The sequence below is a fragment of the Eleutherodactylus coqui genome, chromosome 1 (assembly GCF_035609145.1).
Source record: "Eleutherodactylus coqui strain aEleCoq1 chromosome 1, aEleCoq1.hap1, whole genome shotgun sequence".
NCBI lineage: Eukaryota > Metazoa > Chordata > Amphibia > Anura > Eleutherodactylidae > Eleutherodactylus > Eleutherodactylus coqui.
The window spans coordinates 105,658,734-105,729,356 of record NC_089837.1 but is presented as its reverse complement, the minus strand read 5'-3'; the positions used below and the strand labels follow the sequence as shown (position 1 = coordinate 105,729,356).

Sequence of the window (70,623 nt, the reverse complement as noted above, 5' to 3'; positions counted from 1 at the left end):
CTCAGTGTGTCACAGGACCGACCCTGCAGTGGGTCTAACAATTCCCAGGAGTCACCGTCTCCTTCATAGAGATGCTTAGTTCAGCCATTGGTACATAAGAAGTGCAACAAGCCATCATTGTTATTCCGAGCGCACTGGTTTAACCCCTTACGCCTCACACGGGCGGATTGCGCACAAAATGCGCAGAGAATAGAACCCGTTAATTTGAATGGGTTCCTTCACATTTCCGTATTTTGCGATCACATTTTAGTCGTGCAAATAATAAAAAAAAAACTGACCTGTTCCATCTTTCTGCATATTTGCGCAGCAAAGTCCCCACAGAAGTCAAAGGTGTTGTGTGTAAATGCATGCGCAATACACAAAGCGATACGTGAAACGCTGCGTACTTGCGCTGGGAAAAGAACACATCCGGAACTCATTAGCCATTGCAATCGGTGCTTTTGTTTGCCGCACACAAATGAACATGCGCTGCGGGCGGAAAAAGTGCGGCATGATATGCCAATTCATGCGCAAAAATGCCTCGCTCACAGCCCAAAATATTGCGCTAAGACGCATGCAGTTGGGCTTACTCTCATCTGAAGCCGCCCGCGATCCACCCTTCACTGTAATTTCTTTACTGCAGACGACCATCGGTCATGCACAGCAGGAATTTTAAAAATCATTTGTATTTCCCGTGCGGTCGCTAGGCGATGACGCGGGTCAAAGGGCTTCCATTGACTTCAATGGAAGCTGTCAGGGAGGAGTCCGCACAAAAACAGAACATGCTACGATTTTAATTCTGTCAGCTGAAATCGCGATCGGTATCCACTCATCTGAGCGGATATGCAAATGTTCTATTTTTTGTAATGTGTGCGGAGTACCGCTGATCGTCTGTATGGGTGACCATCGCGGATTCCGCAATTCTAAACCGCTCATGCGAGACCGGCCCTAAAAGGGTTGTCCAGTTACGCATGCTCGGCCAGCGCTGCATTCAGAGGAACGTCACTGCGGGGGAGAAGCAAACCTCGCAGTGATAGGAGAGCGGGACACAGGAGTGGCGGGGGTCTCAGCGGGGAGGGTGACACCTCCACCGATCAGCAAGTTATCCCCTAATCTGTGGATAACTTGACATTTTGGTTGACCCGGTTTTTTCACTGATGACCGTCAGCAGTTGATGGATGGGGGTCTGCTGCTCGGGACCCCATCCGTCGGGTGACCACTGTATAGGGCAGCAGGCCAGATGTTGTCATCAGCAGACACTGGCTTATGTAATAGCACCCTAAGCCTAACTTCACACGGGCGAGAGCCATATAGTGCCCGGAATCCCGTCCCTATATCGTGCTTGCCATCCATGTGAAAGCCCAAGGAATGCGAGGCGTTGTCATGTGAAAACAGCCTTGCATCACTTTGGGGATGCAGGGATCCTCCGGCACGGCTGTCACAGCCATTGGCAGAGGATCGCAGAGTTCCCCCGTTGCTTTCAATGGGGCTGCAATGCGATATCTCACAGCCATATAGAACATGTCGCGATTTGTTTCTCGCATAGCATTTTATCACGGTGCTATGCAGAAAAACATCGCTCATGTGTATGAACCCATTCAAATAAATGGGGTTTATATTTGTGCGTCTTGCAACACACAAATCTTACATGATTTTCTCGGCTGCGTGAAGCCGGTCTAAGGCTTCTTTCACACGGACTTTTCACCTGTCAGATTTTTTCCAACATGGATCTGGGAGACCAATACATGCGGAACCTTGGACTCTTGCCTTGAATTTGGATGCATATTTGCATGTGGATTTGGCCCCCATCAATGGGACAAATCCATGTGCTTCAGTCCAATGCGGTTTGTGCACTAAGAATCAACACATCCATTTTTTTGATGCAGATTTCGCCATCTACATACAGAAAAATCTGCACCTTATGAACTACAGCCCTAACTTTCATAGGATTCAGTAGAATACTAAAATCCTGCAGATTTAACAGTGGATTTGGGCATGACACCTGTGCCCAAATCTGCAGTAAAACGAAAAACGTTTGGTACGGTGTTAGCCAGTAGAGCAAAGTGTGATTGTTCCCAGCAAGAGAAACCAAGTAATCTTGTAGATATGATACCCTTTAATGGCTAACAAAAATACATGATGTTACTGCGAGCTTTGGAACCTCTTAGGATCCTTCCTCAGGCATGAAGCAGTACCTTGAGAGGTTTGAAAGCTCGCTATAACATCATGTATTTTTGTTAGGCATTAAAAGGTATCATATCTACAAGATTACTTGATTGAGAACAATCACACTGAAATCTGTAGTGAAATACCACCGCCTGAACGAAGGCTTGGTGTATGTTCCCTGTGGATTTGCTGTGCATTTTCTATGGCCGAACAAATATGCAGCAAATCCACATCAAAATCTGTAGCGTTTGGTGTGGATTTTACACTGATTTTGGTGTGGATCCGCAGCTGATTTCACCACTTCAATTGAAATTGATTCTATTATAATCAAGGTTTCTTTCCTGCAAGATGCAGGCAGAGAAATGCTGATTGCAGCCTGCACTTAGTATATGACAAGTACAGGTGCTGGCCGATAACAGCAGAGAAATGCTGCCGTGTAAGAGCAGCCAAAGAGTAGACAGTGCCTAAAGGGTTACTGCTTCTAAAGACACGCATTGATCTTTCCTTTCTTCTAGTTTGGTCTCCCATTGTGTGAATTGCTCTCAGAGCTCCATGATTTGAGATCGTCTTATTTATAGCCCAGGTAAATTGGCTGCATGGTTAGTGACTGCAGTGATGTCACCGTGCGTCAGGCACAGCAAGCTTGTTTATCCTCTTCCATCAATCCTGCCAAACAAGTTCAACACGATCTCTGAAAGCTCAGCGTCTCGCTTACACTAAGGCCTCTTATTTTTACATAGAGTACACAGAAGAAAAGAGCCAGGCGGACTGAAAGCCTGTGAGAGTCTAACACTGTCAGTAACACGTCTTTCATGAATTGCGCCTGTGTAATATTTACACTAATTAGTCATGTATATTAAACATTGACAATACAACCTCTTTAGGGAATAACTATGTAGGACTCACAAAAGCCTGTAGTGGAAACACATGGCCGCACGCAGCTAAACCACGACCACCTGTGGCAGGCAGTGCACCCCATAATTCTGCTGGTAATTAGTGTGGCCTTGGGCCACCGCATGCAGACGACCGGACTCTATGTTCTAATTCAGCAAGTCAAATATAAGGATGCTGTTAAAGAGATTTTTCATTTTGATTAAAGGGGAATTCCACATGATATGGCATAAAAGACTGATGGGGCGTTTCACCTGTGAGGTTTCCCACCCATGTGAAAAAACAAGAATCTTCTGACCCCTGTTCTGCAATCCAAAAATCAAGCATCAGAATAGAATGATACAAGATGTGATAATACGGATAGGCATGGAGGCTCTAGTACCATGTTGTACCGCCTCTAGCTTAGATGCAAGATGTGATACGGGCAGGCATGGAGGCTCTAGTACCCTGTTGTACTGCCTCTAGCTTGGCTACAAGATGTGATATGGGCGGACATGGAGGCATATAGATTCCATATGGTATCCTGTGGCATATCGGTCCATATTTTCTGTAACTGAGCCTCTAGCTCATACAAACTTGTAGGCGATCGAACTTGGCATTCCAGGTGGTCCTATACATATTTTATTAGCAATAAATCTGGTGACCAGGAAGGCCACTGAAGTGTGACAATGTTGTAGAGGTATTCCTGGGACACCCTTACTGGAAAATGCTTCCTGGAAGCCCTGCCATGAGAGGTAATACATGTGGCTGCAGGATGTCCAGAACATATGGCTGAGTTGTCATTGTCCCTTGTACCACTACTAGGGGTGACCGACTGTCGTATGCAATGGCCCCCCACATTATCACACCAGCAGAGGGGGCAGTGTTCCTTTCCACAGCAAAGTTAGTATTGAGTTGCTCACCCCTAGGTCTCTAGACACGAATGTGGCTGTCGTCAGTTCCCAAACTAAACCTGGATTAGTCACTGAAGACAACCCGGTTCATCACTGAAGACAAGTGGACCACTCCGTAGTGGTCCAATTTCATCGTTCTTGACACCACCGGAAACCATGGTGGTGGATGGATGCGAAGACAGTGCACAAAATTGGTGCTGTGAAACCAAATGTCCTTCAGTCAAGTGCCTGGAAATGGTTCAGACATAGGGGCCTGTAATGATGGAGCCATGTATGTCTGGATGGCAGAGAACTAAACAGTTGGAGCTGCTTGTGCTTGTTGAACGATCATATGATCCTCTCTATTGGTGGTCTGTCAAGGGCATCCTGAAGCCGGTCGCCTTATGTGCGTATTTCACGTATCCTCTGGTCCCAACACCCCCTTAGGCCTCATGTCCACTAGCTAAATGGAATTGCGGATTCCGCAGCTGATTTTGCCCATAGGAAATCATTGCCATCCACGGTCCATTAAATTGATTTTTGCACCCGCAGATGGCATTTTAAAAGAACTGCGTTTTTCACGCGCGGGAGAAGAAACGCAGCAGGCTCCATTTTGCCGCAGATTCCGCGCGGATCGGCAACATTGCTATCACATTGATGCGGATATCTGCATGCAAAAAATACAATTTAAAGCAAATCTGCGCGGAATCCGCCGTGGAAATCCACGGCAGAATCTGCCACGGATTTCCGCGCAGATTTGCTTTAAATGGCATTTTTTTTACATGCAGATATCTGCACACATTGCTATCAATCGGAGCATGTCGCGTTTTTTCTCCCGCGTGTGAAAAACGCAGTTGCTTTAAAATGGCATCCGCGGGTGCAAAAATCAATTTAATGGACCTGCGGATGGCAATGATTTCCTATGGGCAAAATCCGCAGTAGATATTCCATTTACCCAGTGGACATGAGGCCTAAGGCCTCATGTCCACGGGGATAATCAGGCCCGCTACAGATTCTACATGGAGAATCTGTAGCAGGTCCCTCCTGCCCCATGGACATGAGCGCTTAAAATAACAATTAATAAGAATTAACTTACCCGCACCGGGCCGGGCACGTCTTCTCTTCCTCACGGCCGGATCTTCTTTCTTCGGCCGGCGGATGCACTCGGCACGTCGGCGGCGTGCCGCGCGCATGCGCCGGGCACATCCGCCGAACCGAAGCAAGAAGATCCCGCCGTGAGGGAGAGAAGACGTGCCCGGCCCGCTGCGGGTAAGTTATTCTTATTTTAGGCCTCCCGCGGATCCAGACGGATTCCATAGGCTTCAATAAAAGCCTGCGGGAGCTGTCCCCGCGGGAGACCCGCACGAAAGTGGAGCATGTCGCGTTTTTTTACATGCTCCATTTTTTTTAAAATTCACTTTTATTGACCATCCGCGGGTATTTATCTACCCGCGGGTGGTCAATGCATCCCTATGGGGTGCGGATCCGCGGGCGGGAGAAGAGTTAAAATCCGCTGCGGATTTTAATTCTTCTTTTGCCCGTGGACATGAGGCCTAACAGTCTGGTCAGAATGGCCCAGGTGGTGTGGAATTCGGTCATACAACCATCCAGCTTCTCGCATTCCTTTTTTTTTCAATCAGATCATTTTTATTGAAATTATATTTTGAATACAATTACCCCTTAATTGCATGACATTTATACACACAGAAGTACAATATACATAGAACATATCATTACCCCACCCAAACAATACAATCAGTCATAGTTATGTTTAAGCAAATCGTAATCATTATCATCCCCAACAAATAAATAATATTTAGGCACATACAGTTAGAAAAAAAAGAAAATCCAAACTCTTCTAGACCTTCTCACCTCTCTCACCCCTCCAAATCCCATTAGTTTGTCTACGAAACCTCAATGCAACCCGCACTCGATGTGAACTATCCATTGTATATGTCAGACCATCTTCCACAAATTTTCTCAAACTTGGTCAAACAGCCTCTTTTTTGATATATCCCGAATTCCAAAGATAAAATCTATTACTGTCGAGAAAGTTTGTGTGGGGGAATGGGGGAGGGGAAGGGGGGGTTTACGGCAGGCTGCATCCAAGAATTCTCCCTCTCAAACTCTAACTGGGCAAAATATCTTCAATTGCATCGTAGAGGCATGCCTAGTGGTCAATAACCTCCTCACAAGCAGGAAAAGGGTCCACTACACACAAGTAGCCTCTGAGAGCCTTTTTGTAGGCCAAGGGTGGAATCACTTTTAGGACCTCAGGTGGCTAGACCGTTCATCTAATCACGTGCACATATCTGCCTAAGATGTAACTGAATGCTGTGTTCTGCAAAAAATGACAACTCCTTCTATAGGAGTTGAGAAATAATTTTGATCAAGGCCATTTAACCTCTTAGATACACCTAAGCCCATTTTCACAAATTTTGGTTTGTATTTTGCTTTTGTATTAGATAAAACCAGAAGCAGAACCTACACAAAGAAAAGTATAATGGAAAAAGTATTAAAGTGGCCTTAGGCCGGTTTCACGAGTGCATTAGGGCTGCATTTCTGCGTCCGTAATACCGGTATGTGTCCCAGCTTATCTGTAGGTGTAGTGCCCTGAACTCAGAACATCATAGAGACTCTACCATCCACCACCAGGAGTAATGTCGGCACTGCTTCAGTATCTTAGCCGTTTAACTGTTCTTGAGTTTTGAGGTTTGTAGATTCTGGTGATGTTCAGCAAACACAGTTCATAATAGAGTTTTCAATACATCCAGAAGAATAATTTGTGGCACTCGCCAGTATTTAAAATTTTGTGGATACTTTATTCCATTGCTTATTGCAGCAAAGAACAGACTGGGGCAACAGATGACAGCCGTTTTGCGTTAGTCCACGCTTCCTCAGAACTGACACCTGTTGCACTCTTCTGTCTTTGTTCCCACTAAGCAATTTAATAAAGTAACCGCAAAATTTTAAGTACTGGTGAGTGTCACAAATTATTCTTCTGGATGAATAAACCCCTATAGATCCTACCATGCTTGTGAAATTTCCTATTTTGTCTCGATTTAACTGCCCCAAATGCGAGGCAGTGCTGGAATCCTTTTACCACCTGGGTTGGCAATGCAGAGCTTCTGGGCACAAATCATTAGATTTCTCAATGACATGATGGGAGTCCCTACCCCTCTCACTCCCAAATTACGTTTAGTAGGTCAAATCGATCCCCTAGAGCTCCAGTAACCCTATGAGACACCTTTCCAGGCTAGAAAACTGGTAGCACGAAACTGGATGAATGACACTATTCCTTTCGTGGCACCATGAATTAGCAGAGAAATGGTTCGTTGCCTTATAAAAGGCTCATCTATTTACACCAGGGAACTTCAGATAAATATTACACTATATGGCTCTCATGGATCCCACTCACTCAACACGGCATGCACCTTTGCCCCTGATGGGAAACCATTCCCATGTCTATTGCACACTAGTTCCCGACAATATAGCCCTTGCCTCTAGCACCATTCATATATAACTGCACAGTTTCCTTGCAAACAGAGATGAATCACAACTATGGATCTGCACTTTCAAACTCTTCTGGTTAACTTTTGTTTTCTGCTCTATTTTGTACAACTGTTGTTTTTTTGTACCTTTACATAATTGTTCTTTTCTTTTTCTTTTTGTGCAAAAAGAAATCACATGCCTCAGACTTTGGTGACAACACGTCTTCTTTATTACCACTAGTTTACAATGTCAAAGATTTTAGCTTCTTTGTTCTCAAAATGCTTTGCATTTGATAACCTTTTTGTTACAATAAAAGCTTTCTTGAATAAAATAAGTTAAACACAAGTCTGTACATACCTTACAGATGTACCATTGAAAATACAATTCATCTTGAAAAAAAACAAGCCCTCATACAGGCATGTCAACAGAACAATAAGAAAGTTATGGCTTTGGTAAAGAGAATACATCACATACATATTTTTTTCTAACTAATTAAAACCAGATAAAGAAACATTTTCTGCATTTAACAGAATTTAGAACATCTAGAGAGATGCTTTACAGCAGCTTCATGGGCCACGATAGACAGGAGGAGACCTATTCAGTTGTATGGGAGACTGCTCTAGACATGCTCTGTGATCTGTGAAGAAGTCATTTTGCAGGGAGGAGGAGTAGATAGTCACAGCTCATCAGCTATTGTGACTGGTGGATTCTGTGATATCTACACATAGACGTGTACCTTTCAGTGTAATCCAATGACACCTTCTCTTTAAGGTAAAAATGAAAAGAATTACTGCGTCCTTAACGCCAAGATTGGTTGCATCTCTAATGGGTTAAAAGCATTTCCAGCTAAAATTAAAAGATCGTCTGTTAATAAAAAACTTTGAGTACAAACTAGAAAAAGGCAGTGCAAACAAACTATATGTAAAGAAAGCCATATTAGGTGGCAAGGCAGATTTGCATTGTCAGAAATCCAGGAAATGTGGAGGTCAGACAATCCCTATTAGACTGGTGAGTGTGTATAATACAAGGACATTCTGGTATAATATTCTAGCTGCAATTAGAAGGCTTGTCCACTTTAGAAAAGACATTCCCATTTAAAAATGGACTTCTGGAGGGGTGGTCCTCTCAAAGAACATGGCCAGTATACATATTTATGATGGAGTTGAAAGTGTCACAGGAAATGTGTTCTAAGTAAGGTTGTGGTTGTGGTCTTCTTAAAGATATGCGGCCCCAAATACACAGAGGTTGGAGCGGAAGCCTCCGTGCCGACCTCTGGGTAGTGGCTGGCGCTTGTAACTACAGGCTAGTATCTCATTGAAATCAATGGGAGCTATGCCTGCAGTTACAAGTGCCGATCACTATACGGAGGTCGGCGTGGAGGCTTTCGCTCCGACCTCTGTGTATTAGTGGTGCTGACAGCATGCACCCGCTCAGCTGATCGGTCGGGGTCTCAGGCGGCGGAGCCCAGCTGATCAACTATTGAGGACCTACCCTGATGGTACTTCATCAATAGTATTCTCCCTGTAAAACACCTTTAAATGCTGCTGTCAATTCTGACAGTGGCATTTAAATGCCCCAACCAGCTTTTGGAGGTCCCAAATGGCGTCTTCGTGATAAGATTGCAGGGTGCCTTTCAGGTTGTCATGGCAGCCCAGGGCCTTCTGAAGGCCCACAGGGCTGGTATGTATTTCTGCCTATTAGGATGGGCCTGTGTCCTGTCCTAATCGAATACTGGTAGCAAACCCTCACACAACCCCATCAATGGAGAAATAAAAAAGTTATGGCTGTCAGAATTTTTTATTTTTTTTAGATATTATATTTTTTAAAAGTAGTACAGCAAAAAAAATCAAAACAACAAATTAAATTTTGTATAATCGTAATTGTATTCAAACATGGAATAAAGTAATCAGGACATTTTTGCTGTAGTATGTACGCCATAAAAACAAGACCCCCCTTAACGTTTGCGGAATTTCTTTTTCTCCCCATTTCACTCCACTTTTTTCAGTACATTATATGATACATTAATTAGTACCATTGAAAAATACAATCATCCTGCAAAATAAAAAAAACAAGACCTCAGACAGCTACATTAACAGAAAAAAAGAGTAATGATTAAAGGGGTTGTCTCGCGGCAGCAAGTGGGGTTATACACTTCTGTATGGCCATATTAATGCACTTTGTAATATACATCGTGCATTAAATATGAGCCATACAGAAGTTATTCACTTACCTGTTCCGTTGCTAGCGTCCTCGTCTCCATGGTGCCATCTAATTTCAGCGTCTAATCGCCCGATTAGACGCGCTTGCGCAGTCCGGTCTTCTCGCTGGTGAATGGGGCCGCTCGTGCCGGAGAGCTGGTCCTTGTAGCTCCGCCCCATCACGTGTGCCGATTCCAGCCAATCAGGAGGCTGGAATCGGCAATGGACCGCACAGAGCCCACGGTGCACCATGGGAGAAGACCCGCGGTGCATCGTGGGTGAAGATCCCAGCGGCCATCTTAGTAAGGTAAGGAAGAAGTCGCCGCAGCGCGGGGATTCGGGTAAGTACTAAACGTTTGGTTTTTTTAACACATGCATTGGGTTTGTCTCGCGCCGAACGGGGGGCCTATTGAAAAAAAAACAAAATGTTTCGGCGTGGGACAACCCCTTTAAGTGTGGGGGAGAAACCAAAAATAAAATTAAAAAAAAAGGGGCCGCATCCTTAAGGCGTTAGAGAGGAGACTCCTGATCAGGACCCTTAAATATCAGCTGCAGAGAAGGGTGGCTACAGAGAATATGTCTTCCTCTTATTGATGTAGTACATCTATGCAATGTATGGATTGGACACTCCCATTAATTTGGATAGTTACTTTGGAATGATGGGGGCAATGAAACACTTTCAAATCAAACACTTTCTGCCAACTTCATTTTCTCAATTAATAGTTAATTGCTGGGGATCTCAGTAGCTGGACATCCTGTGATCGATATTTCTTCGCGGGACTCTAATGGGTTAGTCATAATCGGACTACCTAAACATGGGCACAAGGTGTAATCCAGTAGCCTACATGGTGCCACTACATATACTACCGGACATTCATGTTCATTATTGCATACTATAACAATGTCCTTGTGGGGTCGGCAATGACATACTGGCGCAACTAGTCCATAAAACATACTTCAGTTTTATGGTAGATTCACATAACATGGGTTCTAGACGTAAATAACAGCACAGTCCCCTTAGTGTATAACATGCGGAAATGCAGCATTCCAGGTGCTGACCGGACAATCTCTTCCTGAGATACAAAACCACTTGCAGCAGTCTTTTCAGCAAAGGTGATCCGAAGTCCACACCGTAGTTGTGTTCACTCCTCAGCTCTCCGATCCTGACTGCAGGGTATTGCAGTGTTTTTATGCCCCAGTAGTGATTTCAGCTGAGCTCACTGGGACCCACAAGGAAGTCCTGGACTGGACTTCTATCTCGCCCAGGCTAAGTGTCTGGGTGAGATATACATCCCGTCCAGCACTTTACCCTTCACCTGTCTACAATACATATACTGTATTATAAGTATAACATGCACAAAAACATGACGATTCATTTTGTTCTCAGCACTAAATTGACCTCTTTGGTTGACTTACTTCCTTTCACATGCTATGCCAGGTTACCCATAAAGACAATAGTTTGCAAGTCTATTTATATCAATGTTGACCCAAAAACATTTGCAATATCAACAATTCTTAACAGAGGACATACCACAGGACTCTATTTCATCATGAAGTTCGAGTTTTTTCTTGTTTGGTTTAAGAAACTAACACCAATTAAGGGGCAACTGGAGTTCTTTTACTTCCTTGCACTGTACAATGTACCCAGCGTCTACAGGCACCCAATAACAGCGTCTACAGGCACTCAATAATTCTTATCAAACTGCCTTTAACATTGGAAGCTTCTGAAAGCAAGACCTGATCTGGCCATTAGTTTGAACATATAATGCAGTGTTCCATATGGCGGTGTTAATGCAGGTTTTCCGTCACTGTTTTATGCCTTTTGAAAATGGCAAAAAAAGTCAATTTAATTATACTGATTTCAGAAAAAGTAGTTTGAGTATTGCATTTATTTATTGCAGGGTTTCTGAGTTAGTCCAGATTCACATGGACATATTTGCATGCGCAAAATTTACATTCGTGATACGCAGAGAATAGAACCCATTCATTTCAATGAGTTCGTTTACATATGCGTATTTTTTCTGCATATTTCATTTGCACAACAAAAATGCAGCATGCTCTATAAACCTCTCTAAAACTGACCTACTGGTATTCCTACCCTCCACTAACCGACCTACTCCTGACATCTCCATCTCAGTGTGTGGCACCACCATAACTCCCAAACAGCACACCCGCTGCCTTGGGGTCATATTTGACTCCGATCTCTCCTTTACCCCCTACATCCATTCTCTGGCCCGAACATGTCAGCTGCACTTCAAGAATATCGCAAGAATCCGCTCTTTTCTCACCGCAGACACGCTAAAAACGCTTATTGTTGCGCTCATCCACTCTCGCCTCAATTATTGCAACTAGTTGCTGATCGGCCTCCCCTGCATCAGACTCTACCCTCTCCAATCCATCCTGGATGCGGCAGCCAGGCTCATCTACCTGTCCAGCCTCTACTACTCGGATACCTCTGCCCTGTGCCGATCACTGCACTGGCTGCCCATTAAATACAGAATTCAATTTATATTCGCTACCTTCATCCACAAAGCTCTCCACAGCGCAGCGTCCCCCTATATTGCCTCCCTCATCTCAATCTACCACCCAGCCCGGGCTCTCTGCTCTGCTAAAGAAACTAGACTGTGTGCCCCTCTAATTCGAACTTCTCATTCCTACCTTCAAGACTTCTCCAGAGCAGCACCGGTCCTCTGGAATACACTAGCAAAGGCTACCCAGGCAATCCAGGACTAACAAAACTTCAGACGTGCTCTAAAAACGCACCTCTTCAGGGAGGCATACCGCGTTCCCTAAACAAACCCCTCTGTACTCCGCCTGATAACATGCTCCCTGACCTACTGCCTGCAATCCCTGCTAGCCACCATCAACTGCCCCTGCAGTCATACCGATTCTGCCATCACACGGCTAAATGTCTGACCATTGTCTATGTGTTTAACATCCCTCACTCTCCACCTCGCCATACTCTGCACATCTCCAGTCTCTTTACCTTCTTTATCACCCCATTATTTTCCATCAACTGATTACTATGTAACCCTGGTTTTGTAATTTTTGTATTTTTTGTCTTTCTGTATCCCCCCTGTCTATGTAAGCGCTGCGAAATATGTTGGCGCTATACAAATTAGATTATTATTACTTTCCTGCACACCAAAGGTCCCCATAGGAGTCAATGGGGGGGGGGGGGGTTGTTCAAAAATGTGCGCGCAATATGCTAGGAGATGTGTGAAACTGTGTGATTTTGCTGGAAAAGGAGCACATCTGGAACTCATTAGACTAATTAGCCATTTAAATCGGTGTCTCTTTGTTTGCCGTACGCAAATGAACATGCCTTGTGGGTGCAAAACAATACAGCAACATTCACCAATGTATGCGCAAAAGAAGCATAGTTCGTATCACACACTACACTCATACACGTGCAAATATGCATATCTTTGTGTGAATGGGGCTTTAAGCTGCAGATTTTTTTTAAATGCTGCTTATCCTTTCCTATGCACCTTTTATGCCTTATATGTGTGTGGCTTGATCTCATCAATGTGAATGTAGGAAACCACAAACCACTGTTGCATTAAACTATGCATTTGGTCTGGCCTGGGGTCTGATAAATTTCTAGAGTCTGATTTGGAGATCTGAATTAATTTTAGAAGTTAGGTGTCTGATTAATTTTACAGGAGATCCACTAGTTTTTTTTCCTGACATCCTCCTATCAGCAGGAGTGACATCTTCAATGCTGAGATCTCAGCCCAGGCAGTGGCGTATCTATAGGGGATGCAGAAGATGCTCTTGCACCCAGGCCCAGGAGCCTTAGGGGGCCCATAAGGCCACTCTTTTCCATGTAGGGAGCCCAGTTCTATGAATAAAGCATTATATTTGGGGGCCTTGTTACAGATTTTGCATTGGGGCCCAGAAGTTTCAAGTTATGTCTCTGGTCAGCCAATATAACTTTTATCACCTGTGGCATCATTACCCATTATACACATGCCATGTCTCTAATACGGACCACCTCCGCTTCTGGGTGCGCTTGTCAAGCCCATTCGCTATGCCAAGGTGAATCTTAATGGATGGTTACCTACGTAGCTCTACAGACACCACTCTTTGGGCTAAAAAACCTCCACGTGAATGGGTACCTATTAGGGATGAGCGAGTATACTCGCTAAGGCACTACTCGCTCGAGTAATGTGCCTTAGCCGAGTATCTCCCCGCTCGTCCCTAAAGATTTGGGGGCCGCCGCTGCTGACAGGTGAGTTGCGGTGGGGAGTGGGGTAGAGCGGGCGGGAGAGAGGGAGAGAGAGATCTCCCCTCCGTTCCTCCCTGCTCTCCAGCGCAGCTCCCCGCCCCGCGGCGGCACCCGAATCTTTCTGGACGAGCGGGGAGATACTCGGCTAAGGCACATTACTCGAGCGAGTAGTGCCTTAGCGAGTATACTCGCTCATCCCTAGTACCTATCTATATATATATAATATCACTGTACCACCTGGACAGATGGGAAATTGGTGTGCGTGACCATGTTTACAAGGCTATATAATATACTCTATTATGTACTTTACTACTTAATAATTAGTATTTATCGGTTCCATCCAGGAGGACAGTCATCACCATAGAATAATGGCTATCAAACAGACCATTCTCATGTAATCTCATGGAACCTACATTTTCCAAGAGCTAACACACAGAGATATTCCTGTGATATTATTGTGCTGTTTGAGTTCTACATTCCACCAAGATTGAATGATCAATAAATAGCTATGTCTATAAATCATACACCCAGTGCATTGATGGTATCTCAGTAGGGGAGGATCATGATTCAAGCTGTTGGAGCTCCTGACCTTGGCTTCTGCTGCACCTCGCAACCCTTTTAACCACTTACAGAAAGCTAAAGTGCTGAGTTTCGAGGAAATAAACTAGCAATACAAGCTATGATTGTCCCATATTGTGCTCTAACTGGCAGGTGGGTTAGGCGGCGGTGCATAGAATCTGGTAAACAATACACTTTACTTGTCAGCTGAATCAGTAGTACATTCACTTGAATTTAACAGTTTCTTAACACTGCAACAGATATGAACTCTCTAGCAGCGCTGTTTTGCTGGCCTTTATTGGAACAAGTCACATTCTCTAGCACAGTTATAGGTCCATTACAAATAATTAAGCTTCTCCTATATGCATAGTCTGGTTGCAGGCCACTTTATTTACACACAGTCTTAGTATTAATCAGACCTCTCATGGCACGCACCAGAAGTGTAACTATTTCTGCATGCGCATCTCCCATAGAGATGAATGGGAGTGCGTGCACAGAAGGAGTCAAGCAGCTGGCACACGCTGACTTTGCTGGAGGATGCTGCAGGAACTAGGGATCTGGTGAGTGTGAAACATAGCTACTTAGACTCCCCGTTATTTAAATTATAAGCATCATCATTTAGTTCATGCTCCTTATAGTTGCTGACAGGTTCCCCTTAACCCTCTCAGTCCATTTGGTGGAGGTAAACACAGTGGAATATGACTGGAGCTAGCATAGCTTCTGAGGCCCGACTGTCCAGGCATTTAGTCTTCTGGACAAGAGGCTTCAGCAAATTAATATATAGCTCTCAGAATTCACAGTTACAAACCTCTCCACAAAGGCACTAGGCCCAACCACGGCAGCATTACATTGCCTGCTCATGCTTGCCCATTCGACAACTTCCCGTGGGGCACAACATGTCCTCCGGTTTGTCCACTGACACACAAGTCCCACCCAGCACAGCTACCAGGTGTTTTACACCTTCCAATGGTCATTGATTGGGTTTGGGTTCCAGTTGATACACAAACACATCCACATGGGCCATAACAGAGACTGTCACAATTATTTTACCTGCACAGTTAAGCATAAATATTATAAACTATACTTTGGCCATCAGTTGTTCAATACACAATTACAATATACCATTACCCTCTGCAGTTACTGTACATAATATCATTTATCTCTGTGGCTACAGCATTTGCATAATATACATTATTATTAGAGATGAGCGAGCGTACTCGCTAAGGCAAACTACTCGAGCGAGTAGTGCCTTATGCGAGTACCTGCCCACTCGTCTCTAAAGATTCGGGTGCCGGCGGGGGAGAGCTGTGAGTTGCGGGAGTGAGCAGGGAGGAGCGGGGGGGAGAGAGAGTGAGAGAGAGATCTCCCTCCCGTTCCTCCCCGCTCTCCCCTGTCGCTCCCCGACCCCCGCTGTCACCCGAATCTTTAGAGATGAACGGGCAGGTACTCGCATAAGGCACTACTCGCTCGAGTAGTTTGCCTTAGCGAGTACGCTTGCTCATCTCTAATTATTATTACAGACATTTTCTAATAACACTGGCATCTATAACATTTTTCTAGTGAACATTTGTATGTTATTTTTCCTCACTACATGTAACAGTTTTCCGGGTTTTCTAACACAGCATTTATAGCATTAACCCTAGTAATTAGCATCATTATTGGCTTTTATTATAATAAACATTGAAATACGCTATCAACAGCTAGCATTCTATGCAGTCTTTTTAAATCAACCCTAATAAGCATGACATTTTTCTTAAGTTGGAGGTATTCACTTGTCCTTCTCCTTTTAATACAGGCTGTGGCTGGCAGGCAGAGGACCAGAATTAAGCCTTGAGCTCTCTGATTTGCTGTAAAACTGACCAATAGTGTGTGAAAATCTGTGCTATTGTTATGATGTTTCCCCTTTAATGTCCCAGAATGGTTGGTAATGACACAGGTTATGACATCAAGTAGGGGCATGGCAGATGATGACATCACAACAAGTGCTAGTCCTATAAATTAAGCTGTGGACTTGGCACAGGGGTGGGGTGTCTACTTACAGCTACAAACTAAAGGTAGGAACCAATGGGTGTTACATCTTGAGTGCCTATAGAGGGAATGAAAATATTAGCTTTGTGTAGTCAGTAAAATGCCACAGCTGCTGAGGTTTATTGTACAACTGCTAATATTTTTTTATGCAAATTTTTAATCTGATTCTTGAATCGGCACTATCCTGGCCTCTTGGACATTGTGTGTATGGTCTTCATGCCAGTCTGATGGCCATTCCAAGCTTTGTATAACCAGTTATCATGCTGGGTGGGGCATGTGTGCCCACTGCAGGGCGATGACTGCATGTGGTACAAATGGTGGAGTGTGGCACACAAGGTGTTTGTTGTTATCACTGTTTGGCCAAGCAGGTCTGAGATGTCTGTGATAGAGGTTGGATACAGCCCATGAGAAAGCCCTAGAGCCTGCTGAGAGGTTGAGCGCAGCTGGAAACACTGAACTGTGAGATAGTCCCGGAGCCTTGGACCGCAGAGCTGAGGGAACTCTGTTCATTGACCTGCTATATTGCTGTGAGAGTAGAAGCCTTTACACTAGAGACTGTGTGCATATCCTTGCAAACTGTCGATGAGTCCCAAAGCCACATCAGGTTTGTTGTGTATTTAAAGAGACTAACTTAATCTGCAAGAGCTGAAAGCCTGTGGCAATGTTATTAAGCCCTGAATCTGTGTTGGAAAGTTCTAAAACTTGTGCCGTGTTAAAAAGACTGTACTCCTAATTCTTCTGCCAAGTAAAGACTGTTACAGGTTGAATTCACATGCCAGATTTGTTGCTGAAACTTCTTAGATTGACAATAACTTACATTCATTTTAATGAAGTTGTTTTGGCAAGAAGCATGTGGAGTTCTGCAAACCTCATTAAAATAAATGGGACAATCAAAGAATCATCTGCAATAAACATGCTGCATGTGAATTTATCCTTTAGGCCCCAAAATGGGTAATAATGTTACCGTCGGGATATATAGGAAGAAAGAATTGCACAAATTTGATGTAGTGCTCTACTGCAGTCCTTTAGCATCCTCTGCAATACGGTCACCAGTAGTGCTATCATAGCTAATTAAAGCATTAGACTCCTTCATAAATAATTACAATGGGAAACTGCAGTTTTGGCTCTTGTTTCCTTTTAGTTAATGTCTATCCTTACTTCCCTTTAGTTAATGTCAACCAATGCCAATTAGTTAAACATATATTTCCCCGGATGAACACATAGCATAAGAGGAGCCTTATAAATGGGGGGATTTTAGCAAAGATCTAGCTAGGCTAATTTATTGATTTATGACTACATGTGCCACTGATATATTTGTTACAACATACATCGCTATTATTCGGTTTCACATTGGCTAAAATTCCTGCACTTCTTCCATGCCAGATTTTGTGTGCAGTAAGGACGGTATTTTTTTTAATCACCTGTGACATTTTTTCAAATTTTCTAAAAGTAAAAAAATTCATAAATGTGTCCAAATCTTGGACACGCAAACTTTTACTCCGCTTTTGCAAATTGACGTGCATAATGCAAATTACACTACATTCTGCAGCAAATTCTAACAGATAAGACACAGTTTTGGAGTAAAAGGTGCCAAAAGAGGTGCAAATACATTGATAAGTCTATGTTTTTTATGGAAATAGATCCAAAATTTTGCTGGTTAATTTTCTCTGTATATATATGTTTTTTAGAGAGATTGAAGTTTTGTTTTTCTTGTAACATCTTCAAATCCTCAGTGCAGACAAAGTTAAAGGGGTTTTCCAAGTTTACACTATTCTTGACCTTTCCTCAGAATACCAGAATCAAATTCAAGTAATTGTTTTGTCGGTTCACATCGATTCATGCTAGAAAAAAAAACCTTAAACGGTACATGCGAAGATGGACATCCTGCACTTCAAATGAATCAAAAAGTTCTTCATTGAATAGTCTAATCGAAAAATATAACAACAACATACGACATAAATGAAGTCAGAGACGACAAGTGGAAACCGGCTGACGTGTTTAGACCCGGAAGTCTTTACTCATAACTCCTACAAAGTAGGAAGCATGCAAATATGAATAAATAATATTAATGCTCATGGGTTTTAGACATTATTTCTAAATGTGATTGTTCTCAGTAAGATAAACGAAGTAATCCTGTAGATATGATAGCTTTTACTGGCTAACAAAAATACATGATGTTATTGCAAGCTTTCGGATCCTTCCTCAGGCACCTTTTACCTATTTTTATGGTGACGTCACAAGCACGATCGCAGGTGAAGGGGGTGTAATCAATCAAAAAAGGTGTATATACAGTACCTTGCTTTGTCAGCCAGCCTTGCTTGTCATCTGTCACTTCACCTTTGCTACATGTTTTTATATTTTTCTATTAGACTTCAATAAAGAAAAGGTTTTTGATTGATTTGAAGTGCTGGCTATTAATCTTTATATGAATCCTCAGGATAAGTCATCAGTAACAGATTGACACAGGTCTGATGCCGAAAACCCTGCCAATCAGCTGTTCGCCGGAGCCAATATGTGCCAGAAACAAACAGCTCTGTAAACAATGCAGGCTTAGTTCCCATTCAATTGAATGGGAACTGTGACTGGAATACCGTACCGGGGCGTTGCACAGTGTTCGGAGCTTTGTTTTTCTAGCACACATAGGCTTGGAGACCCAATAAGCCTGCAGTCTACTGGCCCCTGGATGTCTCCTGTTGTGGTGTGGCAGTCCCTCTGCTAGCTGACAGCAAAGCTTGGCATCTGTACCCAGTTTTCCTGCATTCCAGTCACACTTATGAAGAGGTTCTTTACCTCGAAACTTGTTTATGTGTTGGTTTTAACCTAATAAAAGAAAGTTTGGTCACCCGTTTGCAGACTTACCACTTCTACCTGTGGAAAGTTACACCAGCTTTTTGCTTACCCACAATATCTCTCACTGATGACCTTTCCTGAAGAAATGAAGTTTGACTCAGAGCTGAGCTCCAAGTCTTGGAGGCGGGCCGCCCGGCCTCTCTCCACTCACAGCATGCAGAGTGATAGCCCTCTCCCGAAACACAAGAGGTGCAGGATGTGAGCGGAAAGAAGTTGAGACAGAAGCTCAGCTCCAAGTCAAACTTCATGAAACTGGTGATGGAATTTCTTTAAATACAATTCTAGCTGCTCAGCCACCACAAGGGGGACATTCGGAGGTTACTGCATAGGGTGTTAGTGCTCGATTCAATGTATGAACAGTATGCAGTACGCTACCTGTAATGGTAGCCAGGAAAGTAGTCAGGGAATTTAGAGCTCTATATCAGAAAAACAAAGAGTGAACCTCGATTAAGAACCTTGGTCCTAAATATAACATAGTGTCTATGCTAACTTTCATTCTGACACTGAACTTTGTCTCGTCCTTATCTCATTTATGTGTCGCCTAATCTGTCTACACTGGTTCAATAACTTTGAGCTGAATCGCAACGCTTATCTTCCTTGAGAACCAAGAAACAAATTAAAATCCACCTTATTCAATTCCCTTGTTTATTGAATGTCATGGATTAGCAACATCCATAGAGTTCTGGACCATACAGAGAAAAGGGAAAGTGTATGACTCCAACCAGTGTAGCACTGTGTAGAACTGGTATGTAACTACTGAGCAGTGACTGCAGTTTTTAGAGGTACACTGCATCTGAGCCGCTGTGTCTGACCCACCATGTTGTCCTATAGATGTGCTGACTCATATTTTTGGGGGGAGGGGGGGGGGGGGGCATATGTCTTGGGGTTTGTGCCCTTAGTAGGTTAGGGCAGGTTGATGTCCAAAACTCCTCCTTTTGAAAAAAAATCCGTTGTACATCCCTGATAGGGGCTAATGCTGGATAATGTGTAGGACCACTGTCTTCTCTATTCATATAAAACACCCATTTTCCTACAGTCACTTGGCTTATTTTTCAGTCTAGTGTTAAGCATCAGTTATGGATGGCAAATATTGTCTCACTGTATTGTAGATAAAATATGTTGGCAGAATAAATATGATGGAATGGAAGTATTGAATGTGATGATGAATGTTTGCTTGTGTCCAGGTTGTGTGGAATTACACAGCCCATTAGGTTTACAGGCTGCTGTAGGCGGATGATGACATTTAGAAGCTGGATGTGTTAATGGCATGTTTGATTTTTCTCACATTCACAGCTTGGCTTTGAATGAATAAGTATGATATGTTGTGATGTCATGTTGAGCTAGAGTGCATGATTTGGATATGTCCTTCTTATTCATAACATCATCATTATAATTGTCATAATTCTCTAAAATGACTATGCAGGAGAGATTGATATTCATCAGGAGAAGAAGCAGCAGCAAGAAGCATTAATTTATAAGTGTTCCAGCAGGAGTATTGCTTCTTTAAGTTCCTAAAATGCTAGAAGGTCCCAAAGCAGCATTCATCCAGGACCATCATTCAATATAGAATTGTAGGGAAATCAAGACACCCTTACAGCCAGGGTTGGATTTACCTATAGGCAACCATGGGAGAAGGATGCTTTTATACATAAATATGGCAAGTAGTCTATAGTCATGGCCAAAAGTTTTGAGACTAACACAAATTTTGGTTTTTACAAAGTTTTCTGCTTCAGTTTTATAAGTGGCAATTTGCAGTAACTCTAGATTGTCATGAAGACTGATCAGATGAACTGCAATAAATTGCAGCAAAGTCATTCCTTGTCGTTTAAAATTAACTTTATCATAAAACTCCATTTCCACTTAATTTCAGCCCTGCCACTAAATGACCTACTAACATAATTTCAGTGATATTCTTATTAGCTCAAGAGAAATTGTTAACGAGGACAAGGCAGCTGATATCAATGTCATGCTGATTGAATTATAAGGGCAGACTGGTTGCTTTAAAAGGTGGTTGGTGCTTGAAATCATTGTCTTCTTTCATTAACCATGGTTACCTCCAAAGAAACACATGCAGTCATCATTGCTTTGCATCAAAAGGGATTTTTTTAGGCCAGGACATTGCTGCTTGTAAGATTGCCTCTAAATCAACCATTTTTCGGAACATCAAGGATTCCAGGAAGAGATGTTCACTTGCTGGGAAGAAGGCTTCATGATGCCTAAGAAAGTCCAGCAAGTGCCAGGACCGTCTCCTAAAGAAGGCATCAGTTACGGGATAGGTTCAACACCAGTGCAGACCTTGCTCAGGATTGGCAGAAGGCAGGTCTCACTGCATCTGCACACACAGTGAGGAAAAGGCTTTTGGAGGCTGGCACGATGTCAAGGAAGCCACTTGGCTCCTTGAAAAAACTGGGCTACAGTTCAGCATCATGACACCATTTATGTGTGGGGTTGCTTTTCATCCAAGGGAATGGGCTCACTCACAATTTTGCCTGATAATTCCGCCTGCAGACGGGCAGGTCGGATCCGGAGGCGAGAATTCTCGCTGCGGGACCCGACCCCAGCGCCTGCAGGGAGGAGCGCGTACTCACCCGCGCCTGGCGGCCCCGGCTCTTTCATGTGCCGGCTGCCCGGGTGGCCGTCGCATGCGCAGACCGGAGCCGGCAGTCGGGTGAGTGACGTTTCTCTGCGAGCCCCGCACAGAAATAGGACATGTCGCGGTTTGTTTGCCGTGCGACATTTCACGTGGCCAAACCGCGGCCGTCTGCATAGGAGTGCGTATTGTAATGCACTCCTATGCAGGCTTTCAGTGGCGGAAATCCCGCGGATAATCCTGCCGCGGGATTTCCGCCCGTCTGCAGGCGGCCTAATAAAGAATAGTATCAATATATTCTCCAAAAGCAACTTCTCCAATAACCCAGGACCAATTTCTTGATGAACAATGTTTTTTCTAGTATGGTGGAGCACCATGTCACAAGGCATAAGTGATAACTAAGTGGGTTGGTAAATAAAACTTTGAAATTTTGGAGCTACGGTCAGTTCTCAAAAACTCTGGTGGACTGACAAAAAGACAGGAATTGTGATAACCTCCAAGTACTGATTAGGAAAACATTGGTTGAAGAATAAGGGTCACCACTGTCAATATTGAGTCTTTGCCTAAACGTGATGTATTTGACTAATAAAGTTAAAAAACTTATGAAAAACATTGCGTGTAAATGGGGCTTTAGTCTTCCTCCTCGTTAAAGGCTTTTTCCATGACTTTAAACTGCTTTAAAACCACTTAGTCTTTTCTAGTTGCTATGGTGATTGGCTGCAGCAGTCACATGTCCTGGTCCGCAGGAACCAGGAAGGACAAAGTGGTTGTAAAGCTATTTTAAGGAACGGGAAAACTTCTTTAAAAGTTTGCTTCTTCTGTACAGCACTATGAAGAAACATTGGCGTAGAAGTTGCTGTAGGTGCCCAAAGTGGCTATATGCCCAATAGCTGTTACTTTCTACCCCCCCCCCCCCCAGTGCCTAATCAATACTGCAGACCCTGTATATTGCTTAAACTTATGTATATTTGCATTGTTGCACACACTATCATCTGATTTCTATGTACTCAAATCTCACTGAATTGTAAATGTATTTTAAGGCAGTTAAACATTTGCATTAGACGTTATCCCTGATGAGGCTTAGTTAAATACCTAAGAGGTAGAACAAATGTGAATAGTGACGTAATCTGCCTGCAGGTTATTAATAACTTAATTTGTATTGTACACAACAGACCATGTACTTCTAGCTGAAAAGCGGGATTATTTTTAGTAGGATTAATGCTGGCTTCATATTAGTATAAGACTGAAATATAAAAAAGACATAAAAGTAGCAATCTGTTACAAGAAATCATCATTTTATTCCGTTTCAACTTTACTTTAGGATCAAATAAAGGCAGCATACTGCGTCCAGGCCCTCTAGTTTTTGTGTGTTTGCTCTTTTGATATCTGTAAGATTTGGACTCTCAGTTATACTGTGCCGGCCGTCAGTCAATCCTCCTGTAAAGGCATGAATATATAAACAACTGGGAGTTACCCTTCCCTGTCAATAGGGAGTGTTTCTAGAATTTCGGACACTGTCAGCACTGATTAAACAAGAAGCGTGCGATTCTCGTATGTCAGCTCGCGTTTAGACTGGACGATTATTGATCACCTTCGTTCATATTTTGAATGATAATCGTTCAGTGTAAACGCACCTTTATGTATTGATTAATAAAATGTGGGCTGATTGTTCACACAATTACAGACAAACACAATCTAATAACACAAATTGTTGTACCATTCAAGTCTTGTGAGGTACTGAGGGGCGTGATAGTGGATGGTTGTTACATCGCCTCTAGGTTCTGCTATTATGCCTAGTTGGGCTGGAGGAAGTTCATGTCCCGCTGTTTGAGACATGAAAAGCCAGGAGTGCAATGTAATCTCCAGCAAGTACTTGCTGGAGGTCTTTTCTTTAAAAGTATCTGGGCCTGGTTTTTTGGAATGGATGTCAGGTTGGTAGTGGGGCCATCCATTCCACTTCCTCCACTCCAGGTTGTGTGCGAGGTCAATCAGCACAGGTGCTGAGGCTGAGCCAGCAGGAGGTGTGCATATAAATAGCAGTGTGCACTGACACAGGGGGGGAATAAGATGTCTGCTGGACCCTGGCAGCCTGGGATACCTGCTAGAGCTGAAAACCCTGCTGTGTGTGCACCTGCTGAGCGTGACCTGTACAGGCAGGGACTGCCTGATACCCGATTGCTGGACTGTTATTTTCTTGCCTGAAGCTAAGGCTGAATTTGTGTTGATTGTTCTGGACTGAAATAAACGCAGGTCCCGCCTGCACTGGGACTTTACCAACTTGTTTCCGTCTTTGACTGCCGCCAACCCGCACTCTACCGAGCTGTCCTCCCACAGTCTTTTATTGAGCACATTTAGTAAACATCCAGAGTGCAGGGTGAAAAAATAAGTGAACCTCTATGCAAATTGCTTCTCCAACAGAAAAATGTGTTAGGGACATTTCGTCCAATTTTTTTTCGTCCAATCCATAGATTTTGTCCATTGCTTTCCTTGTTCAATAAGACATTTGACATTTTGCCATTGATACTTTATGCCATACTTAAGAAATGAGACGTGTGTTCTTCTCTCGAACATATAGTCTATATGAAATTGCTTTGGACGTCGCCAACTCTTGACCATTACTGTAGTAAAAAAGTTGTAATTTCAAAAACTTTTAACTGATCACATGAAGGCGACATCATCACAGGCCCTGTAGTGCAAGCGTTGAAGGGTCTGTGATGCAATTATACGCAGATAGACAGACATTTTAAATGAAGAAATAAGCAAAAACAAAGAGGCTCAGCCAAGACAAAGTTCACTAAGTAACTGCTGTACTGTGATATTCGATTCACTGGTAATGTCCCAGAACCAAAGTTCCTGTCACAACCTAGTGCAAATGGTGGACGCAGGCGCTAAGGCTAAATCCACGGGCGGCAGATTTTCGTCGGAATGTCCGCAACGAACATACCAATCGAAAATCAGCGGCTTCCCTGCCTCCGAGTCTGCAGCACGTGGTGCGGAAGTAGAGGCAGGGAAGACAGTGGCGGAATCCCCTCCCCCTCAATGCCAGAGCATTTTTTTCACTAAGAGAAACCAAGTAATCTTGTAGATGTGATACGTTTTAATGGCTAACAAAAATACATGATGTTACAGTGAGCTTTCAGGGATAATGAATGAAACTAGTTTGGGTGGCACATAATTATAACATACAGATGCAGAGGGGAGGAGGACACACTCCTTAGATCAAAAGTATCACTTACTTGTCCAAATTGCTTGGCTTTTAACTCACCTAAAAACCAAGCTACTATCAGCCTGTGTAAGTAAACAGGCAGTTGTTCATAGAGGAATGACTGCCTGTTTGCAGTTAATGGAGAACAGCAGTCAGAAGAGATATCTGGCGTTCTCCGCCTCCATTCTGTGAATGACTATCGCTCATGTGTGATAGTCAGAGGGACAGCTGTTTGGTGCTTATGCACCCAACAGGCATCCAATGTAAAGATAACTTCAGACAAATGAAGAAATTTTCAGGGTTTTTGTTATTGTCCCTAGAAGTAGGCACTCTGTTAAAAGTAGAACTTTTTACCGCAAATGCACATTACCATGTTTGGAGGGAGAAGCAATAGTCTCGCAGAGCTCTACTGGTCTGTGTGAGCCAGCAGAGAGTGCATTGCGCATGACCGCATATCAAACGCATGCGGTTATGTGCAGTGTAACTTTTCTTTCTTTCTTATTTCCCGCAGTTTTCAGCAGGGTTGCTGCCCATACACAATATATTCCGTATGGAAGGCGTTGCATATGCTGTCCCTTTGAAGAATAGGGCTCATACTGCGTTGTACGTGGAGAAATAGAGCATGCTGCGATCTTTTTCTTGTGATACCTATGCTCAGTGTTTACACGGTAATGTGAACGGATGAATGAAAGTCCATTGACTCCATTCACCGCGTTACGTGGCCGTAATATGCGCCAAAATCACAGTCGTGTGAATGAGTCCTAAGTGGATCAGGTTCTAAAAGAACGAACACAATTACAGTATATAAAAGTTTAGCATTCGGAGACTCTGGCGATGCAAGAGAAGCAGGTATGTTATAATATCTTTGAATCTAATTGTTCTGGCGAGTAGATTTTGTAACTTTTGACGATGTATTAAAAGTTCACCTCAATCCCTCATGATATTTGAGGTTTTATCTTGGTAGTAAAATTCCAAATTAGAACATATTCGGATATTTTGAAATCACACAGTATGAGGCCTTGTTTCCTGCTGCTCCCAACTAAACACTTTCTTCATAAATTATTATTGTTGACATGGGATTAAAGCTTTCTAACCCCCATCAGGACCTGGCTAGCTTTAGCTTTCAAGACTGAAGAATGCTTTAAGTTTTTGACTTTCCACGTTATGACCATCTTGACTTATTTTCTTCTACTCTGGGATACCAGGTTTCCCTGTATTTTTTTTTAAAATAAGGACATTTGTGTGTGTGTGTGTGTGGGGGGGGGGGGGGGGGGTGGGGGGTCTATCATCCTGACACCTATGAGCCTATCTTGGCTTGGTGTCGGAAAACAAAGTTTTCCACAAAATGTTAAGTTTTTCTAATGTGCTTCCAGAATATATTAGACAGATGGAAATATATATCTTATCAAAAATTTGTAGCGTGTTTGCACATATTAGACATATTGCAGGTGAAAATGTGAAAAAAAAAAAGACAAAATTTGGGCTCTTTTAATAAATATACACAAATCCTATTGGTCTATTTTTACCCCCTACATGAAGCACAATATGTAGCGAAAAAACAATGTCAGAATCACTTGGATATGCAAAACCTTTACGGAGTTATTCTATGTTAAAGTGACACATCAGATTTCCAAAATTTGGCCTGGTCATTGAGGCGCAAACAGGCTTGGTCACTAAGGGGTTAAGGCTCCAGTGCAGGTGATGCTACTGCAGATATGAAGATGTAGAGGCCCCAAATCACAGCTGATGACGGCATTATGGGATAGACAGGAACTTGGAAGGTTAGATCCCCTATAGGGTAGCAGTACAAGTACTGATGTCCCAATGGACTATGTCAATGATATTGTCTGCCTGTTTAAGGTATCAGAATAGATACTAGTTCTCCGATGTGCAGCTAAAAAAAAATGATGTCAATAGGGGGCGGTGGCTCAATAAACTGAACAATTGGATCTACAGCTTCCACACTGCCAAGGTGACTGCACATAGGAGGAGCAGAGGAAGCCCATGCCTAAGGCGCATTTTCTTCTCAATGACGTCACAAGTCCTGACCTCACTGCCGATCCCATAAACGAAGTGGTTGTAAGGCACATGGCTATGTTCACGTTGTATGGGAATATATGGTGCTATGGAATAATGTGGTTTGCGAGTATGGTTAATCAATCATGTAAGTGTGAACCGTTTGCTGAAAGCTCAGCTCTCACACTGAAACCATATCCATCTTTGGTGTGCCCCAAAAAGATCTGCTCTATCCTATGAGCATAACCTGGCCCAGATATTCCCTCTTAATGACAAGAGATGTATAACCTAGTGCAGACAGTATTCTACAGATTGGCTTTGACATTTGCCTTCCACACCACCAGAGAAGGTTGGTCTGATTACACACAAGTAACATTTTTTCTTACTGAGAAATATCAATGATTCTTGTCCAGTGAAATTCCCGAACCACAACTCCCATTAACAATGTATTAACTAACAGTAACATGCGGAGGACACCTGGTGGTTATTGTTCGTACTGCAAGGCCTATTTTGTTTGATCCATCCACTGTACTAACTGTAGTTTTGTTATAACAAATGCAGCAATGTAATAAAATTAAAAAATTGTATCCCCCCCCAAAAAAAAAAAAGTTTTTTTTTTTTTTTTTTTTAGATCATTCAGATAAGTAGGAGGCACAAGAGTGATAAATGTGTTTGGTGGCTTTGACTCCTGGGGGTGCGGGGGATGGGCAGGTGGGTTGATATCTGAAGTTATTCTTTTCTGCCATCCCTGCTTTCAAACTCCATGTTGAATACTGGAGTGCAAATGCCCCTCCTTTCTGCTAGTTACAGGTCCTTTTTCAGCCTTCCAAGATGGCTGATGCAATCTTCAAACAACCTTAGTCCCCGCAGTGCATTGGTAGCGCTAGTTTACCAATGTACATTTTCCCTGCTCTCTCACTGACCAGACCTGATCATGTGATCAGCACTAGCTATTTACAGTATAGTGTGCATTAGGTAGTTACAAAAGTGGGGCAGCCATCTTGAATGGCCAGAAACTGGGTCCAGAACTGGCAAATTGGAGAGGTGGCAGGAGACAAATACAGGCAATATACTACCCTCTACCACCCAAAACTGGAGAGTCCCTTTAATAACACTTCACATCAGCTTTACAGCATAGTTTTCCTATTCAGTCATGGGAACAAGAAAACTGGATGCCAGTCAGGGACGGATCCATCCTATACTAGTAACGAACAGCATTGACTATAATAGTGCCCATCACCTGCTGTCGTGCCGCCCAGCATTTTCCCCAGACAGCATGTTACTCCATTTCATCTAGGATTTTGTGTCGGGAACGTAGCGGAGGCTCTGCGCAGAACCCCCGCCGCCGATGTTAACACAGCTTTACATGTATTTCTGTGCTTATTCCATGTCGTAAAGCGGACTGTAAGCAATGCTCCTTTGATTACTTTTCCCTCTGGTACTTGTGTATGCGCTCCTTGTCCTAAGTAACCTTGTTTCTTTCTTCTTGGTGTAGTGGTTATAATTGAATGGATCCATTAGTAAGCGGTTACCTAGCAACACTGCAAAAGAGAGACGCTTAATGAAGGACGCTTACATGCTGTTTGATTCTCTGCTGAAAATAATTAACGTGGGGCCCGAGGTTTAATTGCAGTGACCTGAGAAAATTGTCCCAAAAGCTTCCGCAGTGCTGCTATGGCTTACTGAAAAGTGAAATTTCATCATTTAACAAGAACAGTTTCCCACTCTGGCATACACTATGAATAAAACCCATCCATACTGGATGACTTAGTTATTTACTTACATAAAATAAAACGTTATATATATATGTGATTTAATCATTAAAAAGAGGTTGTACTAGGATCACAGATCCCAAGAACAGGGGTCTCATCTTCAATGCACCCCCGAAGAGAGAAAACTGACAGTAGTGATGGTCGCGCAAGCATGCCGACACTCTATTCACTTTCAATGGGATTGTGGAGATAGCCCAATGGCCAGCACTTTGTTACTTCCATCAGCCTCACTAAAATGAAAGGGGCTCCAATTGTGCATGCTCGGACAGCACTCCATTTGTTCATTCTGACACCAATGTGAAGTGAGAAGCGACCCTGCAGTGACAGGCACAGAGGAACACCAGACTTCCGTTCGAGATTGGCAAGAGTCTCAATGGTGAGACCTTCCCACCAATCAGCAAGTCATCCCCCATCCTGTGGAAACGGGATAACTTGTGACCCTGGGACAACCCTTTTTAAAATTGGAACACAGAATTTTAAGGGATTGTCCAGTTACCGGACAACGTTCCTTCTGGAGCATTGCACCAAACTAAATGAGCTGTACTTACTCATCCTTTGTCACCATGATCCAGCATGGCAGCCACGCCATTGTCCTGCTGTTTACTTTGTGCAGATGTCACCGGAAGTCATCTGACCCAAGCAGCATCACCACCCATTCTCCTGGCATCAGTGCTTCCATCCTGGGCACCATGACACCAGGAGATCAGAACGATGATGAGGCAGAAGTCAAGTGACATCTGCCATAACAAGAAGCAGAACGGTGAGGCGCAAAATGCTGGGTTGCGGTGGCAGTAGACGGTTAAGTACTGCGATGGCAGAAGACGGGTAATTACTGATTTTGTTATTTTAGCACAGCGGGCGCTATAGAATGTTTATCCAGAAACTGGACAATACCCTAGAAAACAAATTACACAGCTTACAATGTATACTAGAATACACAAAGATGCATCGAATGGCTGTGACATGTTGACTTATCCAGCCTGACTACGACTACATCCATTTCTAGATACATAAGCAAGAATGTGAAAAAAACAATTACTAGGCAAATGTAACATACAAGATAATTTTATTAGAAAAACATGACTGACAAAGAAAGAAGACACTTTAAATAAGTAATACATTACTCTAGTGAATGTGTGTATACGGAGAAGGCAGTCACAGAAATCTGACATTTCCCAAGTGCATTTAGACTAAAAAGTACCAAAGCTGGTAGCTGCTATTGCTATAAACAGAATAGTTTCATGGATCTAACAAGGCTGACCGTCGGACAAATAATGCAACCGATCATGTATAAGGTTATGGGTTGCAGCCAAGACTCTTCTTCAAGTTCACATAAATGTATTCTAATGACCTAATTAAGTTATGCTGAAGGAATGGAGAGCAGAACTTTGTCCAGTTTTAACCATTACACTCAAAATTATTGAGCTTCAGTCAGAATAAGACCAGAGATGTTAAAGCAACCCTTTGCTCCTGGACAAACAAAGATGGCCGCAGCACGTTTCTATCTGATGCACTAGTATGCATCATTAGTGCCAAGACATTACACATTGCTTTGATTGACCAGAGCAGCATATTGTGTCTTCGACCTGTCACAGCATGCATCATGAAGTCAGAGAAGCACTGCAGCCATCTGTTTGTCCAGGATCGGAGGGTCTCTAAGGTTTGTGATGTGGTAGAGCTGCCTACATCCCACCATGTCCAGAAGTGCCGATTAAGGTATGGCCAAGGAGCCGACCTCTGTAGAATAAGAAATGTTAGAGAAACTCATTGAAGAATTTTTCTTTAAGAAAAAAGGCTTTTAACATGGAATGGTTCAAAAAAGTGTGCTCAGGTTACATGCCGGTATTAAGTACATGGAGTGCTCATGACATTTTAAAAGTTAGGCAGAATTAATTACAAGACAAAACTTCATATGTTATAGGAAAATATGAGTGTACTATGTCAGTAGCTTCAGTCACATAGATTTCTCTCTCCCAGGTAATCAGCCACTATAGAAACATACAGCAATTGTCCAGAATCAAGCATAGCAAGGGAATAAATCCTGTACTGTGAACCCTTTACATCCATGGTGTGATCCTGGGCAGCCACTGACCGTCAGTAGTAACCTCCCTGGGGTGAGTTAATATGCAGAAAACAAACGGCTCCTTCCCAGTGAAAAGGGCATTGTAGTCCCATGAGGTTATGCTCAAAGCCTCTCCAGCAAAGCCACTATGTACGAGAGGCTTTGGCCATCCTATGGTTGCCTCAATACTAGTACTGCCTTATTTTCTTCCACTGTCCAATTTAAAATTCAAGTGGGAGACAGAAACGCCAGCAACATTGTTGGTACCCTTTAATACTTCACATACAGCGCCAATAAGATACGTCAATAACCTTACTGGTATAAAGTTGTACCCGTTTCTTCAGAAATTGGCATTTACAAGCCCTGTGCAAAAGGTAAAAACTTTTAATGTCAATTTCTCAAACTTTTTAGATTTCTTGCCAACATAATTCTTAAAGGGGTTCTGTAAAATGCATTTCCATGCCCACGAGCGGAATCTACTGCAACATTCTGCTCGTGGGGTGGAAATCGCAGCATGTCCTATTCAAGTGCAAGCCTTGCACTATCCACATCATCGGCGGCCTGACAGTTCTGCAATGCGGCTGTGCACCAGCCGGAACATCCGGAGAGCAGAGAGAAGATGCCAGACAGCTAAGCCGGGGGTCACTGTAGGGGCACAGGGTCGCATCCCACTGCGAGGATCTCCCAGTTGGAATTCGACCTGGCCATCTGCATTCGGCCAAAGTGATGTAGAGTTCGGGGAGCTGTGTCCATATGCATCTGGTACGCTATTCCTGCGGTGACCCCCAGCAAAGTCAGTACGCGCAGAGCCAGCTTGACTCTTTTCAGAAGGCTGTGCACGCGCAACCTTCTAAAAAGGGTCAAGATGGCTGTGTGCCCATTGACTTCTCCAGAGGAGCCACAGGAAATATAAGAATAATCTTTATTTGTATAGCACCAACTTATTCCGCAGTGCTAAAAGGGGAGCAGGCGAGTATGAAAACACAGCATTTCAGGCTCCAAATCACCTAAACTATAAGCTCCATAACTTATTTCATGGTGCTTTAAGCTGCACTCTTCAAAGTCTCACGTTTCTTGCACAAAATATTAGATTTAGGAGCAAACTAAAGATCAATGGTCAACCTGGTGTACAGGTCAGATAATGTAAGACAAACATGCATTACACAAAAATATACTCAGTGTATTTCTAATTTATCATCTCTCCCCCCCCCCCCATTCTGTACAAGACCATTGCGGTTGGGACGGCAGAACAAAAAAAACAAACCAAAAAAAAAAAACACTAATGTATTTTTGCTGCAACTGTGGTTTTTATCTAAGAAACATGTATTTTATATGTTTCATAAAAACCACTAGAAAAACGTATGCGGTTTTTCCACTGCGACCATGACTGTGAATACACCACAAGTGGTACAGAATAAGCCAAAGTTAACTAGTTTTACTGGCTTAAAAAGTTTCTGAAATGCTTAAGGCAATTAAAGGGGTTGTTCCAGGAAAATAACTTATACCCCCTTATACATGATAGGTGATAAAATCTGACTGGTGGTGGTCCTCCGAACAGAAGCTTCAGTGGTCCCACGAGTGCACTACTGCTTCATTTATTTTTGTGAGACTGCCGGAGATCAGTATAGAAGTAGGATGCTACCGTTCTTTCACTTATTTGGCATGATGAATTTCTGTTTCAACTGATTAAAAAAAACAACAACAAAAAAACTACAATATTGTAAAAATACTGCTGGGAAAATATACATTGACAGAAAGCCGTAGTTCCATATTTTACAGTTCTTTTTCGTATAAATATTGAACATATGTGTTGTGCTGTAGACCCACACTTGCCCTGAAAGATCTCATATCTGTAAAATGCAATACTGCATGTATTAGGACTACAATTGTCATTATTAACCAGATGAGTAACCAGAAGACAAGAGTAGAACCATATAGAAATCTTGGTGGCTAGCCAGTTACCAAATAGAGGAGAAAAAGAAAAAAGTGCGATACCTTTTATGCGATTGTGAAATATCAAAAGGGTCCATTTTGTGAAACTGTCAAGCTTTAGACTACGTGACATGCCCACCATTGGTACAACAGTCATATAGAAAGCATGGGTAAATCTATGGGCTCATTGAAGCCAGTTAATAACCAGTGACCCATTCTGATCATCATGTTCATCTACCCACATGAATAAGGCATAAATAATAAGGAAGAGAAGCGGTTGCTTCCAGTTAACATTGCTTTTATATTTTCCTGTATTAGCAGACTTTCTGAATTATGGAAATGCCTCTTTAGCTATGAGGGCACAGAATATAGTTGAGAAAAAAAAAAAAAAAACATAGGGGGGGGTGGAGGAAATAATTGCAGAAAATACAAAAAAAGCCCACAGAGTTTTTAAGAAGGGTAGTCTCTTATCACATGCCTAACATCACAATATTAAATGGGCAATGCACAGTAACGGCATGTTCACATAGCAGATTCTGCCACGTAAATTTCCGTACCAAATCTGCCTATAAAACCACCGCGGCTATTCTACCACAGGTCCGCATAAGGATTTATGGGCAAAATCTGTGTGTGGAATTTGATGCATTTGTATGCAGCTAAAATCGGGAAGTAGTGACGTGTCACTCCTTCATGCGGATCAACCCAAAACCCATCAATAGGGCATCAATTCCGCGCACGGCAAACACCGCAGCAGAATAGCCATAGATTTCTGCTGTGGTTTCACAGGTGAATTTAAAGTGGAAAATTCCATGGCAGAATCCGCGGTGTGACCATACCCTAAAGGAATGCTAAATAAACCATCTTGTAAAAAGTTCACAAAAACCCCTTAAAAACACAAACACAGGGTTCTCTTCTGTTCTTGGCAATCACCATCTCTGGCTAGGGAATGACTGAAGGACAGGGCTCGTCTAGCTTAGGATACGCATACACGGGCCGATCGTCATCAAAAGAATGGCTCAAACGAGCAAATACGGGCAACTGTCAGCTCAGGTTAGCAAGGAACTCGAGAGGCCGAGTGAGTGAGAATCGCTCCCTGGAGAATCGCTGGAGTCAGTTGGATTTTAGCTCACCTAAAAGCCAAGTGTTTATCAGCCCGTGTAATCAGGCAGCCGTTCATCTATGAACTACCTGTTCACTCTAAACGGAAATGGATGGCCAGAAGTGATCTCTGGAGAACTTCGTCTCAATTCAATGAGTGATTATCGCTTCTGTGTGAAAGCACAGGAGCAATAATCGCTGGGACAAGTGTTGTTTTGTGCAGAAGTTACTCTTAGTCTCTATTGCAGAAAGTGAAGTGGGAAGGTTTCAGCTGCTGCAAGCAACCTCTCAGCCAGGAATACAATAACCCAAGACATTAAATATAGTTTCAAATGCACAAGTATTGAATCAGAGATTAATGTATGCCTCTTTGAATTGCTACTCAAGACTTTTTTTTTCCATCTTCATCGCTTGGATTTCACTGTGGAAAATAAGTTAAGTATTAGGACGACAGCATAGTAAGTGCGGATTTAATGTTTTTTTTACTTTAGTATCTCTCTAAAGGGTTGATGACATGAAAACTAACAGGTGGAGCATTTAGGGAAAGTGCTCTGTAGATGTAGATGATTTAGCAGATTGTAGGCATTTCTATAAATAGGAAAAATCAGCAGGTTTAAAATGACAGACAGAAAACAAGATTTCTGTACTTACCATAAGATCTCGTCTCATTCATTGGGGGACACAGCTAAAGACCATGCGTATAGCTACAGCCATTGGGAGGCGTACACAAAGCAGAAAAATAAGTAAGCTGCTCCTACTAGCTATACCCTCAAGAGAATGTGCCAACATACTCTTGGGAGTAGATATGTGAAAGTCCTAAGATCAGACTGGGCGAGTGCTGTTTTTCCCCCAATGAAGGGGACAAGAAAGCAATTTAACGGTATAAAAGTACAAAAATCTTGTTTTCTCGCCCGCATCATTGGAGGGACACAGCTAAAGATCATGGGATCTTCCAGAGCAGTTCCTCGGGGGCAGGGAAAATATAGAAGGACACATACGATCGGTTTATGGCCATCTGTAAAACTCTTCGACTGAGGGGAGGAGACTGCGGATGCAAAAGAACGCACTTGGTAAAACTTTGAAAAGGTGTACAAAGGAGGTCCCTGCAGTGGCCTTACACACTTGGATAGCTAAAACACTGTTGCGCACCACCCACAAGGCACGCACTGCCTGAATAGAATGAGCAGAAACACGGAAGGGAGGCACTCTGCCCTTGGCATGGTAGGACTCTTCCACCGCTGATCGGATCAAGCGAGAAAAAGATGACCACCTTGGATACTACACGGCCATGTCTTGGGCCATCAGGGATCCCAAAATGAAAGAGCACCTGAAAGAGGCTGTCAGAAAGGTACCTCACATTACATCTAGTTTGTGAACAGCATGTTCTCTCGGATGAACTCTGGAGGGGCAAAATGAAGGCAAGATAATATCCCCATTGAGGTGGAATGCTGACAGCACCTCAGGTAGGAAGGAGAGGACAGGACGCAGGACCACCTTGTCCTACTGCAAGATAGTAAACAGAGGCTTTGTCAACAAAGGCTGCAAGCTCAGAAACCTAGCAAATGGAGGTGACTGCTATCAAGAAGGCCACCTTCTAGTCCAAAGGCGAGCTGGCAGTTCACTCAATGGCTCAAAGAAATGAGTAACATATCCAGTACCAGATTAAGGTCCCAAAAGTGGGACAGGAGAATGATATGGAGGAGCAGCATGAGCAACCCTGTGTAGAAAAGTATGGATGGACGGCTTTGAGGCCAATGTGCAATGGAAAAATACGCACACTATCCATATCGGATTCTTCAGGGAACTAAGCCTAAGCCCATATCCAGACTCTCCAGTAGGAAAGATAGGGGATGGGATAAAGAGAAAAAAAAAAAAAAAAACACGTTGGATGGAAGTTGCATTGTTCGCACCAGAGAAATAAATCTTTCCAAATACGATGATAAACCCGAGAGGAGAGGGGGTGAGTGGGGGGTGTTCTAGCCTTCATCATGGTTTGAATGACAGGTTTCTCAAATCCATGGGCTCTCAAGACTGCAGCTTCAACTGCCACACTGTTAAACAAAGCATAGACAAACTCAGGTGAAAGAGGGGTTCCTGTAAGAGAAGAATCTTCTAGAAGAGGAAGGCCCCACAGAGAGTCAAATTCGTGTAACATGCCCGGCAGGGCAATGAGAATCACCATGATAGAAATTGGGAAAGAGGAAGGGGTGGAGAAGACATATGGGAACTGGAAGTTCATCCATGGAATTACTAGTGAATCTACTGCCTGAACTTGGGGATCCTGAGACCTGGACACAAAGATTGACAGCTAGTGATTTATTCTAAACGCCATTAAATTGACCACAACCCTAACCAGATGTCCACCCCCAGAATGTGGACCGCCCAAAGCACTGGAAGGTGATCTTTAGCCCATGTTAAGATTTTCATTGCTTCTGCCATTACCTTTCTGCTGCAGGTCCCATCTTGATGATTTTTGTACGCGACAGCCATCACGTTTGACTGTTTAGACCCGAACTGGGAAGCCTTCAGCTAGGGTGCGAAGTGATGGAGCAACAGGGGAATAGCCCAAAGTCCCAACACAATTGTCGGTAGTGTTGACTCCTTTATGAAATTCCGCAGAGTACTTTCCCCAGCCAAAGAGCCTGGCATCCATGATGAGTACTTGCCATCGAAGGGTCAGAAAGCAGCGAGCCAGATGGATCCATGGGGAATCCAGCCACCAAAGAAGGAAAAGGTTACTGCTGACGTAGTAGGTGTCTGATCTGTTACCTGAGCGGGATTCTTTACAGCGACTATAAGGCTATTCACCATAGTGGAGAGTTTAGCAGCCTGTTCTTTCTCCTGATCAGAATAAGAGAGGGACTTAGACAGTTAAGTCTGAGTGACTGTTTCTGGGAGGAAGGGTCCAAGCGCATCCCAGAAAGGGTTGGATGGGATAACAATACAGGAGATCTGGATGATTGCCTTTAGCGAGAAGGCATAGTCCTCTTCCATGGGAAACCATGGGAGGAGTCCTGCGTGAAGGAGTCTTCTTCGGACTTGTTTTGAAACGGTTCACTGGCAGTAGGGTCCAGCCCGTCCAGCATTGCAGTAGACAACCAAGCAAGGTCCAACGCCACCTGTGACAGGAAGCGTGCCCATTCAGATTTGGCGGTCAGTGGGGGATGGGTGGTAGGGGAGTCAGTAGTTGGTTCTACGATCGCCTGCCATGATGGAATGCTCTTACGACAAAATTGCGGGTAAGCTCTGCCCACACGTAAATTTGGCAGAGCTTACCCGCTTCAGAGCTGGTCTGTGGCGTGATGAACCAATGTATCACTGTTGGATGGTCTGGAGCACTGAGAAATTAAGCCCTGTGGAATTCAGTCACATGGAAGGCACCACAGGTCCCAGCAGGCCTGTATAAAGAAGTTGAGGCTGGGGAATAGGAAGAGACAATCTGAGGGTGGACTTTTCTAGGTAGAAAATGTAGGAGCCAATGGTAACCCAGTAAAAAGGCACATCTGGGATTGATTGGGGAAGAGAAGGAAGGTGCTCTTCCTTAAACAGAGCACAAGGATTGGAGGAGACTGGCGCAACCGTGCCTGCCCAGGGAAAGGGGCCTAACTAGGCCTGAAGTTGGGGCCCTCACCCAGCACTGGAGAAGGCAGAGGACGACATAGCCCTGCGCCTCCCTATGGAAAACGATGTGGGCTGTAGTGGGCAGTGCGATTACTCACATTGCTGAAGAGTGGGGGAAGACTCTTACCTTTTCGCCGATAAAGAACAGGCATTTCATAGTTTCAGCAATGTACGCACCCTGTGCTTGTCTGCCTTGCAGGAGCAAGGGATTGCTCCAGTGAAAGGGGAACAATATGGCTGCCAGGTCACATTCAAGTTAGGGTTTGGAAGTGCCCAATTTTCTTCTGAGATCTGGGTAGGCAACAGGATGTTAAACGCCGTTCTGTTCACCCTCTTCAGTAGGGTAACAAGGACCGTCCTGCCAGCCCTGTAGTCTGAGTCCAAGTGCTTCTTGAAGATTGGCGACAAACAGGTCTGCATCCTTCGGACACCAAGCTAAAACTGTTTAGCTTGGTACCTGCAGGAGGGGTATAGCCAAGAGAAGGAGCTAACCACTTTCTGCTTAGTGTCCGCCTCCTAGGTTTTCAGCCATGTCCCCCAATGATACTGGCGAGAAAGAGGTATTATCCTGGCAAGAACTGAACACTAAATAAAAGGAAGTAGAAGTGGATGCTTTCAGTTTCATAAGCTTCTCGTTGTTCATACAGGGACAATACATTCCAAGCAAAACATCAAAAAGTCACCTAGAAATCAGCCGTAATAATTTCACAGTTATGTAAAACGGAGCAAGTTACAAATATACTTCATCTACATCTGTTACCGAACAAGGCTGACACCATATAGACTACGTACGATGAGCTACAGTTGACATCACAAGCACTGGCATTAACCACCGAAAAAACTCTGTACGTATACCCATAGTGTGCAAATTCACTGGACTGTATGTACACTTAAACAATTCCTGTGAGGTCTATTGTAAGACTTGTGGGGCTGCATGTGTAAAACAATAAAAGAGGACATCTGAGTGGCTTTTGAGGTAATCCATTTTGTTGCAGAATGAATACTCTTCTATAGGCAGCAACAAAAGGCTGGTTGATCCATGTTACACAGCTGGAACTCTTCGTGTTTCTAATCATATGGTAGACAGCGTGTAATAATTCCAGTAGTGTGGGCTGAAGCATAGTTAAAGGTAATGGTGTGCAGGTATGTGAAGATAAGGCACCTCCTCCTTGTTTGGGAGAGCTGTTGCATTGCTTTGCTTCCATACATACAACAGAAGCAGAGAAGTAATGGGCAGCGCCCAGGACGAGCTGATGTACACGTACAAAGTTGTACATAAGGTGCTTTCTTCTGGACAAGGCCAACTCAACTCTGTCAACGGGGAGAAAAGCCAGTTGCCAAACTGCAACCCACTGTCGGTGTCATGTCCCAAATCTGCATAAAAATAAAATATACACAAGCATAACATTATAAAGAGATAAAGTACATTATAAGGCTGCTAAATAACCACTATCCCAAGCAGAGTACAGGGAGCAGGGAGGCCAAGTATGAGCAATTATGTTCTGCACACTGGGTGAACCAGTTTTATATAGAAGATGTATCTTGTAAAACCTCTTTAACAAAGCCAAAGGCCAAATAGCAGAAAAAGTGTGTGAAAAATTAAGTACAAAGTAGGAGGTAGGTGGAAGGTCCTTAAAAACAATTTCAGGGAACTAGACTGTAGGCTTAGGGCAAGGACCTCTAAAGAAGTATTTTCGGAAATACTACCGGCACCACATGCCACACCACAAAGGTAGAGTGAGATTAGGGAGGTAAACAAGTGGCTCCAGAGTTGGTGTAGGAAAGGTGGTTTGGGTTCCTGGAGAACTGGGCTGGCTTTGTTGTTGGCTACAGACTGTACCGTAGGGATGGGCTGCAACTCAATGGAGGAGGGTGCAGCTGTGCTGGAGGAAAAGATGGTTGGAGGGGTGTTTAAATTAGGAACTGGTAAGGGGGGGGGGGGGGGACAAGAGAGATCAAGAAGGAGGCAGTGTAGACCATGTCCGGCGACTAAGTAATGGAAAGGAGGGTGGAGCGGTTAGCATAATTACAACTGGCTGAACAATTAAGAGGGATTACACTTAAAATAAAAAAATAACCAAAAACCTCTAAACTCTATGGTGATTAAATGTTAGAAGTGGAAACAACATACTTCATGGGACAAAAACTGTGACTGGGCAGTTAATTTAAAGGGTTATACTTTGTATAAAAGGGATTATAGAAACTCAAAAAGGGGAGGGGTTTGTCTTTAGGTACAATTCTGTTTAAAGCCCACACTACAGAAAAATATATGTGAGAGAGATGAACATGTGGAATCTCTATGGGTAAAGATACATGGAGGGAAAAAACAAAAATATGGGGTTTTCTATACGCCACCAAAAATAACAGAAGCTACTGAAAATCTATTAGTGAGGCAAAGAGAAGAAGCAGCAAACCACAAAGAGCATTTTGGACTTATATTTAACAGACCTAACAAAATAACAAAAGGTGCAAGCTGGGTGGCACCTGGGAAATAGTGACCATAATATAAGAAATTTCCAATTGTCTTTCAATAGAGATAGTTTTAATCAGGGAGCTACAAAAATATTAAGACTTTAGGAAGACAAAAGTTGAAACTGCTTAGAGATGCCCTTATCAACTGGGACAATGTCCTCAGAAAAAAAAAAATTTAAATTGTACAGAATAATCTTAAATACTCACTGTGAGAGGTTCATACCTTACAAGAATAAAAGATAGGAATAGGAGAAAATCAATGTAGCGCAATAAAGATGTAAAAGGGGCAACAAACAAAAAGAAAGTGTTTAAACTACTAAAACAAGAAGGCAGGGAGGAAGCACTAAGAACCATATGGGAAAAAAATGAATGTAAAAAGCAAATAAAAGCAGCAAAGGTGGAGACAGAGAGACTCATTGCCAAAGAGTAAAACTAACACTAAACTGTTCTTCAGCTAAATAAAAAGATAAATACTGAAAGTCTTGGCCCTTCAAATGAATGAATAAATAAATAAATAAATAAATAAATAATGTAGGAAGTATTGTAGAGGATGATGAGGAAATAGCAAATCTATTAAATAGTTTCTTCGCCAGTGTTTCGCCAATATATTATAATATATTCTTAACCTTTTCTGCTTTTAGCCCACTGTGTTAAGCTATTAAACACAGTAGGCTAAGACAAATATAGGAAGGGAACTGCGGCATCAGAGTTTCTGAAGTCACAAAATATAGGCAGTGTTACAATCATTGCTGCTCTCACTTCAGATTAAACTGTTTGCGACCTCTGAGCCATACAAACTGAATACTCAGACAGCAATTATTTGCTTGAAGTCTATGGTATGTGAGCCAAAATACGAAGGCTCTCCGATAAAAAGAAAGTGCCTTCCTATTCATTTAACTTCTATGACAATTGTACTTCCAAAAAAGGCACAATTAGAAGGAATATATTATGAGGTGATAAGGTTTCTGGTGCCCATCCATAAAGCAGTACCCCACCTAACATATATATGTTTTAAGTCTGTCCCAAATAATTTTTAAAAGTATACCTAATAAAAGTTAGTTTTTATTCATTTTTCTTTTTCGGTGATTAGCTATTTAAATTAAAAGAAAGTTACTGTCTCTGTGAATAAAAATAGTTGTATAGCTCCATATCAGCATGGGTTTATGAGAGATCGCTGCTGTCAAACCAACTTGATCAGCTTCTATGAGGAGGCAAGTTCTAGACTAGATGGGGAGAGTCACTGGATCTTGTGTATCTGGACTTTTCCAGAGCGTTTGAGTGTGCTGTATAAAAGGTTGGTAACTAAAATGAGAATGCTTGGTCTGGGCAAGAATGTGTGTAAGTGGGTAACTGGTCAGTGATAGAAAGCAGAGGGGGGTTATTAATGGTATATACACTGATTGGGTCACCGTTACTAGTGGGGTACCACAGGGGGCGGTACTGGGCCCTATTCTTTTTAATATATTTATTAATGACCTAGCAGAAGGATAGTGCAGTAAAATAATAATTGCAAATGATACAAAACTATGTAAAGAAATTAACACAAGAGAGGACAGAATGCGTTGTTAATTGTGTTAATTTCCAAACAAGATGATCTGGATAGGTTGGGGGCTTGGAAAAGGACTTGGGGATTTTATTTAACTGTACACTTAACTGGAGCAACCAATGTCAGGCAGCTGCTGCCAAGCCTCTGTACAAGTCACTGGTCAGACCACACATGGAATATTGTATATAGCTTTAGGCACTGGTACGCAAGAAGGATATAACAGAGTTTCAGCTGGTTCAAAAGGAGGGCAACTAAAGAAATAAAGTGGACAGACTACAATACCCACAAAAGTTATCAAAATTGGGATTATGTAGTTTAGGCAAAAAAAAAAAAAGACTGGAGGCAACCTCATAGTTATGAATATGTTACATGTTGTAGTTACTGATTACTTCAGAAGGGTTTTAGATCTAAGGCGTTATTTCTGACTGCCAGACTTGGGGTCAGGAAAAAAAGGTTAACCCTAAAATGAGGAACATTGGCTTCTACCCTACTGTTTTTTTTTGCTTTCCTCTGGATCAACATTGCATGAAGATAGACTGAACTGGATGGACAGAAGTCTTTTCAGCCTACAATACAAATGTTACAGGCAGCACTCAGCCCCTTTATAGCCAATTTGGTTATTCCCATGAGCAATTTTTCAACTTCTACCTTAATATTCCACCATTTCTATTAAGTCAAATGAAAATAAATACTTTCAGGTAGTAAACAACATTAATATGTCTTATGGATTATAAATTTACACACAAAATACCTTGACTAGCCGATCTGTGCCACACGTAACCATAAGCCCTCTAGAGACATCCATAGTCATAAAGCAGATGTTGTGTTTTCCCTCATGGAATGTGGCCAATGATGTTCGACTGAAAAATGAAAGTTGGAAGAGAAAAAAAAAAAAAAAAAAAGAAGAAGAAGATTATGAAAATTGGACTTTCTCCAAAACACAAATAGACGTTTTCGCTGCACACATGGCAGCTCTGCTGTTACTTGCTGTCAATTTATCGCCCCTTAAAACGCCCCTTAAAATGGTGAATGTGCTGCAAATTTTCCACAAAAGAAAAAAAAAAAAATCCACAGCACATCTGCGTCAAAATCCACAGCAGATTTCACCCTTTCAATTGAAGGATGGAAATTTGCTGCAGTTCTGCGCCAAGTGGTTTGGATTTGGACACCATTTTCAAAAGCAGAAAATCCACCATGTATGCACATACCCTAAAACTGCTCATATGGATATTTGCACTGTATTTAGGATCTCGTGCTGCCAATGTCAGACAGACATTCTAGAATGAGTAAAAGTTACATTTTGAACAGTCATTCTGTGATTCTTAGATGAAAATATTTTCATTCGAAAAGTTTATTAGAACAGAGTGTACATCATATATGGAGCAAACCAATCCTGTTTACAGCAAGTTCAAGCTTATATACATTATAGCAATAACAGTCTCCAACTTTAATCGTACCCTCTGAAGAACTATTTCTGAATACTCTCCGTCCTAAGTTTTTATTCAAGCATAAATCTGACTAACCCGAAATAAAACCAAGATCAGGAGCAGATAAAGGACAGGAAAATAAGAAAAGAAAAAAGGAAAGAAAGGAGGAGAGAGAAAGAAGAAAGAAAAACATAAAGGGGAGGTTCAGGAGGGGAGAGGGGTGGGTCTTTGAGGAGCCTCAAAAAAGGAATTATGTCCATAACATTTGGAGACTTCAAGGAGTGGTCCGACAAGGCGGAGGACACCACTCTGAAACACCAATGAGCCCAGCTGCTTCACGGTCCCCTAATACCTGGGCAGAAAAGAAAAGGTTGGGCAACACGCCTATGGCAAGGTTGAACCTCGGGCTATCCACTCTGCGACTCCGGATGATGTTCTAAACTCCAGCCAGGGCTGCCAGATTGCATAAAACCCTTCGGTGGTCATGTCCTCATCCGCCCTCATCTCCTCACACCTCACCAGTGTGTTAATCACCTCCACCAAGTGGCCTCTAGTAGGATGAGAAATGGACTGCCAAAATCTGACCGCCTGGACAAAAAAAGTGCAACAGACCCTTCTTGGTCTTTGAGATGATCCCGGGAACATGGACAGCACAGCTATCTCAAAAGGTGAGACGCACTTCCCCACCACGCAGGTTGCTGTGTAGACTTGATACTTTCACCCATAGACCAGCTACCGGCAAGCAATCCCATCAAATGTGGGACATGTTACACCTTTCATCGGCGCACCTCCAATACAAGAGAGAGGATTGAGGAAACATTTTGTGTAGCCACGCCGGGGTCCTGTACCACCTAGACACTATCTTGAAATTTACTTCCTGTAAACTGGAAAAGACTGACGCTTTAGGAGTCAGAGCAAAAGCCGTTTCCCAAACCCCTGGAGGAAAATGTCATCCCCGCTCCTCCTCTCAAGCCCCAACAATGCAGTCTTTAATCATACTCACTCCTCGTCTTTGATGCTCTCATAGCAGGAATCACAGACCCGCACTTGGAACTCGAAACCCATAATGGGGTAGCTGGACCTCTTGGAACTGCATTTCCCACAGACAGCCTGTCCACATTTCCTGCAGTGATGCTATACAGAAAAAAAAAAGGGAGGAGCACAAAACTGTACATGTCAAGAAGTAGGACACAGACCCTTTGGGTAAAAGTAACAACATAAGCCCAAGAGGAATAATCCTCCTCCCTATTCTATTACCTGGCGTAACCCCAGAGTCCTCGTGTCCCACATCTGCTTTATGTTCCAAAAAAAGGGCTGGGCACACTTCTGGCAGGAGTCACTCTCTAACCACTGAGGAGCCTTGAATATAGCAAAAAAAATATTATATATAGATATATTGGAAAGTTTATTCCATGAGTGCAGATGCATACAGTACTACAGTAGGGCACCAATATACTGTATTCGTTTTTAGAAGTCAGCTGTATTACGGGCTTTTACTCTTAACATAGACGATAATGCAAAGGGAAGACAGATGCATAGATGTGTAAGAGTGAATATAAAAGAAGCAATGTAATGTTTTATTACCTCTTCTCTTTCAATATCCATATTCCAAACACAGATCCCTCCATCGACTGAACATGAGACCAGCTGCCGAGTGAGCTGCAGGTAGCACACACCTTGTACCTTATCACTAACGTAAAGAGAAAAATCATTTAGCATCATGAATTCTAATGCAGACAGTCCCTCCAGCACCTGCATCATATACATTTCCAATATGAAGCGCACTATTACTAGAGATGAGCGAGTATACTCGCTAAAGGCAATTGCTCGAGTGAGCATTGCCTTTAGCAAGTACCTGCCCGCTCGAGACTGCAGGTTCGGGTGCCGACGCAGGGGAGCGGCGAGTAGCGGCTGTCAGCAGGAGGGAGCGGGCGGGGGGGGAGAGGGAGAGAGAGATCTCCCCTCCGTTCCGCCCCGCTCCCCCCTGCAGCTCCGTGCCTGCTGCCGGCACCCGAACCTTCCGTCTCGAGCGGGGAGATACTCACTAAAGGCAATGCTCGCTCGAGGAATTGCCTTTAGCGAGTATACTCGCTCATCTATAACTATTACCATTCTGATTACAGGAAGGAAAAAAAAGCCTTCCAATAACACCCAATGACAAGTAAAGCTGCATTTTTCTATCAGTGGAGCACCTAATTCATGTGCTTCAGACAATGACGTCTATTGGCTACACGCTCCCATTCTTGGCTCTTTTAAGTCACCCAGTTAAACGTAGCAAACACATAAGTATTGAGTCAGTGAACGTCACCGAACAGCTTCAAAGTATCTACTGAACTAAATTAAAGCGAGGACTTGGGTAAGGGCCAGAAACTGCAGACCCAATATATGACAACACAATATGCTCAAACACTTCCTAGGCACAATAATACACCAAGTCATTCAGCAAAAGTAATAAGGCTGCAGCGATCAGGAAATCCTTACTGGTGTCCTTGTAGGATCAAGGTTCGCCCTTGTCGCCCTCCAATGTCCCACAGGATAATGCTGTGATCAGAAGAACCCGAAAACAGATACCGCTGAACCGGATCCCAGTAAAGACATGAAATGCTGCCTAAAAGGAGGAAAAAGAAGAGGAAAAGAAAGGTTTATGCATTGTGTTAAATACCAGCAGTATGTCAATATTGAGGAACGTAGTCAATAAGTGCAGAGCTGTTTGTAAACCTCTCCCAAAGCAGTCTGTGTAGATAAAGGGAAATAGTGGACTTCAAAAGAAAGCAAATGGAGCGAGCAGGAAACTAATTTATTGATTATTAAAAGGGCTCAAGATTAACCCTTTCCAATCCACTGTCTGACATCTGAAGACATTATGATTTAAAGGGGTTGTCCCGCGAAAGCAAGTTGGGGTATACACTTCTGTATGGCCATATTAATGCACTTTGTAATGTACATCGTGCATTAATTATGAGCCATACAGAAGTTATTCACTTACCTGTTCCGTTGCTAGCGTCCCCGTCTCCATGGTGCCGTCTAATTTCAGCGTCTAATCTCCCGATTAGACGCGCTTGCGCAGTCCTGTCTTCTCCCTTCTGAATGGGGCCGCTCGTGCTGGAGAGCTGCTCCTCGTAGCTCCGCCCCGTCACGTGTGCCGATTCCAGCCAATCAGGAGGCTGGAATCGGCAATGGAACGCACAGAAGACCTGCGGTCCACCGAGGGTGAAGATCCCGGCGGCCATCTTCGCAAGGTAAGTAAGAAGTCACCGAAGCGCGGGGATTCGGGTAAGTACTATCCGTTTTGTTTTTTTTTAAAGCCCTGCATCGGGTTTGTCTCGCGCCGAACGGGGGGGGGGGGGGCTATTGAAAAAAAAAAAAAAAAAAAAACGTTTCGGCGCGGGACAACCCCTTTAAGGCTGTACAGCTCTGATGTTGGAAGACATCTGTTGGGGTTCTCTTACTGTATATTGCCAGCCCCTCTGCTGTCGAAGCCTGTGCAATGTGTAGCCTCATGCAGAACTGGCTTTAACCAGCAGATAGCGGCATTGTATAATGGCAGAAAAAGAGTAAGCTCCCTAGGAAAGCCAGGATACAAATTGGATTGGAAAGGGTTAAAGGGTTTGTCTGGGACTTATTATACATGATCTTCAAGTTAGGTCATGAAAATGTGATCACCAGGCCCGCTGTTAGTGCCCAGAGTGCGGCTGGTATTGCAGCAGCGTGGTTTAGTCCTGCAGGCACAGCTCCCACTGAATCTAATGGGACTGCTGAAATGTTGGCAGTGCTATCTGCTTCCAGCGCTGTCTGCACCAACAGCAAGCCCGATGATCAGATAACTGGCAGGAATCCCGAGTGGCGAATCCCCACTGGTCAAAATCTGCTTGTGTGAAATCCACTTCAACATGCTGTGTAAATGAGGTATATTTTACTTTATTAACCCTTAAAGTGTCATAAGCAAATCATTGTCAACACATTGGGTTTTCATTGGTTTTAACCCCCCTTAAGGACACGGCCTATTTGGGCTTCAGCACGCAACATTTTTTTGGGCGGATTTTCATCTCCATTTTTCAAAAGCCATAACTTATTTTTCCATCAACGCAGCCGTATAAGGGCTTGTTTTTTGCGTGGCGAACTGTAGTTTTTAGTTTCAACAGATTTTCTTAAAGTTCAGAAATTTAAAACAGTAGTCATTCATGCTTTCTTATTTCCCCACGCAGGGGGCGGTGAGACTAATAGAAGGAATGACAAAGGTTTATTTTCTGACATTTTTGTACATTTCTTACATAACCTTTCTTTTAACGAGCTGAATTCTATTGTATCGCCTGTTTCTGACCTTTTCGGTGAATTCTGGGTATTCAGGCTTCAGCAATTAAAAGACTATAAAAGGAAACATTAAAAACATGAAAGAACATGGAAAGGTAGGTCTTCATATCTTGTTTTCCATTCGCTACCAACTTTCGGTAATTCTTTTGCTTAGCTCTTTTAGGATTTGTGTGGTTATCGGGGGGGGGGGGGTTAGGTTGAGAGCAAGTTATGTCTAAGGCCTGGGATGTCCATCATTTCAATCCAAGGTCTCCATAATTCACTGTATTTCGTTAGAGTGTCAGTTTGTATAGCATGTAGTCTTTCATACAGGGCAATCTGGGAGATCCGGTTTTGGACTTCATTATATGAGAGGGTTGGCTGTTTCCACCTCGCTGCTATATGGATTCTAGTTGCCATGCATATGTGCTGGATGAATTTATGTGCTTGGTATTTTATTCCTGGCGGACGATCTCCTAGTAGGAATAGTGTTGGAGATTTTGGGAGTGGACCAATAAATAGTCTTTGCAATAGTCTGTATCTGAGACCATAGTCTGGCTACCACCGGGCAACTCCACCATATGTGGGCTTGGGATCCTACTTCTGTACATCCCCTAAAGCAGAGTGGTGAAGTCAAGGGGAAACATTTATTTATTCTTACTGGGACTAGGTGGGTGCGGTGTAAGATTTTAATGGACGTTTCCATTAAGGAGACTTGGTGGCTACCTCTAGTGATAGTTTCACAACAATGTTGCCATCTTTCCACTGACATGTGGATTTGTAGTTCTGTTTCCCACTTTCGCATAAACGGAAGTTTGCTTTCTGTATCAGGCTCGTTTAACATTTTGTATAGTAAAGATAAAGTTCCTTTCCTCAAGGGGTTGTTTTTACATAATCTTTCAAGTGTTGTCAGTTCAGGGATCACCCTAGGTAAGTCCAGTGAATGTAGGAAGTGGAATATTTGGTTGGCTCGGAAGTTTTCTGCTGTTGGGAGATTGTAATTAGCTTGGAGTTGGTTTAGTGTTATTATCTGGGAACCCATTAAAAAGTGGTTAAGATTTGTCAGTTCATTTGTCTTCCACCACTGAAAATGGATTAAGTCCATACTCGGTGGGAATCTTATGTTAGGTATAATAGGCATCATCCTAGAGGGTTTATTGGAGAGCTTATATTTAAAATCGGGTACTTCTCCAGATTCTCATGGTGTGGAAGGTGAGGGGACATCTGGTATGTAGGTTTGGGTTTAGGGGATTGTTAGACCATATTAGATTAGAAAAAGTTTGTGGGGATATTCTGGATGATTCTAACGTTACCCATAATGGAGCTTTTTCAGTGTCGTTAACCCTTGGGCTGTTTCTGCCACCACGTAGTACTTCCAAAGGTTGGGGACAGAAAGACTTCCCCTGTTTTTATGCTTATACATAAGGGTGTTTTTGATTCTTGGTTTTTTTGAGGCCCAGATGAATTGAAAGATATGTCTCTGTAGATTTGCTATCGTCGGGCGGGGGATTGTGATAGGTAGTGTCCTGAATAAATATAGTATGCGGGGTAGTAGGTTCATTTTAATTGCGCTGATTCTTCCCACCCAAGATAGTAGGGGATCATCCCATTTGGTCGGGTCTGCCATAAGTTTTTGTATCAGGGGGGATAGTTCCATTTGTATAAGGTGGTTAAGGATGTGGTTAAGTTGATACCCAGGTAGGGGATATAGTGATGTTGGTGTTGAAAACCAAAATTTAAATCTATTAATTTTGTTAGTGAGGGCGGGGAGTTTAAATATGTGATGTCGCATTTATCTGGATTGATTTTTAGTCCAGAGAGCACCGCCCACTTGTCCAATAATCCCATTAAAGGAGATGTCCCGCGCCGAAACGGGTTTTTTTTTTTTTTAAACCCCCCCCCCGTTCGGCGCGAGACAACCCCGATGCAGGGGTTAAAAAACCCACCCGCACAGCGCTTACCTGAATCCCGGCGGTCCGGCGTCTTCATACTCACCTGCTGAAGATGGCCGCCGGGATCCTCTGTCTTCATGGACCGCAGGGCTTCTGTGCGGTCCATTGCCGATTCCAGCCTCCTGATTGGCTGGAATCGGCACGTGACGGGGCGGAGCTACACGGAGCCCCATAGAGAAGAGGAGAAGACCCGGACTGCGCAAGCGCGGCTAATTTGGCCATCGGAGGGCGAAAATTAGTCGGCACCATGGAGACAAGGACGCCAGCAACGGAGCAGGTAAGTATAAAACTTTTTATAACTTCTGTATGGCTCATAATTAATGCACAATGTACATTACAAAGTGCATTATTATGGCCATGCAGAAGTGTATAGACCCACTTGCTGCCTCGGGACAACCCCTTTAAGTTGGGGAGGGAAATTAATGGCTGGGTCATTGTAAGTAGAAGGTCGTCCACGAATAAGCTTAATTTGTACTCCACCCCCTCCACTGTCACTCCTCTTATATTGGGGTTTTGCCTAATGGCTATTGCGAGGGGTTCGACCGCCAGTGCAAATAAAGCAGGTGAGAGGGGACAGCCTTGCTGTGTACCTCTCCTGATTGGGATAGGGGTTTCTTTGCTTGTAGGTAGCTTTAATAAGGTGGAGGGAATGGAGTACAATGCTGCTATCGAGCGCACGAAGGCTCCCTCAAAGCCCATATGCTGCAGGATAAAGAATAGATAGTCCCAGGCCAATGAATCGAAAGCTTTTTCTATGTCTAGGGCTAATAAGGTGACGGGAATTTGTGTGTCTTTTGAATGGTCAATTATATTTAGTACCTTTCTAATGTTATCTGGGGCTTGTCTTGATGGGATGAATCCGACCTGGTCTTTATGTATAAGATTTGGGAGAAATTGGTTCAGTCGGGCCGTCAGGATAGATGTAAAGATTTTATAATCGATGTTCAATAACGAGATAGGCCTATAGCTTTTGGGGGAGAGAGGATCTTTTTTGGCCTTGTGTATAACTGTTAGATTAGAATTTAAAAATTCTTGGGGAGGGGTATCACCCTTCTGCAGTGATTGAAAAAGGCTTTGTAGTGGTCCTATTAGGGATTCTTTGTATTTTTTATAATAGATTGCCGTGCAGCCGTCGGGGCCAGGGGCCTTCCCTAACTTTAGGTTGTCTATGGCTTCCCTTATCTCTTCTGTCGTGATATTTCCGTTTAGATGGTCTCGCTGATTTTGGGTTAAGGTAGGAAGTGGGAGGGATTCTACAAAGGAGGGTCCTGCGGCCTCAATGTTCCCTTTATGTTCTTTGTACAGGGATGCGTAATATGTGGCAAATGCTTTGTATATCTTGTCTGGATTGGATGTGGTCGTGTTGTGGGGGGTGTATAGTTTGAATATCGAGTTCGTCCTCTGTTTCTCTCTCAATTTTGTGGCCAGTAGTCTGTCTGGTTTGTTAGCGTATTTGTAATATTTATAACCTGTCCACTGGAGTGCTCGCTCAACCTTGTCTGATAGTAGGATGTTTAGTTTAATCTTAATGTCTCTAATTTCTTTAATCGTGGCCCTTGATTATAGGTTTCAAGCAGGAGCAATCGCCTTTCTAGAGCTAAGTAAGATTGTGATTTTTCTTTTTTTCTCTGAGATGCTAAATCGGATTAATTGTCCTCTAATGCTTGCCTTATGAGCGAGCCATATCCAGTGGGGATGTGATTCCTGGGTAGAATTCAGACTGAAGAAATCTGTAATTTGCTTTTGGATTTGGTTTGAGATATTAGGATCTCGAATAAGGGCTTCGTTTAGTCTCCATTTATAGATGGGTTTGGGGGTCTCGTCGCTGTGTGCCACTGCTAATACCAAGTCATGATCTGACCATGAGCATGGATAGTGCCTTGATGTTTCCAGTGTGGGTAAGAGGGATGTGGACATTAGGATGTAATCAAGTCTTGAATATGTCTGATTGGCTGAGGAGAAGAAGGTGTATCCTCTCCTGTTGCCGTGTATTTCTCTCCAGCTGTCCGCTAGCATCAGTAGTGCTAGTTTGTTTCCCCATTCCTTCCTCTGTTGGATCGAGAATCTGTCTGGGTTGTTGTTTGATCTGTCTAGGGTTGCCGAGAAAGGGAAGTTGAAGTCGCCTGCCCATATGATTTTATGTTGCGTATATTTGAGAAGCTTCCGAGAGACCACCTGTAGGTTTGGGATTGGATTTTCTGAGGGCGCATAGACATTAACTATGACCATCTTTTGTGTGTGTGAACTGTAGTTTTTATTGGTGCCATTTTTGGGTACATACACTAGATTGTAAAATTTTTATAAATGTTTTTATGATAGAGACAGAAAACGCTTCAATTCTGCCATAGATTTAGTTTTTATTGGTACCATTTTGGGGTACATTTGGCTTCTTTGTTCACTTTTATTGCGTTTTTTGGGAGTCAAAATGCTAAAAATTAGCATTTTGCCTCGGTTTTTTAGGGTTTTTCTTTAGGCATTTTGCCATGCAGAATAAAAAGAGTGTTCAACTTATTGTACGCTTTATTACGGATATGACGATACCAAATATGTGGGATTTTAATAAAAAAAAAACAAACATTTTATGCCAATATGAGAAAAAGCACAAAAAAAGGGTTTTGTTTTTGTTACGCATTTTATACCACCATACCAACTTTGATCGCTATGATAAGGCATTGCAGGACTTCTGTTCTGCAATGCCTTATCGCTTGTTACAGCGATCACAGGTACTGGCAATACAGGACGCCAGTAGCTGGCGTCCTGTTGCCATGGTAACCCGCTGGGCTTTCTGCGATTATATAGCAAGAGTCCGATGACATCACAGAGGGAGCGTGCTCCCTCTGTGAACCCTTCACATACCGTGATCTACATAGATCGCGGCAGGGAAGGGGTTGAAAGTGAGGGTCACTGCTCGATGCACCCCCGCTGTTGCAGGGGGAGCCCGGCTATCAGGGATAGAGATCTTGCGCTAACTGTAACTGTACGCCCAGTTGCACAAAGTACCTCCCTGCTAGGACGTACAGTTACGCCCTGTGGCGGGAATAGATCTAATGATTCAATTCTGTAATAATGCACTTAATGTAATAGTTCTGCTTAGCACTTATTATGTTGTAACACTCATAACTGTGCGTCTTTCTGTGAGAACAAAAAAAATTTTAAAAAAATCTTTAAAAAAACATGTGCTACTCCCAATAGTAGAAGTTAATGAATTGGGTTTGTGGTTGGATAAACATTCCACATCAAAACTTTAAAAAAAAAATGCAGTATCCCAATGTGAAACTAAATTATGTATAAATTAACAAAAATTATAGATTCATTCTCACTTGTAGAAAAAGAAAAAAAAAAAATCTTGTTCTCAGTTGCCATTTCTGACAGGTTACTTTTCCTACTTGTAGCACCATTTGCCAGTTCTATGTAGTATTGTACTGGAGCCTAACAGTCATCAACATATTTATTCACAGAATGCAGTAAAGAAAAAAAAAAAATTTTTAAATTTTTTAAAAAATATGTATTTTTTCCCCAAAATCTGCCATGGATTTATTGCATGGCGATGGTATAATCTGCAGTAAAATCTACCTTAAAATACGCATATAACACAGAATATAAAATCCCCTGTGTGGGCAGACGGTTGGTTCTTGAGTAAAATACCTGGATTTTTGCTACCAATACCAGATTTACCTTCATGACCTTTGAGGGTTGAGATGACAGAGCAGCCTTCTTTTTCCAATTTCAACAGTGTAATCTGCCCAGCAAAGTCTCCAACAAAAGCATATCTTGTTTCTTCATCATATCTATACAAGGGTTGTTAGGGATAACCCCACTTCATGCAGAGGTCACAATGCATAACAGAAATGATCTTACTGGAAACTGAAACCCCCCCTAATCCTCATGTGTGTATGATGTGTATATATACTTATTGATATGCTGCTCTTCCCAACAATCTTTCGGCCTAATTTCAGAGTTCCACTTACCATCACATCACTGAAGGTTCAGCTACTGGATAAGCAACTGCTGATCTTGGCTCTGAATTAGGGCTCATGTCCACGGGCAAAATATGATTTAAGATCCGCAGCGGATCTCCCGCATGCGGATCCGCATCCCATAGGGATGCATTGACCACCCGCGGGTAGATAAATACCCGCGGATCGTCAATAAAAGGGATTTAAAAAAAAATGGAGCATGGAAAAATCCGGACCATGCTCCATTTTCGTGCGGGTCTCCCGCGGGGACGGCTCCCGCGGGCTTCTATTGAAGCCTATGGAAGCCGTCCGGATCCGCGGGAGACCTAAAATAGGAATTTAAAGTAATTACCATCCGGCGCGGGCGGGGAAGGTCAGCTGTTCCTCACGGCCGCATCTTCCTTGCTTCGGCTCGGCGGATGTGCCCGGCGCATGCGCGCGGCACGTCGGCGACGTGCCGGCGACGTGCCGCCGGCGTCAGGAATTCATCCGCCGGCCGAAAATGAAGATCCGGCCGTGAGAAACAGCTGATCTTCTCCGCCCGCGCCGGATGGTAAATACTTTTAAATTCTTATTTTCGGCGCTCATGTCCGCGGGGCAGGAGGGACCCGCTGCAGATTCTACATGTAGAATCTGCAGCGGATCTGATTTTCCCCGTGGACATGAGGCCTTAAGCCCTTAGTGACTACCCATATGCCTTTTCACATCCTGGGCGTCTGGGCTTTATTCTACAGGGCTGTGAACACACACTGGTCCTGTGGAGTAAAACGCCAGGGTCTGGAAATGCGACAGCTCCCCGCTATCAGCTACTTGAAGCTACTATCAACTGCTTGGAGCTCACACCAAGGCCTCTTTGAGCGGACCCCAGTCAAACGATCGCTGTTATTTAACGCATAAATGGGGAGGGGAATCACGTGCTAGAATAGTTTCATCTCCCCTCACTGTATCTACATACAGTGATATGTAAAAGCTGCAGAAGACAAATTGTGCAAAATGTTTAACGTTTAACAAAATACATGCATTTAAGTGAATGAATCTGAACTGCAATACCAGGAGTAGAGATGAGCGAGCGTACTCGTTAAGGAAAAAAACTCGAGTGAGTATTGCCATTTTCAAGTACATGCCTGCTCGTGAGAAAAGATTCAGTGGCCGGCGGGGGCGAGTGGCGAGTTGCGGGAGTGAGCATGGGGGTGGAATCTTTTGGCACGAGCGGGCATGTACTCGAACATGGCAATACTCGCTCGAGTATTTTGCCTTAACAAGTACGCTCACTCATCTCTAACCAGGAGCAGCCCAAGAACAAGAGTTATACTTTCTCCAAAAAGTAGACGATTTTTTCAATCTTGAACAATTCCTGAGTTGAGGCTCATTTACATGCAAAGACAAACTTTCAAACGATTGAAAGATTGACAGTTTTAGTGATAGTTTTGCATAAACTGCTAATGTACACCAATGTCCATTAGCAGTATATTACCTTCATTTGCGTGTACATGAGCCTCCAGATGCTGTTTGCAAATCGCAGCATGTTGTCCGGACTTTGCACTCAGCTGCATTATCTTTGTACGGGCTGTCAAATGAATACAATGTAATCAGCTGCTCCCATAGAGAACACAGCGTGCGGTCTTTGCTCTCTCCAGCTGAACGATGGATTTTATGTTCACCTAAAAATCATTCAGCCGAAGAGTAAAAGATGGAAGCATTTACACGCAACGTTTATCGCTCAAAATCCATAGTTTGAACAAATTTTGAGCGATAATCGCTGCATGTAAATGGGGCTTTAGAAGGTTCTCTTTATAACAATCTGTATATTCGTGCTTAGAAGCTTTCCTAGATTCGAAGGGAAAAAAAAAATATCCATTGGTCATAAAATGCTGTAAAACAACTAAATAAGTTGTACTCCCCTCCTTTAGTGGTCTCTGGTCCAGCGCAGCAGCCTTGGTTGTCACCACTCTGAGCCAAGAAGAAGCTGTGGTCAGCCACGTGCTATTTATTGCATACACAATGGCTCAGCCAATCACAGTTTCCAGCAGAGATAATTCCATGAATGCCAGCAATTGGCTAATCAGACACGTGCACAATGTAAAAGTTCCCATTAACCCTTTTAACCCAATGACCCGTATAAAGGATACTGGAGGGAGGACGCCCAGGAGGAGAACGCATGTCGCCCAACCAGTGACCCACTCAGAGTGCACATCCAGTTGAGGAATTTATCATGCCCGGTACTGATCACCCATTCCGGATCCGGAGAGAAAATGACCTCTGTTACACGGTTTTGATGAGCTGCAATCACAAGTAACCATTTAGTTGTATTTTTTGAAAGACAGTAATTTAATTATTCACCTAATCAAGAGCAACAAGAGACATAAGTATATATGCTAACAGAGCATTCATGTAGGCAACTGCAAAAAACAGTGGCATCATCCGCTGCCAATTTATTTTATTTTTACTAAAAACTTACATAAATGCAAAAAGAAAAAAGGTCTCTTAAAACTTACAAACAAATATCTTTCTTAATAAATGTGTAGTAATGTTTGTGAGCGGAATAGTAGGATTACCTGGATATGTCTTCACAAAGTTCATTTTGTTAAAGTCATCAGAGATTGAAAATTCCTGCCAAATAAGAGATGACCAAAAACATTTTAGCTAAAACTTCTATATTACATAAGAAAACGCATGAACATTTTCAATTACTTAGCAGTAAAACAGAGTTCAAGCTGCAAGTAATCTGTCACATAATGGACACAAACTGTTCCCAATGGACCCCATTGCCTTAAAATGAATGCAGTCCATCAGGTTCTATCACGGTGTCTGTTGTCTAACACAGTGTTCCCCAACTCCAGTCCTCAGGGACCCCAACAGGTCATGTTTTCAGGATTTCCTCAGTGTTACACAGGTGATGTCATTATTGTCGGTGCCTCATACATTGCCACAGGTGTTCTTACTATAGGAGATCCTGAAAATATGACCTGTTGGTGGTCCCTGAGGACTGGAGTTGGGGACCCCTAGTCTAACAGAAAGGACAGTGCTGCATGCAGCAATATTTCTTCCATCAAATGTGACACATTGACAACTTAAGCTGCTAAATGAGCCTCTGGCAGATGTAAACAGGGCCAAAAAAAAACAGGACATTGCAACAGGAAAAAAACCAACACAAAAAATCATTGTGAACCTTATTGAGACTGGGTAGATGGAAGAATAAATGGGGGTAGGTAATGGAGTATAACAAAGTATATAGCTATAGCAGTACCATCCTTAACCCCTTAGTGACAAAGCCTGTTTGCGCCTTAGTGACGGAGCCAAATTTTGGAAATCTGACATGCGTCGTTCAACGTAGCATAACTCCGTAAAGGCTTTACACATCCAAGTGATTCTGACATTGTTTTTTCGCCACATGTTGTACTTCATTTTGGTTGTGAAAAGAGACCGATATAATTTGTGTATATTTATTAAAAGTACCAATATTGGAAAAATTTTGAAAAAATTGTCATTTTTTCAAATTTTCAACTGTAATATCTCAAATATGTCCAAACATACTGTACAAATTTTTGATAAGATATATATTTCCCTCTGTTTATTCTAAATGCACACTTGAAAAACTTGTGTTTTTTTTAACCATTTATAGGACGTACAAATTTAACATTACTTTTCAGCATTTTGAGGAACACTTTGCACCAAGCCAAGTTTGCAAAGGCTCATGAGTGTCAGAATAATAGATACCCCCCCCAAATGACCCCATTTAAAAAAACTTCATCCCTTAATGTATTCACTGAGGGGTGTCATGAGTATTTTGACCCTACCAGTTTTTTCAGGAATTAATTCAATTTAGAGGAGAAAAAAATAAAAATTTCATAGTTTTGCAAATATGTCATTATAAAGACATATTTTTTTCCTATATTGCCCATGAAAATGAGGATTTACACCCCAAAATGGATACCCCCGTTTGTCTCGTGTTCAGAGACATACCCATTGTGGCCCTAATCTTATGTCTGGATGCACAATGGGACCCAAAATGAAAGGAGTAGTCGGTGTCTTTCAGAACATAAATTTTGCTTGAAGGCGTTTTAGGCCCATAGCACTTTTGTAGAGCTCTTGAGCGGCCAAAACCAAAGAGAACCCCCACAAGTGACCCCATTTTGAAAACTAGACCCCTTACCGAATTTATCTACGGGTGTGCTGCCCATTTTGACCCCACAGTTTTTGAATGAATTCAAGCAAAGCAAAAGGAAAAAAATGTGATTTTCGTTTTTTTGGCAATTCTGTCGTTTTAAAAACTGCTTTTTTGGTACAGCACACACATGAATGAAGACTTGCACCCCAAAATGGATACCCATGTTTGTCCCGTGTTCAGAGACATACCCATTGTGGCCCTAATCTTTTGTCTGGATGCACAACAGGGCCCAAAATGAAAGAAGTAGTCGGTAGCTTTCAGAACAGAAATTTAGCATGAAGGTGATTTAGGCCCCATAGCACTTTTGTAGAGCTGTTGAGCGGCCAAAACGACAGAGAACCCCAACAAATGACCCCATTTTGTAAACTAGACCCCCTACCGAATTTATCTAAGGGTGTACTGTGTATTTTTACCCTACAATTTTTGAATAAATCTAAGCAAAGCAGTAGGAAAAAAATTACAATTTTCATTTTTTTGGCATTTGTATCAATTTAAAAACAGGTTTTTTTGTACAGCACACATAGGAATGAAGACTTTCACCCCAAAATGGATACCTCTGTTTGTCCCGTGTTCAGAACTATACCCCTTGTGGCCCTAATCTACTTAAAGGACACATGGCTAGGCCTATAATGGAAGGAGCACCCGTTGGATTTCAGGGTACAACGGAATAAATTCCAGGCCCTATTGCCCACTTATAGAGCCATTGAGCGTCTAAAACGATAAAGAACCTCCACAAATGACCCCATTTTAAAAACTAGACCCCTTAATGAATTCATCTAGGGGTGTACTGGGTATTTTGACCCCACAGTTTTTGAATAAAGCTAAGCAAAGCAGAAAGAAAAAATTACGTTTTTCATTTTTTTGGCAATTTTGTCAATTTAAAAACTGGTTTTTTTTGTACAGTTTACATAGGAATGAAGACCTTCACCCCAAAATGGATACCCCCGTTTGTCCCGTGTTCAAAAACATACCCATTGTGGCCCTAATCTACTTATAGGACACATGGTTAGGCTTGTAATGCAGGGAACACCTGTTGGATTTCAGGGCAGAACTGAATAAATCCCAGGCCCCATTGTTCATTTGTACGGAATAAAAATTGACTCCCTAAAAATCCCCCGCCCCTCCCCCACACACTCCGCGCCCTTTTCGGCGTTCCCCAAATCTTAGATAAAAGTAATAATGTGAACTGTGTGGTATTTCCGAAGACAGGGGTAATTACGGAGGCTGGTTGGGATGGGTACATGGGGCAATAAAACCGGGTATCCCCCCCCTCCTCTCATGCTTTTTGGGGGTCATTTCTTGACCTCAGTGGTCAGTATAGGGTGTAAAAAGTGGCACTCTGTGAGTCTCAGTAAGCTTGATGAGGTGCGGCGGTCTCACATAGAAGGCGCTCAACAAGCTGCTCCTGGAACTGCAGGAAGGCGAATGTTCCCGGGGCTTCTTGTAAATTGCGTATTACAGGTAGCGGTCTGAATAATGCCGGGCTCACACGGCCATAGGTGGAATCCGCTTGCGGAGGCCCGCGGCGGATCCCATCTGTGAGCCCGGCTGTGACCCTGCATACGGCCGCCTATTGTACTGCGCATAACTGCCTACTCACACGGGCGGTCATTCGCAGTACTTTTTTTAAATTTGTATTTCCCGCACCGTCGCTTAGCGATGACGCGGGTACCCGCAGCCCGTATACAACGTAGTTGCGTATGGGCTGTGGGTATATCCATGACCATGGAGCACAATGGGCTCTATGTTGCGGATATCCGCGGTAAAATAGAACCTGCTGCGTTCTTTTTTCTGCGAGTGGATTATGCAATTCCGACCTGCTAATGTGAACGGAATTGTGTAATCCAATGCGCTTCATCTGCGTATTACCGCGGATCAGACGCATGCGGAATCCGTAATTCCTATCCGGTCATGTGAGACCGGCCTAGGGTAGATCGCTACCTTTTTATCACGTGACCCGGGACCGCTCAACGAGGCCACCCGTCACTGCTTCAGGCTCTCGGCGACCGTTGGTCGCTGGGAGCAAGGAGATTTTAAATTTCCTGTGCTCCCCGACTCCTGCACATGCGTTTGCTGTTTTGCCGGCGGTCGCATGTGCAGAATCCGGGTAAGTTCACGGAGGAAGATCGCGTCAGGGTGCAAATACGGAGGCCTCCGGTAAAAAGTTTCATCTCCTCTCACCGATCGCATCGGTGAGGGGAGATGAAGCTTCACCTTTTTTTTACTTTTACGTGATCGCCATTATCCATTGGATAACGGCGAACACGTGACGGGGAACCGCTCACCGCGGCCCCCGTGAAATCTCCAGGCTCTCCGCTAAGTTTTGTAGCCAGGAGCAGGGAGATTTTAAATTATCCTGGCAATCCACGGCTTTTGCGCATGCGTCCGCCATTTTGGCGACGGGCGCGTGTGCAGAAGCTGAGGTAAGGTCCGCAGATAAATCCACGGGCCTTAGGTACGTCATTTCATCCTCCCTCACGGATATGATCCGTGGGGGGAGATGAAACGCAAGCTTTTTTAAAACTTTTTTTTTTCTTCACTTTTTACACTTTTTTTTACTTTACATGATCACTGTCATCCATTGGATAACAGTGATCATGTCCCCGGTATAATCTCTCTGTTCCTGGCTACACATGGCAGCCAAGAGCAGAGGGATTTTAAATTTCCCGGGGCTCGAGCCCGTCTGTGCACGCGCCCGATGTCAATCATCGGGTGCGCATGCGCAGACGGGGATTCGGGTCCCGGGACATCGGGGAGGACTTAGGTGAGTATTTTCACCTCCCCTCTTGGATCCGATCCATGAGGGGAGGTGAAACTGCCTTTTTTTTTTTAACTTTTTCGCGATCGCCGCTATCCAATGGTTAGCGGCGACCGCGGTCCCCGGTAACACCTCCTGGTTCCCGGCTACCTTCAGGAGCCGGGAGCCAGGAGATTTCAAATTTGCCGGGGGCTCCCGGGCTTCTGCGCATGCGCCTGACGTCATCGCCTGGCGCGCATGCGCAGAAGACCGCCGGCAGGTCCGGGAGGACTCGATCTCCGGGGGGCACCGCTGACAAGCCAGGTAAGAATTTTCAGCTGCTCTGATGGATCCGATCCATCAGGGCAGCTGAATATCTAACTTTTTAGGCACTTTTCTTTACTTTTTTGCGATCGGCGCTAGTCACTGGATATCGCCGATCGCAATACCGGGGCTGGGACTGCCCGCATCCTGGGATGACAGATCCATGCTGTCGGCTACCTGCGGGCACCGACAGCATGGAGCTGTCACGTCCTCAGGCAAGTGGGCATCAATCCAAAGAGGATGCATAAAAACTACGTCCTCTAGGATTAAAGCCCACTTACTGAGGACGTAGTTTCCCGATGGGGCAGTCGTTAAGGGGTTAAAGGTAGGCATGCTACGTTTCTGGCGTAGCTACAATATTTGCTTAGCGTGGCTGCTGCAATTCACCCTGAATAGTGGCCGCACTTCATTATCTCAGGAGCCCACTACCAATATATCAGTAAGTGGAGGTAAAAAAAAAACCAAGGCAAACTCCACCTTTAGCGTACGGTCAACAAATGGTGCTGTTTTTGGTGAAGAAATGCTGCAGATTTGACAAAGAGTTCACCCTTTGCGTTGCAAAGGGTGAAAATCCACAAAACGTAGTTGACATGCTACAAATTTGAAATCCACACTGCAAGTCAATTCTGCATTTTTTTTCCTTCAAAATCCACACATCATGTGCAGCAACTCCACCGTGTTTATGCCCTGTGGTGAAAAATCATAAGGCCTCATGTCCACGGGAAAAATATATTTTAAAATCCGCAGTGGATCACCCGTGCACGTGATCTGCATGTAAAGTTTCCCATTGGAATGCATTGACCACCTGCGGTTAGATAAATAGCCGCAGATGGTATTTTAAAGTGATTTAAAAATTTCATGCATATGAAAAAAAAAACGTGACATGCTCCATTTAAGTGCGGATGACGTGTGCGGGAGCCGATAGAGCTCGTAGCTCAATTGATCTCCCGCATGGAAAAAAAAAAAAGGAATTTAAGTTCATCCACACTGCATCTGCTGCGGAAATCCGCATTACATATCCGCGCAGGCCACATTTTTTCCCGTGGACATGAGGTCTTAGCCTAATGCCCACAGACTGATTTCTGCAACGTTTCTAGTAGCGGAAATCCACAGCGTTATCCTGCAGCCGTTAGGTTCTATTGAACCTAATAGCTCAATGTTCACGCTGCAGAATTCTACCACGGAATTCCACAGCATGAGAGAAATCGCGTCATGGTCAAATTTCCACGGAAAGACGCGGTCGGCTTCCATTTTAGTCAATGGAAGCCATCAGTCACGCGATACTTCCGCAGCAGAAGTATTGCGTGATTATGCGTCACCGCCCACCCCCAGCGCGTTATGCGCTGCACTGCGCCAGCTCAACGAACGGGACTCGCGCGGCAGATCTGGAGATGTGAGTATGGGGTTTTTGTAGGGCGCCGTGTGGGACTCTGCTGCGATTTTCCGCTGGCAGAGTCCGCCGTGGGCATGAGGCCTTAAAGGGGTTGTCCCGCGATAGCAAGTGGGGTTATACACTTCTGTATGGCCATATTAATGCACTTTGTAATGTACATTGTGCATTAATTATGAGCCATACAGAAGTTATTCACTTACCTGTTCTGTTGCTAGCGTCCCCGTCGCCATGGTGCCGTCTAATTTCAGCGTCTAATCGCCCGATTAGACGCGCTTGCGCAGTCCGGTCTTCTCCCTGGTGAATGGGCCCGCTCATGCCGGAGAGCTGGTCCTCGTACCTCCGCCCCGTCACGTGTGCCGATTCCAGCCAATCAGGAGGCTGGAATCGGCAATGGACCGCACAGAGCCCACGGTGCACCATGGGAGAAGACCCGCGGTGCATCGTGGGTGAAGATCCCGGCGGCCATCTTGCTAAGGTAAGAAAGAAGTCGCCACAGAGCGGGGATTCGGGTAAGTACTAAACGCTTTTTTGTTGTTTTTTTTAACCCATCCCTTGTGTTTGTCTCGCGGCGAACGGGGGGCCTATTGGAAAAAAAAAAAAAAAAAACCCGTTTCGGGGACAACCCCTTTAAGACTTTAAAAATATGTGCCAAGGTTTGTTCAGTTTAGTTTTGTCAATAAAACCATAATGGAACAAAGAAAAAGTGTAATTGAGACTTTTTTTGCATCCACTCCTGATTTTGCCTTTAAAGGGGCTTTGCCAGAATTACAAGTTATCCCCTAGGATAGTGGCAAGACCTTATCCGATCTTGAGAATGGGGCGGGGTCCTCATTCCCCTCTCTCTAGCACTGCAAGGATGCTTCTTCCAACCATTCATTGTACTGGGGCTGTTGAAAATAACCGAGCATGTGGCGTTCAGATATCTCCGCAGTCCCATTGGAGATAAATGGAGCAGCAGCGCACTTGTGCAATTAGCACTCCATCCATTCTCCTTACTGTGGAGGGAGTGCAGTAAACTCACAGCGAGAACGACAGGGGAACATGGGACCCCCCACCGATCAGAAAGTAATCACCCATCTTTTGGATAAGAGATAGCTTATAATACTGGTAGAACCCCTTTAAAAAAAGATGTAAAATGCAGCAAGTTTATGTGCATGGGGCTTGAGAAGGTCTTTATAAAAAATACAGATCAAACTTCTCATCTGGGCGCCCTATTACATACATATATCATATAGCAAAATCCCCCACGTACAGTTTTCCTCCATTCATGAGAGCCAAAATAGAGATCTGCTACAAAAAGTGCCTCCCACACCGATGGGCTCAGTATGGTCATCAGTTTAAGTGGGTGTCATACCACATCACCCCTGCAGACCCTCATTCATCATTTCAATGATCTACACACTCCCTCAATGTATTCTCTCATCACTGTGTATGTATTGAATCTTTAGGATACAGGAATATGCAGATACTTACCACAATCGCTCCACTATCCTGTCCTATAAACACCTTTCTACTCTCATGGTGGTATGTCAGAGCCGAGCAAGGTGCTGCAATGAAACAGAATGGAAACTTTAGTTAAAAAATGAGCTTCCTTTGGGGACGTTTAAGAGGTTTTCTGTGTGCAAATCCAACCTAAAAGAAATGACCTGAATGAATGTTCACCAATTTGAATATTCCGTAACAGACGTTTCCTGATTCCAAAAGAGTAACTTCCCCCGGAAACATGTGGACATCAAGCCAGGAAAACAAGCCAGCTCACACTGTTATTATTCACTGTCAGGTAGCAACACTCAATAGACGGCATTTCCTGGTGCAGCTTACAATCTAATCAGTCACACACTCCTGCACACGCATCGCCTTATTTACACAGCTGCACTAATAACAACTGACGTGGATTTCCTATCCTGCCTCTGTGAGGCTCGGCTATAGGTAAATGTTACACATACAGCCACAAACAATGCTCATCTCTAGTAGAAGAAATGGAATGGAAACATTAGGTTTCTGTCTTTCGGCTTGAAATATACCGCTGCAGACTGCACCATTTTTTCATTCAAAAATGGAAACCCAACGGAGTGCAAGCAAAACGAAAATCTTACAGTTTGCTTTCCATTTCATTTTTTGTAAATCCATTTAAATTAATGGGGGGAAAAAAATGTTTACTTCAAGGCATTGCATTTCTCTGTTCAGCTACGGCAGCAGGGAAACGGAATCCCACAAATGAACAGATGCATCTCATAATGGAACCAAACTGGGCCGAACTGACCCACTGACTATAATGGTCCTTTCGGTTCCTGAACCCATCCAGCATTTTAAAAATCAGACACACAAGTCCTGCATGCACGATTTTTCGTGATGAAGCTGCTTCAGAGCCTCTGATGCAGATGTGAATAGAGCCTTAGGCTGGCTTCTCACGGTTGAGAAAAACTGTGTGATTTTTGAGTGCTGCCATAGTGTGAGAATACGCAGAATTATGAAGCCCATGCTCTTCAAGGAATTTATTCCCATGTGCAATGTTTCCTGTCCTGTGATGTTGCGAGATTTGAAAATCGTTGCATGCTGTATTTTTCTGCGTTTTGCTATTTTTTTTTTTCACCTAAGTTTCCCCTTTGGACCCTTTGCAACGCATGAACGTGCGATGTACGTGCGATGCGTTTTAAACATTAGCATCTCCTGTTGTAGGCCATCGCACAATAAAATATTAAATCAAGTCTTTAGGTATTAGTGATGCAAGATTATTTTCCAGGAAAACGCATCGCTGAGGCTCAGACATCACATGAGCAAATATCATGCTCGCCCGTATGAAGTAAGCCTTAGTTAGAGAAGTTTTTTAACATACTTTCTGCCTGACTTATCACATTCTCTGTTTGCATGCCATTAGAATTTATTTACATGATTTAAAAAAAATAAATAAATAAAAATAAAAAAAAAATCACAAGTTCTTTGCGTTTGCGAGATGCACAGAACTCACAGAACGCAATAACCCATTATTTTACATGGGTTAGTTTACACGAGTGATGTTCCTCTTGCATCAATGGTATGAGATGGAAGAGCTGCAGCAGATCCCATTTCTGTGCAATTCACGCGCAGAAACAGGACTTGCAAAGTGCAATGTCTCACATATCGTTATGTACATGGAAAGTCCGTTCGCTGTGTGATGCAAGTTGTGGCCGAGAATATCAGGCGTGACTCGCTATCAGCTGTGTAAATACCGCCTCAAGGGAATCTTCACTATTTATATCTAAAGACAAATCCATTCTAGTTGTGAGATGACTTTTTTTTTTTTTTTAATAACAGGGATACCGTAATAATCAGATGGGGATCTGCGGTATCTGCATTTGCTGTTATCTGTTCTATTTTCTACTGGGCAAATACTGAACCACCAATGTAGAGCAAACAAACAGACAAAAATAGGTCATGCTGCGTTTTTAAATAACCGCCATAAATAAAATACAGCCATGTGACTAGATACATAGATTTACATCAGCTCCATACTGCAGCCCATAAAACACAGAAATAAAATACACTTGTCTGAAAGGGGCCTAAGGATGCTTTCATGCCAGCTGAATATTTCCGCAAGATGCATCGAAAGACGTGGAGAAATCAGCACCAAGATTTGCATGCAGGTATCGGAGCAGAACTCTGGTGCTGCAGATTAAGCTGCGTCTTTCGGAAATATTCCATTTGTGTGAAAGAATCCTAATACGGAGTATAAAAGTAGCAGAAGGCCTGGCATAAATAAGGGCAAGAGAAGGAGCAAAATCCATCACCAATGAGAAGCCAGTGGGGACCACGGTCAGTTAGGTTTTGCCATTATACATGTAGCAAACTTTTGCTTGAGTTTGAAAACGTTCGGCAACAAAGTCTCTTAAGCTTTTGAAATGCTATTATCTTAATACAACAAAAGCCACTGTACACCTATTTCAATGGCAAGTCATTTTGTGTGCCACAGTTCATTTTAACATGTTAGGCTGGATTCACACAGGGTGCAAATCCCACGGAATGCCTGCTGCGTGGCCACATGGAAGTTCTGTGAGATTTCCGCAGCTGTAAGGCAGCTTCAAAACCTGTGTGATTGAGCGCAGGTTTGAAGTGGCTTAACGGCCTGCATTCTGCTGCAGGAATCTCTCCCCATAGAGAAGAGAGCCTGCAGTGGCACGTCAGTTTCAGAGCGGTTTGGCCGCGATTTTGCAAATCTCGTCCACTTTGCTGCTTAGTCTCGGGCTTAAGATTGCAGGCAGAATTTCGCCCTATGTGAACCCAGCCTTAGGACGAATGCACACGACCAGGTCGGATTCCGACTGCGAGATCTCACAGCGGAATCAGGCCCTGTGCCCCAGCGGTGACCCCTTCGTACCTGCGCAATTTCTTCTCTGTGTTGTGGATGTGCTGGCTCCCGCACAGTGAATGACGCGCCGGCGATGACGCGTATCCGCGGTGATTTCAAAATTGATATTTCAGAATCTCCGTGGGACAAACGGCTTCCATTGATTGCAAAAAAAACCCATCCATGCCGGGCCCACACTAGAATAGGATATGCTGCGATTCCACCCCCCCCAGAGTGGAAAAATTGCAGTTGATTTCCGCTCATGGGCATGGAAAAACGTTTTGCATAGCATGTCTATGGGCAGCATTTGCTGCGGAATCTGGAGGTGAATGCTGGCTCTCCCGCAGTGCAAATAGGCCTGTGTGCATTGGGCCTTTATGAGTATAGTTAAACTTTGCTGCATCTGTATATAAATAAGTTTTGCGATCCAAATAAAAATTGCCCAATTGCCAATTGCCCTTAACTGTGCTGGCTTAGGGTCTGCTTATGAGGAGCATGACGGTCTTGGTACCTGGCAAGGATGACTGCAATGACACTAGTATCCCTACAGAAGAAACTAGGGAAATAGTTATACACACAGTCCAGACTCAACTATATCTTTGGGCATGATCATATGGATAAGGCAGGAAATAAAGTAACTCTTACATGACATGGTGTGATAGATGCTTGGCCAATACTGCCCGCTGTCTCTCTTCAGCCATACTCGGACTGTCCTGTGGATACAAAGTACAGCATTTACACAATGAAGCTTTTATACTGCAGTACTGGAACAAAGGAAAAATGCATAGATGTTTCTGGGAAGTACAATTACCCCATCACCCCCAATAAACAAAACATTTACCACCAATTCTATGACCACAATCTGCAGCGCACCACCCCTCACACTGCTGCCCCCTGCAGGGAAAAGATACAGAAGAGAAAATGGTGCACATGTCAAACAGAAGCCCAGTGGCCGCATTTGGACTGCCAGCTCATTTTGTGTAGCCTGCAGCAGCCCAACAGGTATTTCACTCAGCCAGCCTGCAGCAGCGCAGACACTGAAGGGGAAAAGTCAAAGGTCAGAGCCAATCCGTGATGGGAAATCACTAACTACGGTAGTATTGCCAGGAGTGTGTGCAGAAGACACAAGAACAACTCTTCCCACTGCCTCTGTAGGTTTCCCTCCTAGTTTGGGCTAAGAAGTACTGGCAATGTACAAGTGGCCTCAGGCCAACCGGGCCATATATAAAGAGGATGGCATGAAGGGGGTTGAAGGGTTAAGTGTGACTCTTGATATCACATGTAAGGAGTTCTACAAGAAGCCCTTGTTCTCCAGGAGAAGGCACAACAGCCTCTTTATTCCAGGACAGCCGCAGCTCATCAATAGGGTTTAACAGGAGCGGACATTGTGACACGTCTTCCATGACCCTAGAGATGCCTGAAATAGATGATGGGTGAAGTAACTGCATCACAGCGACACGCGGGGCTCCTGCGGCCTCACCACGCAGAACGCTTCTATTTAGGCCACGTGCAGACAGTACAGACCTGCATTGGAAAAATGGGACGCAGATTTGCCTTGCCGAAAATCAGTAGTGCAGAATACGGTGTGGATCCGCACCAAATTCACCACACGTGGGTGCGCCGTAAAGCCACATTCACACGGGACAGACTTGCCACACAGAGAATCTACAGGATTTACAGAAGAGCCGGGTTACCATCTTCAAAGCCCTGTCCACACGGTGTGGAAAAAAGCCAAAGGAGGCAGGAAAAAAGTCGTATGAGATTTATGTTATGAGACGCACAATTCTCACATGAGCAAAAACCCCCATTCTTTTGTTTTCCCCTGCATTGCATCACATCCTATACTTGGGCGTGCCATCGCATTACCCATTGTTTTCAATGGGGTCAGCAAAGCATTGCACCACCTGCCAGGTGCACACCAGTGCCATGTGATACTATCACACTCACCCGTGTGAAATTAGCCTAAGGCCTTATGTCCATGGCCGCTGTGGTAAAAAGCTGCGGGGCTCTTGGCAGCCTTTACTGGCATTTGTAATTGCGAAGAGCTATCGGAGAGCGCATACGGGCAGCCAGTGTACTGCACATGCCCGTGTATCCCCGCTCGAATATGAGAACGCCGCCCATAGGCAATGTATTGTGCATGAAGAGTGTGTAGGGTGCCTACACAAGAGCATAGGGCTCACGGCGTGTGGCAGAGCATGCTGCCATCTAGTTCTCATGCATCAACTTCATTTACCACACATATCATGGGCGTGCATCATGGGCGTACACCCCTAGACATGAGCACTAAGTCATCGAAAAGTGACTGGAGATGAGAAGGTTATATCTGCAGTACGTCAATTATAGAAATCCTGTAGACTGCTACCATAGACTTCAATGGAGAGGACACATCTGCACGCCAACACCAGGGGGGGGATGTGGAGAGATTTCTGTAGCAGATTCTCTGAGCGGAAGATACACAGATCTGCAGGAAACTACGTAACACATTCGCAAGAGGAAATCCGCTACATGTGAACGTACGCAAAAAACTAAATCGTGCAAGATGTGCTTTGCGAGATGCACAAATCTCGCCCGAATATGAACCCTATTTTTTGGAGCGCAGTCATACACGGGAGCAATTTTTTTTCCTGCATCACATTGCGGAGGAAAATAATAAAATAATCGTGGCCTGTCCAATCTTTGGGCGTTCCCTCGGAACGTCTTGCATCGCAGATTTGATCGATGGAGCTTGTGCAGCATTGCCCACGTGTGAGGGGCACACAACTGTTGTTCTTCCCCTGTTTGTACATTTTTGGGTGGGCGAGTTGGTTTTTGCTGTTGCAGTAAGCGCTGCGGAATACGTTGGCGCTATACAAATAAAGATTATTATTATTATAGCAGGCTGCAAATTCAGCTTTTGTTGCTGGAATTTTTTGCATTAACTCAATGGGACACGAAAAAAACCCCTCAGGAATGTGAATAGGAGGGGGGGGGGGGCAGGAACATTTTTTGGACACACCCGATCACGATATGAATGGCGCGTGCACATTTACTGAGTTGATTCACACAAGTCATTTTTTTCGGGGGGGGGGGGGGGGGGGGGGGGCTAAGCGTGTCCTGTTTTTGCGATTTTTTTTTTTTTTTCGGGAGCAAGATTAAAAATAAAACTTGCATTGCAATGCATTTTTTTTCCCATGCGAGCTTCTCACACACATGAAAGCGATAATAATCTGCAGCTTTATCCTTGCTATATCTCGCACCCCCTAAATTGGTCGCACTGAGCGAAGTGGGAGGGGCAATAATACCAGCACAGTGGAAGTTGCGGAGAGCCTTCAGGATTACGGCAGTCGCACATGAAGGGGTCGGCCAATTAAAAATAACTTTTTAAATATAGAGCCCAATGGGTTAAACACAAAATAACAGTACTTCCCCTCCTCCATATCGCAGCTGCAGTCCTGTCATTCACCCAGTCTCCATTGGCAGCGGCAGTCATGACTTCCACTGCCAACAGACACCATGGGGTGCCAACGCCACGGACAGGTACCATTTATTGGGTTTTTAACCCATTTTAGAGTTAATTTCTAACCGGACGCCCGCTTCAAATGTAATGCATTTATCTCAGTTGCACAAGTCAGCCCAGCACGTTCAGCAGCAGCTTGTAGTCACGCGCAGCGCACCACAGGCTTATGAGAACTATGGCAACATTGTATCACCCGCAGCAGCCAATCACATGCCAGCTCTGCTCTCTCACGAGCCTTTACCAGAAGTGAAAGCAGAGACCTGATTGGTTGCTAGGGGCAACTCTGCCCCAGAGCTCCTCCGCACAGTTAGGAGGGCGCTGTGACGTCACCAGGTAAGAACATCCGTTACCCGGCATCGTTATCATCAGCGCCCTCTCCGCAGGGAGTATAATTACCGGTCCTCGCTAGCGGTGATGACGCCGTCCTCTCGCGGGATGAAGCAGGCAGACGTCACGTGCTCCCGGTGTCCGGGAATCTTTGTGAGGAGCACAGGGCCTCGCGGAGACCGGGAGTGAATCTCAGCCGCCATCTCGAGTCATGTGACCTGAGCAGAACGGCAGCTGTAATACATGACGTAAGTGCGCAGCGGTCACTGGGATCTACCGTAATGTGTGGTGTAGAAGCGCCTCAGCTGTATTTACTGCAGTAGGAGAAGAGCAGCGCTCCACTGTATTTAGATAAGGGAGATGGAATAATCTCTCCACAGTGCCACCTATTGGAAGGCAGTATTCCTTCAAGCCAAAGTCAGACTTTTTATACAAGCCTTGTAACAATGACTGGGAATTAAAGAGTCCAACTTTGACTTGAAGCAATGCTGCCTTCCAATAGGTGGCACTCTGGAGGTATTATTCAATCTCCCTTATTTGCATATTACCCAGAGGTAAGAAGTAGTCAGCCAGAGACTATGTTTAGGTGAGCTGAAACAAAGTGACTAGTGAACCAACTCCCACTCATCACCCTGTAAGGTCTTCAC

The 70,623-nt window shown here is 43.7% G+C and overlaps 1 protein-coding gene across 1 annotated transcript; it reads right to left on the bottom strand.

Annotated features, from left to right (window-relative positions):
- Positions 1-29,897: 29,897 nt before the first annotated feature.
- On the bottom strand, positions 29,898-70,194 carry WDFY1 (WD repeat and FYVE domain containing 1). Its single transcript, XM_066598772.1, has 12 exons — positions 70,046-70,194; positions 66,796-66,863; positions 63,300-63,373; positions 55,760-55,814; positions 55,334-55,484; positions 52,924-53,036; positions 45,488-45,614; positions 44,591-44,696; positions 44,264-44,365; positions 44,010-44,140; positions 42,331-42,439; positions 29,898-38,935 (listed from the first exon to the last, which is right to left on the bottom strand). The coding sequence occupies exons 1-12, from the start codon at positions 70,177-70,179 to the stop codon at positions 38,876-38,878; spliced, it is 1,230 nt and encodes a 409-aa protein (XP_066454869.1). The 5' UTR covers positions 70,180-70,194; the 3' UTR covers positions 29,898-38,875.
- Positions 70,195-70,623: the final 429 nt, after the last annotated feature.

What these genes read in the sequence shown, in the direction of transcription:
- WDFY1 (XM_066598772.1), bottom strand. Translation starts at nt 70,179, where the DNA reads ATGGCGGCTGAGATTCACTCCCGGTCTCCGCGAGGCCCTGTGCTCCTC. An exon ending in TTGATCCTACAAGGACACCA is followed by an intron (nt 44,697 to 45,487) that starts GTAAGGATTTCC and finishes TCTTTACGTTAG; the next exon opens with TGATAAGGTACAAGGTGTGT. An exon ending in TGGATATTGAAAGAGAAGAG is followed by an intron (nt 44,366 to 44,590) that starts GTAATAAAACAT and finishes GCTATATTCAAG; the next exon opens with GCTCCTCAGTGGTTAGAGAG.